This window comes from Primulina eburnea, chromosome 11 (assembly GCF_022965805.1).
Source record: "Primulina eburnea isolate SZY01 chromosome 11, ASM2296580v1, whole genome shotgun sequence".
Taxonomy (NCBI): Eukaryota; Viridiplantae; Streptophyta; class Magnoliopsida; order Lamiales; family Gesneriaceae; genus Primulina; species Primulina eburnea.
This window is the reverse complement of record NC_133111.1, coordinates 8,806,756-8,878,844: the sequence shown is the minus strand read 5'-3', so window position 1 is coordinate 8,878,844 and position 72,089 is coordinate 8,806,756. Positions and strand designations below refer to the sequence as shown.

The 72,089-nt window shown below is 38.1% G+C and overlaps 1 protein-coding gene across 3 annotated transcripts; it reads right to left on the bottom strand.

Annotated features, from left to right (window-relative positions):
• Window positions 1–51,130: 51,130 nt before the first annotated feature.
• On the bottom strand, window positions 51,131–68,080 carry LOC140804573 (protein SHORT ROOT IN SALT MEDIUM 1-like). 3 transcript variants are annotated; one of them, XM_073160623.1, is made up of 19 exons: window positions 67,841–68,080; window positions 67,609–67,704; window positions 65,671–65,961; window positions 65,264–65,361; window positions 64,267–64,962; window positions 64,112–64,169; window positions 63,332–63,424; window positions 63,198–63,253; window positions 62,865–62,982; window positions 61,610–61,821; window positions 61,474–61,537; window positions 54,982–55,155; window positions 53,967–53,997; window positions 52,779–53,887; window positions 52,598–52,672; window positions 52,382–52,456; window positions 51,972–52,289; window positions 51,548–51,712; window positions 51,131–51,466 (listed from the first exon to the last, which is right to left on the bottom strand). In XM_073160623.1, exons 1-19 carry the CDS (start codon window positions 67,919–67,921, stop codon window positions 51,314–51,316), a joined length of 3,963 nt encoding a protein of 1,320 aa, XP_073016724.1. In that variant the 5' UTR covers window positions 67,922–68,080; the 3' UTR covers window positions 51,131–51,313. The 3 variants fall into 3 exon arrangements, with proteins under 3 accessions (XP_073016724.1, XP_073016725.1, XP_073016726.1); XM_073160624.1 differs by having other exon boundaries at window positions 51,548–51,700; XM_073160625.1 differs by having other exon boundaries at window positions 52,779–53,803.
• Window positions 68,081–72,089: the final 4,009 nt, after the last annotated feature.

Below are 72,089 nucleotides of genomic sequence, written 5' to 3'. Positions count from 1 at the left end.
CAGCTATAACATTTATTATTGTTCATTTTAAGCAAAATGAATCATGTGACCCATTCTCATATAAATTGGAACCATAAAAATCATTGATTTAAAATATAATTAGTAAAACTTATTAATAATATTTTAATCATGGAATGTTGATCCAAAGAATCATTAAATTAATTAAAATTTAAAGTTTAATTAAACTGTTCACTGAATGAGAGTTACGAATATGTATTTAATATTTAAACAATTGTAGATTATTTATGTGGGGACCCGGACGCTAATCAAGTTCATAATCGTCATTGGGACAATTTAATATAATATAATAAACAGGGTCTAATTTTTTTAAAATTGCGGAACGTAATGGAAATCATACTAGTATACATATCATTATAAAATAAGGTACAAGCCCTGTACAGCATACATACAATATAGACTAAGGTTCGACAACTAGCTATCAAGTGTTCAAACCCTATCTACAGCAACGTCAAACTCCGTGGTCTCCACTCTAATCATGATCTCTCTTCATCTCCTCGACCCTGATCCTGTACCACCTGTTTTCATGCACACATACAAACACGACAACAGCCGGATGATTTCGGTGAGAATATAATCCCAGTATAAATCAATGAACATGCAATCATATAATCAATATAAAGCATGAAGCAAATATCAGATATATATCAAAGTCTGAAACATAATTAATATAAAACTATCAATCATACTCGTGACTCCATGACTCAGACTAGACTCAATCATAGTCTAGGGATCCCGATTTCCAGACGTGGGCATTCCTATATCGACCAACAGTAATAGAAGAAACTCCGATTCTATCCACGTCGATATAACAAAACATCCAGTGTCTTGAACTATCCGTCACAGACTGTAGCACTATCGCCAATGCACTATTTTTTGACATCGTGCAATGTGCTCGTGGCGATCCCACCACTATTAGGCACTTCTGTCACAAGATCACTCGTCTAATACTCGTCTAATACATGCTTCCTATAAATCAATAGAACAACATATAAAATCAAATAAATGCATAAAACAACAATAAGTATGTGATTTAGGAAACTCAAGTATATCCTACTTGAGTCGATCTCCCAATACCACATTGACTTATACCTTTCGTTCGTAGTCTCGGTCTGAAGCTACGATCTCGAGTCGGAATCTTCTACACCAATTCTGAACATGCACAATTCGAACAACACCATATCAATCAAACAATTCAAAGTAAGACTTGGTTTGCTCAAAACTCAATTTATATCAATTCCGGCGGCATAACGGCGCAAATTCGATATACCCGGCAACTCAAACATCAATAATCTCAAACCAACGACTAAAAACCTCACAATATCAACCACAACATAATAAAATCTGCACCTACTAGGTTCGAACAGCATGCTGAATTTTTCAAACCAATTCATACGATGTCCGTTCTTCGATCCGATTACGGTTCTATAATCTCTATATACTCAAGAACACATATCAACAATTAAATCACAAATCCTCCAACATCTAAATTTCGAAACATGCTGGAAATGGATGAAAATTACCTCCCTTGAAGCTCTTGAGGTAAGGATCAAAAATCTATACTTGGATTAATAAGTTGATGGTTGGATGTTGCAAAATAAAGCTTTGAAGATAAGAAAACCATTAAGGAAGCTAGCCATGGATACTCTCGGTTTTCCCCATGCCAATTCTGAATTTGAAGTGAATAATGTCACGTTCAAGGGATGGCCAAGACAAGTGTCCCACTTAAATTTCCATATTTGCACTTTAGTCCCTCAACTTTTCACTATTTCCAAATCGACCCCCGCTCAATCTTTTAATTCAATATCAATCCTAATTAATTACAAAAACCGTGGAATCTAATTCATCATTCCAAAATTCGTAAATTAAATAATCTCGGATTAAGGTGATATAATCTCGGGCCTTACATTTCTCCTTTTCTGAGACATGATTTCGTCCTCGAAATCTCAAGCAATCATATCACCGGTAATCAAATCAGAAATAACAGAAACTAAAATAGTAAACTCACATCAGTGGAATAACTATGGGAATTCCTGTCTCATATCTAATTCAGTCTCCCAAGTAGCTTCTTCAATGCCATGACGAGTCCACTGGACTTTCACAAGTGGGATGGTTTTCGTTCTGAGTTTCTTTTCTTTACGATCAATAATCTGAACCGGTTTCTCAATATAACTCAGAGACTCATCAAGCTCAGCCTCGTCTGGCTGGATAATATGGGAATCATCGGGGAGATATTTCCGTAACATAAATACATGAAAGACATCATGTATTCCAGATAGAGAATGCGGTAATGCAAGTCGATAGGCACGATCTCCTATCTTCTCGAGAATCTCATACGGCCCAATAAAACGTGGAGACAGCTTCCCTTTCTTGCCAAATCTGACAACTCCTCTGAAAGGTGAAATCTTTAGGAATACTCGGTCTCCAACCTCAAATACCAATAGTCTTCGTCGAACATTGGCATAATTGTCCTGTCTGTCCTGATCTGTCTTCATTCACTTCTGAATCAGCTTTACCTTTTCTGTCATCTCTCTGATCTTATCAGGTCCAATCTCAGAAACCTCAGAGATGTCATCCCAATACAGAGGGGATCTACACTTCTTTCCGTACAATGCTTCAAATGGAGCCATCTCAATACTCGTCTGATAGCTGTTGTTGTACGAAAATTCACAAAGTGGCAATGCATCTTGCCATCCAGTGCAAAAATCAAGCACTACAGCTCTCAGCATATCCTCCAATGTCTGGATCGTCCGCTCTGACTGTCCGTCAGTCTGTGAATGATATGCGGTACTCAGATGCAACTTCGTACCTAGAGCCTGATGTAAACTCTGCCAGAAGTGCGAAATGAACCGAGGATCACGGTCTGATACAATCGACTTCGGCACTCCGTGCAATCTGACCACCTCCCTAACATAAATCTCAGCCATCTGGTCATACTTGTATGTCATCTGGTACGGAATAAAACAAGCTGATTTGGTCAATCTGTCAATCATGACCCAAATCGCATCACCACCTCGGGAGGATCTCAGTAACTGCGTCACAAAATCCATGGAACTGTGATCCCATTTCCATTCAGAAATAGATAAACTGTGCAGTAGACCTCTTGGTTTCTTTCTTTCAGCCTTTACCTGTTGGCAATTCAAACATTTTGACACAAATTTTGTGACATCAGATTTCATTTGCTTCCACCAAAACTGTGTCTTCAAGTCATTATACATATTTCTGTCACCAGGATGGATACTGAATCGACTGCTGTGCGCTTCAGTCAATATCTGCTGTTTCAATTCTGAAACATTCGGCACAACAAGACGATTATTCACATACAGTACATCCTCACGTACCTGAAACTCTGATTGATGAACTGATCTAACCATCTCAATTGATTTCTGAACTTTCTGATCAACTTTCTGAGCCGCTTTAATCTTCAAAATCAGCTCTGGTTCAGCTTGAATAGCATACAATCTCAATGGTCTAAAATCTGTCTCAAATACCAATCCAGACAAACAGCAGTCTTCAATCAAATTAGAAAAACCTATTGTCGATAAGGATAAAGCACATACCTTTCAACTCAATGTATCAGCTGCTGCATTGGACTTCCCCGGATAGTATTTTATTTCACAATCAAAGTCTTTCAGTAAATCCAGCCATCTTCGCTGTCTCATATTCAGTTCTGATTGTGAAAACAGATATTTCAAACTTTTGTGATCAGAATAAATTTCAAATTTCTCACCGTAGAGGTAGTGTCGCCATATCTTCAAAGCAAATACAATGGCTGCCAATTCAAGATCATGAATTGGGTAGCGAGTCTCGTGTGGCTTCAGCTGTCTCGAGGCATAAGCAATCACATGCCCTCGCTGCATCAACACACAACCCAAACCTATGTGAGAAGCGTCACAATAAACAACAAATCCACCAGTACCTGAGGGGATAGTCAGTATCGGTGCACTCGTCAATCTTTTCTTCCATTCCAGAAAACTGGACTCACAGTCTTCTGACCACACAAACGAAGCATTCTTCTGAGTTAACTGAGTAATCGGTTTGGCAATGCTCGAGAAATCTTTAATAAACCGACGGTAATATCCTGCCAAACCCATAAAACTGCGAATCTCTGGCACTGATGTCGGTCTCGGACAAGAAATCACAGCCTCAACCTTGCTGGGATCAATTGATATACCATCTCCGGATATGATATGACCCAGAAATACTACCTGTCTCAACCAGAACTCACATTTTGACAGTTTAGCATACAATTTCTCAGTTCTCAGAATTTTCAACACAGTTCTCAAATGCTCTGCATGCTCAATCATATTCTTAGAATAAATCAAATTATCATCAATAAAAATGATCACGAAATCATCGAGATACTTCTGAAATACACGGTTCATCAGACCCATAAACATAGCTGGAGCGTTGGTCAAACCAAACGGCATGACAATAAACTCATAGTGTCCATACCTTGTTCTGAACGCTGTCTTCGAGATATCAGAATCCCTGACTCTCATCTGATGATATCCAGATCTCAGATCGATCTTGGAATAAATAGAAGAACCCTGCAACTGGTCAAACAAATCATCTATATGGGGCAATGGATATTTATTCTTTACCGTTGCTTTGTTCAGTTGCCGGTAATGAATGCAGAGTCTCATTGAACCGTCTTTCTTCCTCACAAACAACACGGGAGCACCCCAAGGAGATACACTCGGTCGAATGTATCCCTTGGCCAATAAATCCTCCAACTGATCCTTCAACTCTTTCAGTTCAATCGGTGACATTCTGTACGGAGCTCTAGAAATCGGAACTGTACATGGCATCAATTCAATGCTGAAGTCTATCTCTCGAATCGGAGGCAGTCCAGGAATCTCGTCTGGGAAGACATCAGCAAACTCACACACCACTGGCAAGTCCGCCAATGATGGACTCGACATCAGTAAATCAACTGAATATATAAGGAATCCTTCCGCTCCTTTATGCAATAATCGAGTCATAGATAATACGGATATCATAGGAATTCTGGCTCGAGAACCCTTACCGTAAAATTTCCACTCCTCAGCCATCTCTGGTCTGAATCTCACAATCTTGTGGAAACAATCAACTGTAGCTCTGTACTTGGTCAACATATCAATTCCGATAATACAGTCAAAATCAGACAACCCAAACACAATACAGTCTAACTCAATCTCATGCCCATCATATCGTAGTATACAAGATCTAACAGAAGTCACTGATACAAGACCTTTTCCCAAAGGAGAAGAAACAGATACTACAGTAGATAGGGACTCAACAGGTAATGCATGCATCAATGCAAATCTCTAAGAAATAAATGTATGTGATGCACCAGTATCAATCAATATATAAGCAGGGTAACCATAAATAGAACAGTTACCTGCAACGACATCATCAGGTGCATCCTGTGCCTGCTCCTCAGTCAAAGCAAAAACTCTGGCCTGCTATCTCGGAGGCTGGCTCACTGTCTGGCTTCCTCCTGGCCTCTTCTGTGACTGGGTAGACAGTGCTGGCTGGAAATAATGGACAGCAGATGGTCGTCTCCCGGTCTAAGCCACTGATCCAGATAACCCTGCTGCCTGGGATCCCTGTGCACCTCTCTGGGGTTATACTCGGGCAAAATGTCCCTGCTGTCGACATATCCGAGAGATAGTCAGAATTCATGGTATTAACGTTTCTATAGTGTCTGACCGAGATCCTACATTCACTTCCGCATTTTGGAAGATTCTGCATTCAACAGTGGGTACGAAGTTGTTGTTTAGCACATCTTTCCACCCTCAGATAGATGGGCAGTGAGAGAGAGTTATCCAGATTTTGGAGGATCTTCTCCGTGCTTGTGTCATCGACATCTCAGCGAGTTGGGAGTGGAATTTTCCATTGGTAGAGTTCAACTATAACAACAGTTTTCAGTCGTCTATAGGTATGGCTCCGTATGAAGCACTGTATGGTCGTAAGTGCAGGTCGCCTGTTCATTGGGATGAAGTAGGGGAGAGATCAAAATTGGGTCCAGAGATCATTCAACAGGCTGCCGATGTAGTAGTAAAGATCCGTGATAGGATGAGGACTGCTCAGAGCCGACAGAAGAGCTATGTGGATCAGAGGAGGAGAGATCTAGAGTTTGCCGTTGGCGACCATGTTTTTGTTAAAGTAGCGCCTATGAAAGGTGTCATGCAGTTCGGGAAGAAAGGAAAGCTCAGTCTGAGATTCATCGGACCCTTTGAGATCCTCGACAGGGTTGGGACGCTAGCTTATAATGTTGGTCTTCCGCCGAATCTGGCCGGAGTACACAATGTGTTCTATGTCTCTGTGCTGAGGAAGTATATGGCGAATTCTTCGCATGTCCTGAATTTTGAACCGTTGCAGCTCACTCCGAACCCGTCTTATGAAGAGAGACAAGTGCAAATCTTAGACAGACAGGAGAAGAAGCTTCGGAACAAGCTGGTTAAGCGAGTGAAAGTCAAATGGCTTAATCATTCAGAGGAGGAAGCTACGTTGGAGTCTGATCCAGAGATGAGGAGTTGGTATCCTGAGTTATTCGGTAAGTTTTAATTTCGAGGACGAAATTTCTTTTAAGGGGCGGAGAATTGTAGAACCCGTTAAACCAGACTACGTATAAGCCATGCATAATTTCTAGTATTTAAATTAAAAATGATTTCTTTATTATTTAAGGCATTTTAAAATTGTTGAGTAATGACTATTTATTTTAAATCGCATAAGTTTAGTTTTATCTTTTCAGTTAGATAAGTGAGGCCAGACTTGAATTGGAGTATGAAGACAAAATTTAATATTAAGAAACTAGAATTTATTTAAGATAAAGAATAATTTATTTTAATAGAAAAAGAATGTTTAAGGATTTATTAATTTATTTGAGATAAGTAGTAAATAAGTTCTTTTAGGTTCAATAATTAATTTATTAATTCACTATAATATTTAATGGGTAGATAAAACTCTATAGATTTAAAATAAAATATTTAAGCAATACTTTCCCTCCATTATCTTGTAATTTTCGGCCATTTTTACCCTTATTGGATTTAATTAAGTTGACAACTCTCCATTTTTGATATTTTTCCTTATCTTTTCATGGAATAGTTAATTTCCACATTTTAGTCCTCAATAATTATTAATTAAGCAATTTTCCTACCCATTTTTGAAAGCAAGATTTCAGCCCCCTTAAGAAATTCAAAATTTGTTTTGACTACTCACCATCTTTGATTCATTTCCTTATTCTTTACTTGGTAGATAATTCCCCCACTTTTTAATCACCAATAATTAAATAATTAAGCAATATTTCTACTCTTATTTGATAGAAAGAATCGGCCCTCTCACCCCTCAATCTCCCTCAAATCCTTTGATATGTCATATCATTCCTTATCTCACAAACTAAAAAGATAGCAAGACTTATTCTCTCCTTTTTATCTTGCAAACTTCCATTCATCTCCTAGCCATTTCCCTCTCCTCAATCTTGAAAATTTCAGAGCATCATTCAGCAAATAAATCATGGGAGAGCATCAAGAAAATAAGAGAGAAAACTATTAAGAAAAGAGAACTTTGTCTCCGCCGCGCCGTGTCGTCGTTTGATTTGTTTTCTTTTCAAAACAAATTTTAGGCATGTCTATATTATTTCTTTGCTCTTCAATCAATTCATATAACTATTTTTAAACCATTATATGTGCTTGATCCATGATAAAACCGAAATCATGTCAAGAAATTTTCGAAAATCTGCAGAGGATATTTCGGATCTTTCCTTGCACTTCACGGCTGGTATGTTTTTGATGATTTTAGGGTGTGGCTCGATTCCAGGCGTTCAAGGATGCATCTAGGCTTGTACTAGAATGTGTTAGAGAGGTTTCGGTCCATTGGTTGCGGTCCATGCACCCCAACGAAACCATTGTTGACAGCAACACCCCATGTTGCAATTTATGAGTCTCAATTTCTGATTCTTGCTTGTCTAAGGCAAGGGTTCGGATCTTGTTGGCCTAGGGCCTGTAACCATGATTAGAACTCTTCCCTAGTATGTCTAAGACGTGACCAAGTCAGCCTTTCAAGGCTTGGTCCATGGATTCATCGGTTTTCAAAACAAAACAAGACAAGCCCCCTTCGACCCCTTTCTTTTCCTTCATGTGTAGTTTCGAATTTAGGGGATGGTGTGGATCTTGGTTGGCTTTTTAGCCCTTATCCATGGTTCACACAATACCTCATGATGTCTAGATCATGTCATGGTCGATCCTATGGCCACTGGAATGATACATGATGGAAAGAACAAGCAAGACATCCCACGCGTGCAATAGCCTCGTAAACGAAGCAAGAAAGCACAATAGCTGCTGCTGTATTTTTTATAGCAACTTTGTTGCCTTGGGTTCAGAGGCTTGTTTCGAGTTCTTGTTTGGCTTTTAGCCTATGGCCTTGAACTAGACAGTACCTCATTGAATTAGGAAGGTCATGTTTTTGGCCGTTCGTGATTTGGTTAAGTTTAGAGGTCGTACGAGAATTTACGGTGCAATGTGCCAAAGTGACTCTCGAAAGAGTGTTTCATGATTTTGGCCTCCATGCACAACTTTTGTGTATTACAGCCCTTGGTATTTATTTTCTATCATTTTAGATGTATTTTAATCATGACTAAATGATAGTTCGATGTTGGTACGGAGTCATGGTTAGAAATTAAGTTGTTGGTCTAGTTGGCCCCGTTTTGGGTTCAATTACGAAGTTTTGGTCAATTTAAGTTAATTGCATGTTCTCATATTAGGATTAGGATGCAGCGAGCCTGGGAACGATCCAACTCTATTTGTAAAATAAAACAGGATAATAATTATATTACGTGCATAAAATATAAAAGTTTATTTTTGAGATATATGCGTTATGTCTTGTGGCCACTTCACGGTCATGGGATTGCAGCTTATGGGATTATTACATCACTCGGTGACTCACGACCGGTTCGTGTTCATGTATGGGTACGGATATCCAGTCCAAGGGCTATGATGATCTCTACCACCCAGTATACTGTGGTTTAGTCTGATCAGGCGATTCAATTCATGTTATGGGCCACTTGGGTAGAACATTATCTCAACAGAAAATTATGATATGCTATCTTATGACAGGCTCTATCGAGCAAAATTTTTGCATATGATTATCAGTTATGCACGTATTTATAATTATTCTTGACACGATTTTCACGTTACGCTTTACGATATGATATCTTTACATGACATGAAACTTTATGATATATTTTACTTGTTATGTGATATATGCATGCTGAGTCTTTAGACTCACTAGACTTGATTGTTGTAGGTACTGATGAGGTCGGGACCGAGGGTGGGGACTAGTGAGCTAGCTTGGGTCGGCAGTAGTAGGAACCCGAGGACCTCATTTTCAGCACTTTTTTTTATTCCAAACTCAGTTTTCATTTTGTTGAATTATTTTAAGTTGTTATTTTGAAAACATTACTTACTTCCGCTGCTACTTTAAACATTGAATCTTTTTATCAGTATATTTTATGAATGAGGCATTTTAGTTATTTGAAGAGAAAATTTTAAATTATTCCGCAAATTTTCAAATACGAATTTCGGGCCTCTACACTCTAGGTGCAATGCCTCTGGCGATCCTTGAACCGTAACCAAAGTAATGAGCACCATGGACAAAATTTCCAGCGGCAATCGAGGCAACATGTGTTCCATGTCCAGTAGTGTCTTGTTAGAGTAGGTGCCCTGTAAGTCAACTGTTGGCTAGAGAATTTATTGACTCATTTATAATAAAAAATCTTTATTTTAATGTAATTTAACTTTTAATGGTTTCGTTTTACTTTATCTGTATACCCATGCAATTAGCATAGATAAAGTCCTTGATTATGCTTTAATGCAAATGAATCATAATTCGATGTTGAAACTCATTTATAAACACTGCATATTTTAAATTCGTTCCTATTCGATTCAGCCGCCTAAAATAAGGATAAAGGCCGCTTGAGCTCGAGACTAGCATATGTGATGTTGTGTACTGCGTTTCTTGGTAAGAGCATAGAGATGTCCAAACATGCAGATGGGTAGTCATATGATGATTATACCGAACTACCCTCCCTCGGACTTTCCAAGTGATTATAATTCATCGAGAGGATAAGTCCGTGGTTTTTATTGTACACCATTAGTCCTTACGACTCGGGACAACATTGAGGCTCTATATGCTAGGGTTGTGCTTTGACTCGTTTACCGGCTCCAGAAGAGTCATCAGGTGGCGAGGTTGGGTACATTTGCGACACATATAGGAGCCAGTGCATTCTGTCAGGGATTCACCGCTCACCTACATGTGCAGATTTACAGAGACAGTCTTGAGTTCAGAATTGATATTGCTTCAGACCGAGACTACAAACGAAAGGTATAAGTCAATGTGGTATTGAGAGATCGACTTGAGTCGGTTTGGACTTGAGTTTCCCTAAATCACATACTATTTGTTATTATTTGCATTGACTTGATTTGATATGCTTGTTCTATGGATTTATAGAGAGCATGTGTTAGACGAGTCTTGACGAGTGATCTTGTGACAGAAGTACCTGATAGTGGCGGGATCGCCACGGGCACATTGCACGATGTCACAAGATAGTATAGAAATCTTGGGACAGATGTGCCTGATAGTGGAGGGATCGCCACGGGCACATTGCACGATGTCACAAGATAGGATATTGGCGATAGGGCCACAGTCTATGACAGTTAGGACAGTCTATGACAGTTAGGTCAGGACACTGGATGTTTGGTTATATCGACGAGGATAGAACTGGAGTCTTTTCTATTACTGTTGGTCGATATAGGAATGCCAATATCTGGAAACCGGGATCCCTAGACTAGGATTGAGTCTAGTCTGAGACGTGGAGTCACGTGTATTTCTAACAGTTTTATATTGATTATGTTTTCAGATTTTGATATATATTACTGTTAATTGTTACATGCTTTATATTGTTTATATGATTGCATGTTTCGTTGATTTATACTAGGAATATATTCTCACCGGAATTATCCGGCTGTTGTCTTGTTTTTATGTGTACATGACAACAGGTGGGACATGATCAGGGTCCAGGAGATGAGGAGAGATCGTGATAGAGTGGAGACTTCGGACTTTGATCTATATAGGGTTTTGACACTGGATAATTAGATGTTGAACCTTAGTTTTTACTGGTTTGTAGACAGTATAAGACTTGTACTTTATTTTATACCGAGTTATATATTAGTTTGATTTCACTACATTCCGCATTAAAAAGAAAAAAAAATTTATGACCCTAATTACTTGATTAGTAAATTGATCCTGATGAAGATTAAGAAGTGATTAGCGTCCGGGTCCCCACAACTGGTGGTATCAGAGCGATATATCCTTCAGATTGAGATAGGAGTTAGTGAGCGGGGTAGAATGTGTTTCTTTCCTGCTTTTGATTGCTAGCATGATTTATTGTTTTAATACATGTTTACCTGAAATATCTGATTTTGATATGGTATTGTGTATTATCTGGAATGGATCAGCTGTAAGATGATCCGAGGATGATTGAAACTGATATGTTGTAATTGGGTTACTAATCCATTTAATTATCAGATATGCCTCCGAGAAAGGTTCCAGAACAGGGTAGCACTTCAAATCCTCCAATGGATGTGACAGCCACTCCAATGGAAACATTGTTAAAAAGGTTTCAGTCTTTCCATCCACCGACTTTGAAGGGTACGGAGAATTCCGTGGAGTGTGAGAGTTGGTTGGACGATATTGAGATGATGTTTGAGTCTCTAGAGTATACTGACGAGCGGAGGGTGAAATTGATAGGACACCAGTTACACCACGTTGCTAAAAACTGGTGGATCACAACAAAACGGGCATTGGAACACCGAGGTACAGTTATTACATATAATGTGTTTAGAACTGAATTTTTTCAGAGGTTCTTTCCAGTGTCGTACAGGAAGGACAAGGGAGCCGAATTTGCTAATTTGAGACAGGGCCATCTTAACATTGAAGAATATGTGGTCAAGTTCTCTTCACTGTTGCGATTTGCTCCCCACGTAGCCGAACATGATGAGGCCGTTGCGGACCAGTTCATAAATGGCCTAAATCCGGAAATATTTACGTTGGTAAACACTGGGAGACTGAACAATTTTACCGACGCCTTGAACAGAGCCAAGGGAGCCGAAGCCGGTCTGATGAGACAGAGAGGAGCTTTGTTTGTGCTTTCAGCACCGGGACCACAACAACCACCTCCTCGATTTGAAGGTGGCAGCAGCAGTAGCAGGAAGAAGGATTTCTTGAAAGCTAGAGGGAAGCAGTTCAAGAAATCCGGAAGCAGTTCTTCTACCTCTGGGAGTCCTCGACAGAGCCAGAGCTATACTGGACCTATTTGCAATACTTGTGGAGGGAAGCATCCCACTGAGCAGTGCCGAGGAGTGTTTGGCAGCTGCCGTATCTGCAAACAACAAGGACACTTTGCTCGAGTGTGTCCACAGAGAAGTGCCCAGGGATCCTAGGCACCTGAGTCATCTGGATCAGTGGCTCAGATAGGTAGACGACCATCTGCTGTTCATTCTTTTCAGCCAGCACCGTCTACTCAGTAACAGCAGAGGCCAGGAGGAAGCCAGTCAGTGAGCCAGCCTCCTAGACAGCAGGCCCGAGTTTTTGCTTTGACCGAGGAGCAGGCACATGATGCACCTGATGATGTTGTGGCAGGTAACTGTTTTACTTCTCGTTATCCTGCATACATATTGATTGATACTGGTGCATCGCATACTTTTATTTCTGAGAGGTTCGCATTGATTCATGCATTACCTATTGAGTCATTGTCTGCGGTAGTGTCTGTTTCTTCCCCGTTAGGGACAGGTTTGATATCGGTGAAGTCTGTGAAATCTTGTATACTACAGTACGACGGGCATACGACTGAGTTAGATTGTATTGTGCTTGGTTTATCTGATTTTGATTGTATTATCGGTATCTATATTTTGACCAAGTACCGAGCTACAATTGATTGTTTCCACAAGATAGTAAGATTCAGACCTGAGATGGCTGAGGAGTGGAAATTTTACGGTAAGGGTTCTCGAGCTAGAATTCTTTTGATATCTGCGATAAATATGACTCGATTATTGCAGAAAGGAGCGGATGGATTCCTGGTATATTCAATTGATTTACTGAAGTCGAGCCCATCATTGGCGGACTTGCCAGTGGTGTGCGATTTTGCTGATGTATTTCTAGATGAGATTTCTGGATTGCCTCCGATTCGAGATATAGACTTCAGAATTGAGTTGATGCCAGGAACAGTTCCGATTTCGAGGGCTCCGTACATGATGGCACCGATCGAGTTGAAAGAATTAAAAGAACAGTTGGAGGATCTACTGGCCATGGGTTATATCAGACCGAGTGTTTCTCCTTGGGGCGCTCCAGTACTGTTCGTGAGAAAGAAAGACGGTTCCATGAGACTTTGTATCGACTACCGGCAACTGAATAAGACAACGGTAAAGAATAAATATCCATTGCCTCGTATTGATGATTTATTTGATCAGTTGCAGGGTTCTTTAGTGTATTCCAAGATCGATCTGATATCTAGATACCATCAACTGAGAGTTAGGGATTCTGATATCTCAAAGACAGCATTCAGAACCAGGTATGGACACTATGAATTTATTATCATGCCATTTGGTTTGACGAATGCACCAGCGGTATTTATGTGATTAATGAACCGTGTCTTTCAGAAATATCTCGATGATTTTGTGATTATTTTCATCGATTATATTTTGATCTATTCAAAGAATGTGATGGAGCATGCTGAGCATTTAAGAACTGTGTTGAGAATTTTGAGGGCGGAGAAACTATATGCTAAACTGTCGAAATGCGAGTTCTGTGAAGAACCTAAAGGGGGGGTGAATAGGTTCTTTTAGGCCCTTTAGCGTTTTTAAAACGAGTTTGCAGAAATTGCAAGCGGAAGACTTGAGGGACAATCACAAATGAATGCGTAAAGTAAGTGCGTAAAATAAATGCGTAGTAAAGTAAATGCGTAAAGTAAAGAGGGATAGAGATGTTTATGGAAGTTCGACGAAGAATCGTCTACGTCTCCCCTTCTCGATGAGGATCGAGGTATCACTATATCGACTTGGCTTTAGGAGCTCCAAGCTAGCTTTTACAACCACGCCTCGATGCGTCTACTTGGCCTTGAGGGCTCCAAGGATAGCCACGAACTTTACAACCCACTCGAGAGTATTACTTTCACTCTTTTTCTACAACTCTTTTGATATTACAACTCTTTTAATCAACGCACACAAGAGATAGTAGAAAGCTTTGTAAGAGACAAGAGAGAGTGGAGTGGGATGATTGAAAATGCATCCTCAAAGGCCTATTTATACTAGTCTTGGACGCCAAGGTTCGGATCTTCTGTTTATGCTTCGGAACGTCCGATGTGATTGAAATCAATTTGCGTAATTCTGGGATGACTTCGGATCGTCCGTTCTTGACTTCGTAGGGTCCGAACATATGCTTCGGAGGGACCGATCCAGCTTCGTTTCTTCCGAACGGTTCTTTCAGACAGTGTATGACCAGCTTCGGAAGGTCCGAACTCAAGTTCGTACCGTCCGAACATTCCCGCGTTTCCAGAGATTTGAAATCTTCAACACTTCGTAGCGTCCGATCATGTCCTTCGTAGCGTCCGAAATCTTACTCAATCAACAGTCAGATCAATTTGTCTCCGCATTCAAGTGATTTGATTGCTTGTGTTCGGAACGTCCGATCACGTCTTCGGACCGTCCGAACTGGCTCCTCGCAGCTTCCGAACAGCTTCCACTTTGCTTCTGATCGGCACCTTTTCGGAACGTCCGAACCAACTTCGGATCTTCCGAACTTAACTTTGTTCTTAGTTTCCTGCATGCCTCAATATAAAACATTAGTACATTTTTAAGCCAAGTTTTGGTATCATCAAAACAAAAACTTTGGGATATGTTACAGCATTAAAAACATTAATCTCATCCTCGAGATTTGTATGCGTTTAAGGCGTAACAATCTCCCCCTTTTTGATGATCACAAAACTTGGTTAAAAATTGAGAAACAATAATCAACATAATCTAAATTATTATTAAATAACTCCCCCTTAATCAAATAACAAGTCTAAGAGGTTGAATTAAGGCGAATTTATTTAATAACCATTTAATAGCAATTTTAACCAAATAAATTCTCCCTCTTTTTGTGATAAGCAAAAAGACATAAGCATAAAGAGAGACAAATAAACAGGTAAAATATCCACTAATAAATGCAAGTCTTTTATACAATGATGCATAAAGATAAAATAAACAAAAATAACAAAAACATAATCTAAGAATCCGCATCCCGCGACTCTCTATGTCTCCTCATCTCAGCCTCGATGGAATCAAGACGCGAGGAAGTCTCAGTATGATGACGCTCTAAGGTAGACTCCAAAAGGGAGAAACGAGTGTCGAAACGAGTCTCCAATCGCTCGAGATACTCGAAAATCCGATCGTAGGGTCCAGAGGGAGCAGGCGGAGTGAAGCCATGAGGAAGGTCATCCATGGTCATCAAAGGAGTGCTAATAGGGTCGGGAACACGCTGATGGGATGTAGAGGGAATATCAACCGAAGGGGTAGGAGTGGTACTCGTAGTAGGGGGACCAGCGGGAAATCCTCTCGTCTGAACGTGAGGAGGAAGGAGACCGAAGGGAACATGAAAGTGTTCGGTCGGACGATAGGACGCAAAGATGCGATCCTTGTCGATGACCCAAGAGGATAAGACGGGATTCCAAGAGAGTCCCATCTTAACAACAGTATCATGGTCGATAGTCTCGCGGGGAGAAATAGATAAGGATTCTTCATCTGTAAAGTCAATGCCCAGATGGGCTAGAATCCGGTTAATGAACCGGCCAAATGGAAAAGAGACGCGAGTAGAAGAAGCCGCGTACTCCATGGCGTACATAAGAAAACGGGGAAGGTTAAAAGGACGCTGGGAGACTAAATAATAGAGAATGTACAGATCGAGATATTTGCAAGTGGAGAGGTCTCCACTGCGAGGAACAATAGAAGAAGTGATGAGCTTCAGAACAAGCTGAAGCTGAGGAGGAAGGTCCTTCGCATGAGGACGGTCATCGGCAGGAGTAGGCGGACGACCGAAGATGGTGGTCAAGGCAGTGACTCGATCAAAAGTAGGGTCATTCTCAGTCCAAGACTGAGAAAAGAACTCACTCGGTCCGTCTCGAGGAATATCGAACCAAGTGGAGAGGTCGGCGGTAGAAAAAGAAATGAACCGACCCTGAACAATGGTAACAACACGAGTGTCATCACCACCAAGAACTAGGGAAAAGTTCGCATAGAACTGATGTATGAGAGAGGGGTAGATGAGATCGGGTACGGAAGGTAGAAAGAAGTTTCCCCAACGTTGAGACTCAATAAGAGTAATCAACGTAAAGGAATTTGCACGGAGGTATTCGGTGTGAAGGGTACGACCAGGCAGAATGTTACGGGTTTCGAATTCAGGTGGGGTAGGACGAGGATTGGGTGGTTGGGTAAGATCATGATGAAAGGCACCGTGACGAGGGCGAACATTTCGGCCAGCTGCGTTACGGCGCGGAGGCATAGTGAGTAGTGAGTGTTTTGTGTGGGGAAAGAAAGAGGGGAGTGAATGAGCAAGTAAATCAGAGGATCCGAACGCCTATTTATAGGCCATGTTCGGACGGTCCGAACATGAGTTCGGAAGGTCCGGAATTTGAACGGAACGGTTATCTGGCAGTCAGTTCGGACGATCCGATTCGTAATCGGACAATCCGATCATAGAACGGAGGCTACGAAGCGTAAACGGAGGGTCCGAAGTCTGACAATCAGGCATGGGAAGGCGCGAACATTAAATGACATCGGAAGAAGGTTCGGACGATCCGATGTGGGTTCGGATGGTCCGAAGAGGGAATCGGAGGTTCTGGAACCTATGGTCAGGTTCGGACGATCCGAACACGTTCGGTGGATCCGAGGTGAAACGGAGCATCCGAATAGGAGCGGTGATTCCGAAGTAGCCAAGATGAGGAACACCTAAAATTTAAAATATTTAGCACATAAATGAATGTTGAGCCATAATTATGGATAAATACAATTAATTTGTATTATCCGACATTATAATGCTCACATTAATAATACTCCCCCTCAATTTAACAAATATGTACGAGAGTATTCGACTAGTGTTTACAACTCAATCATGCCAAGTTCACCACGCAAACGAGTAAAAGTAGATTCATCTAGTGGTTTTGTAAAAATATCAGCAATTTGATTCTTGGTGTCAACATAGTGAAGTTCAACATCATTTTGCTCAATGTGATCACGAATGAAATGATGTCGAATGTCAATATGTTTAGTACGAGAATGTTGAACTGGATTCTTTGTTAGACATATGGTGCTTGTATTATCACAAAAGATTGGAATTTTTGAAAAAGTAACACCATAGTCGAGTAATTGATACTTCATCCAAAGAATTTGTGCACAACAACTACCGGCAGCCATATACTCGGCCTCGGTCGTTGAAAGTGCAACACAGTTTTGCTTTTTAGAAAACCATGACACCAAGCAATTTCCCAAAAAGAAACAAGTTCCACTAGTGCTCTTTCTATCCACCTTATATCCTCCAAAGTCGGCATCACAGTAAGCTTTTAAATCGAAAAATGAGTTCTTAGAATACCATAATCCGAGATTTGGAGTATTTGAAAGATATTTGAAAATGCGTTTTAAGGCGAATAAGTGTGATTCCTTTGGACATGATTGAAATCGTGCACACAAGCAAACACTAAACATAATGTCAGGTCTACTAGCAGTCGCATAGAGTAGGGAGCCAATCATGCTACGAAATAACTTTTGGTCAACAGGTTTACCTCCCTCATCTTTGTCGAGTCTGACTGTCGTGCTCATAGGTGTGGATGAGGCTTTGGAAGACTCCATCCCAAACTTTTTTAGCATCTCCTTGATGTACTTCCCTTGGTTGACAAAGAAACCATCCTTGCATTGCTTGATTTGGAGACCAAGGAAGTAGTTGAGCTCGCCCATCATGCTCATCTCAAAGTGATCCTGCATAAGCTTAGAAAAATCTCTACACAAGTGTTCATTAGTGGCACCAAAAATAATATCATCTACATATATTTGTACTATCAGCAAATCATTGTCTTTAGTCAAGGTAAACAAGGTAATATCAACTTTACCTCTACAAAAACCATTAGACAGCAAAAAGGTAGATAATTTCTCATACCAAGCTCTAGGAGCTTGTTTCAAACCATACAAAGCCTTATCAAGTTTATACACATAATCAGATAAGTGCACATCTTTAAAACCAATAGGTTGCTCAACATACACTTCTTCTTTCAAATCACCATTAAGAAAAGCACTTTTAACATCCATTTGAAACAATTTAAAGTCTCTAGAGCAAGCAAAAGCAAGTAGCATGCGAATGGATTCTAGTCTAGCGACAGGGGCATAAGTCTCATCATAATCAATTCCCTCTTCTTGACTATATCCTTTAGCTACTAGCCTAGCTTTATTTCTAGTGATTGTACCATGCTCATCTAACTTGTTCCTAAATACCCATTTAGTTCCTATGACAGGTCTATCAGTGGGTCTAGGTACAAGATTCCAAACTTTATTCCTTCTAAATTCATTTAGTTCATCTTGCATAGCAATAATCCAAGAATCATCAAGTAAAGCTTCTTCTATGTTCTTAGGCTCTATGTGAGAAAGAAAAGCAAGATAATTGCACATATTAGAAGAGCGAGTAGATACTCCCTTCGATGGGCTACCAATGATGAGGTCCATGGGATGATCCTTGTGCGTAGTCCACTCCTTCGGAAGAGGTGCGTCCTCTTGATCTTTAGGAACATCATCTAGGCTTGTGGACTCCAACTTTTCGCCAAGGATATCTATATCATCATCATCAGAAACAACAGTTCTAGGCAAGCAAGGGTTAGTTTCATCAAATATGACATGAATAGATTCTTCAACTAGTAAAGTACGTTTATTAAAGACTCTATATGCTTTGCTAGAAGTAGAGTAACCAAGAAAGATACCTTTGTCCGATTTAGCATCGAACTTACCCAGGTTGTCCTTACCATTGTTGTGGATGAAGCATTTTGATCCAAAAGCGCGGAAGTAAGAAATGTTAGGCTTTCTCCCTCTCCATAGTTCGTATGGAGTTTTCTTGAGAATTGGCCTTATTGATACGCGATTGATGATGTAACAAGCAGAACTCATTGCTTCAGCCCAAAAATATTTTGGTAGAGAATGCTCACATAGCATGGTCCTTGCAATCTCTACTAGAGTCCTATTCTTCCTCTCAACGACACCGTTTTGTTGAGGAGTTCTAGGACAAGAAAAGTTGTGACCAATGCCTTTGCTTTGACAAAAAATTGAAAAATTTTCATTTTGAAATTCCGTTCCGTGGTCACTACGGATTTGTTTGATCAAAAGATTTTTCTCATTTTCAACCTTTTTGACAAAAATTTTGAAATGATCAAAGGCATCATTTTTGTGGGCTAAAAACAATGTCCAAGTAAAACGTGAAAAATCATCTACAATGACAAAAGCATAAGATTTTCCTCCTAGACTAGTTGTCCTCGAGGGACCACATAAATCTAGGTGAAGTAATTCAAGGGGCATAGAAGTGGATACAAAATTTTTATTTTTGAAAGATTCCTTTGTGTGTTTACCAAGTTGACAAGCATCACAAAAAGAATCTAATTTTAAATTCAGTTTTGGCATTCCGGAAACTAGGTCAAGTTTTAAAAGTTTTTCTATGGTGCTCATCCCAACATGACCAAGTCGTCTATGCCAAAGAATGTTGTCATCAACATTTAATGTTACAAGGCTTTTTATTTTTGAAAAAGATGAAATCTTTAAATCGACCTTGTAAACATTTTCACTTCTATAACCTTTGAAACTAATGGTTTTGTCAGTTGTGAGTGATACAGTGCAATCGTGTGGTGTGAATTTGACTTCATAACCCCTATCGCACAATTGACTAATGCTTAGGAGGTTATGTTTAAGCCCTTTCACAAGAAGTACATCATCAATAATAGTAGAGTTAGATATACCTATTGAGCCGATGCCTTCTATGATCCCTTTGTTGTTGTCTCCGAAGGTCACCAATCCCTTTTCTTTTGGTCGAATGGATTGTAGCAACTTCTTTTCTCCCGTCATGTGTCGAGAGCATCCACTGTCAAGATACCAAGTGCTCGATGACTTGTCTCCCCTTTGTCCCTACAAGGTTGAGATACAGTTTGATAGTTGGTACCCGTTTCTTTGGGTCCTTTGGGGTTAGTTGTAGTTGGGGATTTGGGGATCCATTTCCAATAACTATTCTTGTTGTGTTGGTGTCTAAGTTTCTTGCATTTAGGTCTTATGTGGCCTATCTTACAACAGTAAGTGCATGTTGGTGGTGTTCTTGGTTTTGCCTTTGCGATAAGACTAGCGAAGTTGACTGATTTCTTTTCATATCCTAGACCTCCTTTGTCGAAGTTACACCTTTGCATGCTCAAGAGGTTTTCTAGTTTACCGCTACTCACATTGAACTTGTTGAAGGCTTTCTCTAAGTCTCTTAGGTTTGTCTTGAGCTTAGTGTTGTCATGCATCCTAGCTTCTAGTTCAGTTTTAAGTTGCTTATTCTCATTTCTAAGTGACTTAGCCTTATTGTACATACTAGTGTAAGCGGAGAGTAATTCATCGTAAGAGGGTACCTCGTCGTCATCCGAGTCGGTCAGATGATCTTCCTTCGCCATGAAGCATAGGGTAGACTCCTCTTCGTTGTCGCTGTCGCTCCACGTGGCTAGAAGGGCCTTTTTCTTGTCTTTGCCGGCCTTCTTCTTGGAGGGACACTCGTTTGCATAGTGACCTTTTTGTTGACAGTTGTAGCAGGTCACTTCCTTCTCAATCTTTTTGTCCTTCTTGTTGAAGTTGGAACTCCGCATGAATCTTTTGAACTTTCTAGTGAGGAGTGCCATTTCTTCATCGTCGCTATCTTCAAGTTGACTGGTCAAGGCGATCCCTTTCGCCTTTACTTTATCGTCATCTTTCTTTGTCTCCTTCCGGGTAGATACTTCAAGTTCATGGGTCTTTAGGGTCCCATGAAGTTGATCAAGGTCGTAGGATGCCGCATCTCCCTTGTTGGATTCAATGATAGCCGTGTGCTTTGCATCCCATTCCGCCGGTAATGCTCGAAGGGCTCTCCTCCACACTTGTTTAGTTGGGTAGTTCTCACCAAGTTGGGCAAGCTCATTGATGATTTGGGTGAGCCGCCGGAACATGGTGTCGATATCCTCCTTGGGTTCCATCTCAAAGGTCTCGTACTTGAGTTGGAGAAGGTCTATCTTCGTTTCTTTGACTTGATTGGTTCCCTCGTGGCAAATCTCCAATTTGTCCCAAATCTCTTTGGCGGAGGTACAAGCCGAGATTCGGTTGTATTCATTCATATCTAGAGAACAATGAAGAATATTCATAGCTTTAGCATTTTGAGAGATAAGTTTCATATCGTCCTTGGTGAAGTCATCCATTCCCTTAGGAATTTCCTTATTATCCACCGTTTTCATGGGGATATAGGGACCTTTCACCGTTATTTTCCAAAGGTCGTAATCGACGGATTGGATGTATAGAGATATTCTATTTTTCCAATATCCGTAATTAGTACCATTGAAAAGAGGGGGACGATTTGTGGATTGTCCTTGGGCATACTCGCTTGCTAGATTGGCCATTTAAAAGATTTTGAAAAAACCCTGCTCTGATACCACTTGAAGAACCTAAAGGGGGGGTGAATAGGTTCTTTTAGGCCCTTTAGCGTTTTTAAAACGAGTTTGCAGAAATTGCAAGCGGAAGACTTGAGGGACAATCACAAATGAATGCGTAAAGTAAGTGCGTAAAATAAATGCGTAGTAAAGTAAATGCGTAAAGTAAAGAGGGATAGAGATGTTTATGGAAGTTCGACGAAGAATCGTCTACGTCTCCCCTTCTCGATGAGGATCGAGGTATCACTATATCGACTTGGCTTTAGGAGCTCCAAGCTAGCTTTTACAACCACGCCTCGATGCGTCTACTTGGCCTTGAGGGCTCCAAGGATAGCCACGAACTTTACAACCCACTCGAGAGTATTACTTTCACTCTTTTTCTACAACTCTTTTGATATTACAACTCTTTTAATCAACGCACACAAGAGATAGTAGAAAGCTTTGTAAGAGACAAGAGAGAGTGGAGTGGGATGATTGAAAATGCATCCTCAAAGGCCTATTTATACTAGTCTTGGACGCCAAGGTTCGGATCTTCTGTTTATGCTTCGGAACGTCCGATGTGATTGAAATCAATTTGCGTAATTCTGGGATGACTTCGGATCGTCCGTTCTTGACTTCGTAGGGTCCGAACATATGCTTCGGAGGGACCGATCCAGCTTCGTTTCTTCCGAACGGTTCTTTCAGACAGTGTATGACCAGCTTCGGAAGGTCCGAACTCAAGTTCGTACCGTCCGAACATTCCCGCGTTTCCAGAGATTTGAAATCTTCAACACTTCGTAGCGTCCGATCATGTCCTTCGTAGCGTCCGAAATCTTACTCAATCAACAGTCAGATCAATTTGTCTCCGCATTCAAGTGATTTGATTGCTTGTGTTCGGAACGTCCGATCACGTCTTCGGACCGTCCGAACTGGCTCCTCGCAGCTTCCGAACAGCTTCCACTTTGCTTCTGATCGGCACCTTTTCGGAACGTCCGAACCAACTTCGGATCTTCCGAACTTAACTTTGTTCTTAGTTTCCTGCATGCCTCAATATAAAACATTAGTACATTTTTAAGCCAAGTTTTGGTATCATCAAAACAAAAACTTTGGGATATGTTACAGCATTAAAAACATTAATCTCATCCTCGGGATTTGTATGCGTTTAAGGCGTAACATTCTGGTTGAAACATGTGGTATTTCTGGGGCATATTATATCCGGAGACGGGATATCCGTTGATCCCAGTAAGGTTGAGGCAGTGATTTCTTGGCCGAGACCGACATCTGTACCAGATATACGCTGCTTTATGGGTTTGGCAAGATATTATCGCCGATTCATTAAAGATTTTTCGAGTATTGCCAAACCGATTACACAGTTGACTCAGAAGAATGCTCCATTTGTTTGGTCTGAGAAATGTGAGACCATTTTTCTCGAATTGAAGAAGAGATTGACCAGTGCTCCAATGTTGACTATCCCGTCAGGTACTAGTGATTTTGTTGTTTATTGTGATGCATCTCACCGCGGATTGGGTTGTGTTTTGATGCAGCAGGGGCATGTGATTGCTTATGCCTCGAGACAGCTGAAACCCCATGAATCTCATTATCCAATTCATGATCTTGAATTGGCAGCCATCGTCTTTGCATTGAAGATATGGCAACATTATCTATACGGTGAGAAGTTTGAGATCTATTCTGATCAAAAAAGCTTGAAATATCTGTTTTCACAGTCTGAATTGAATATGAGGCAGCGAAGATGGCTTGATTTGCTTAAAGATTTCGATTGTGAAATCAAATACTACCCAGGAAAGTCCAATGCAGCAGCTGATGCACTGAGTCGAAAGGTATGTTCTCAATCCTTATCAAATATGGGTGTTTCGAATTTGAATGAAGACTGTTGTTTGTCTGGATTAGTATTTGAGACATATTAGAGACCTATGAGATTATATACTATTCAAGCTGAACCAGAGCTGATTTTGAGAATTAAAGCAGCTCAAAAAGTTGATCAGAATATACAGAAGTCGATTGCTATGGTCAGAGCTTGACATCGATCAGAATATCAGGTACATAATAATGTATTGTATGTGAATAATCGTCTAGTTGTGCTAAATGTTTCAGAGTTGAAACAACAGATATTGACATAAGCACACAGTAGTCGATTCAGTATTCATCCTGGTGGCAGGAAGATGTATAATGACTTGAAAGAACAGCTTTGGTGGAAGCAAATGAAGACTGACATTGCAGAATTTGTTTCCAGATGTCTGAATTGCCAACAGGTGAAGCTGAAAGAAAGAAACCAGGAGGATTATTACAGAGTTTGTCGATTCCTGAATGGAAATGGGATCACATTTCCATAGATTTTGTGACACAGTTACCAAGATCCTCCCGAGGTTATAATGCGATTTGGGTAGTGATTGATCGATTGACCAAACCAACATGCTTTATTCCATACAATATGACGTACCGATATGACCAAATGGCTGAGATTTACGTCAAAGAAGTTGTTAGATTGCACGGAGAAATCGATTGTTTCAAACCGTGATCCTCGGTTTACTTCGCACTTCTAGCAGAGCCTGCAGCAAGCTCTCGGTACGAAGTTACATCTGAGTACCACATATCATCTCCAGACTGACGGACAGTCAAGACGGACGATTCAGACATTGGAAGATATGCTAACAGCTGTAGTGCTTGATTTTAGCACTAACTGGCAAGATGCGTTGCCTCTTTGTGAGTTTTCGTACAACTATAGCTATCAGACGAGTATTGAGATGGCTCCATTCGAGGCTTTGTACGGAAAGAAATGCAGATCCCTGTTATATTTTGCGATGATATCTCTGAAGTTCCTGAGACTGGACCTGATATGATCAGAGATATGACTAAAAAAATGAAACTGATTCAGAAGAAAATGAAGGCAGCACAGGACCGACAAGCCAAATATGCCAACTTTCGACGTAGACCGTTGATATTTGAGGCAGGAGATAGAGTATTTTTGAAGATTTCTCCATTCAGAGGTGTGGTTAGATTTGGGAAGAAAGGGAAATTGTCTCCACTATATTGGTCCATAGGAGATTCTCGAAAAGATAGGAGATCGTGCCTATCGACTCGCCTTGCCGCCTTCATTATCGGGGATACATGATTTTTTTCATGTATCTATGTTGCGGAAATATCTCCCTGATGATTCTCATGTTATGCAGCCAGACGAGGCCGAACTTAATGAATCTCTGAGTTACGTTGGAAAACCGATCCGGATCATCGGTCGTAAGGAAAAACAACTCAGAACAAAGATGATTCCTCCGGTAAAAGTGCAATGGACTCGTCATGGCATTGAAGAAGCTACTTGGGAGACTGAATCAGATATGAGACAGGAATTCCCAGCATTATTTCATTGATGTAAATTTCTGTTCAGTTTCTATTACATGCCTTCTTATTGATATGATTGATTACCTGTGATTTCGGGGACGAAATCATATATTAGGGGGGGAGAAATGTAATGCCCGAGAATTAATGACGGTTAATTAACAATTATTGAGTTATAATTATTGAGCCTCGCGCATATGCACGACGTGTATCCGCGCATATGCGCGAGGGTACCCGAGAGTTGGCAAAACTGAACAGTGGTCTCGCGCATATGCTCCGAGTATGGGCATGCATATCCGCGAGCTGCCAAGCCCATGACCAGTAGGTCTCGCACAGATGCTCCAGTAAATGTCGCGCATATGCACGAGACATGCAAATTGAAAAATTGCCACGTTTCCTTGGCATGCGAATTGGTATATATATATATATATATATATATATATATATATATATATATATATATATATATATATATAATTCAGCCTTCGAGGGAAACAATAGGAAAAGGGAAAAACGAGGCCAACCTTACGATTTTGATTTTAGAATTCGATTTACGAAAAATCCGTCCGTTAGATTTTGAATCTGACTTCGGTACTGTGTTCCTATCGACGTATACTACAACTGGACGTAAGTTTTGCTACGTTTTAATATGTTTTGAAATTATGCTATTATCAGAATTTAATAGGATTCATATATGATGTTCTTGGCATGTTAGACATCATAGAATAGAAGTCAGATTAAGAAACGGACTGATTATGGAATTGTTATGATTTTCTGATTATATTAATTTGAAATCGGACAGATTTGGATTATAAATGAATTACAGATTGTATCGGATATGAGTTACGATTTGTAATTGATGTCTGTTGATATGGTATTGACAGGGATACTGAGTTTGTGTCGTTATGTCGTGATTTGAATTAAAACCGGATTAATCAGATTCAGTGTTGAATTGGGAATGAAATATTGATATTATGATTTTCAATATGTCGTTTCAGATTTACAGAGACAGTCTTGAGTTCAGAATTGATATTGCTTCTGACCGAGACTAGAAACAAAAGGTATAAGTCAATGTGGTATTGGGAGATCGACTTGAGTCGGTTTGGACTTGAGTCGGTTTGGACTTGAGTTTCCCTAAATCACATACTATTTGTTATTATTTGCATTGACTTGATTTGATATGCTTGTTTTATGGATTTATAGACTGCATGTGTTAGACGAGTCTTGATGAGTGATCTTATGACAGAAGTGCCTGATAGTGGCGGGATCGCCACGGGCACATTGCACGATGTCACAAGATAGTATAGAAATCTTGGGACAGATGTGCCTGATAGTGGCGGGATCGCCACGGGCACATTGCACGATGTCACAAGATAGGATATTGGCGATAGGGCCACAGTCCATGACAGTTAGGTCAGGACACTGGATGTTTGGTTATATCGACGAGGATAGAACTGGAGTCTTTTCTATTACTGTTGGTCGATATATGAATGCCAACATCTGAAAACCGGGATCCCTAGTCTAGGATTGAGTCTAGTCTGAGCCGTGGAGTCACGTGTATGTCTAACAGTTTTATATTGATTATGTTTTCAGATTTTGATATATATTACTGTTAATTGTTGCATGCTTTATATTGTTTATAGGATTGCATGTTTTGTTGATTTATACTAGGATTATATTCTCACCGGAATTATCCGGCTGTTGTCTTGTTTGTATGTGTACATGACAACAGGTGGGACAGGATCAGGGTCCAGGAGATGAGGAGAGATCGTGATAGAGTGGAGACTTCGGACTTTGATGTATATAGGGTTTTGACACTGGATAATTAGATGTTGAACCTTAGTTTTTACTGGTTTGTAGATAGTACAAGACTTGTACTTTATTTTATACCGAGTTGTATATTAGTTTGATTTCACTACAATCCGCATTAAAAAGAAAAAAAAAATTATGACCCTAATTACTTGATTAGTAAATTGATCCTGATGACGATTAAGAAGTGATTAGCGTCCGAGTCCCCCACATCAGAAATATGATTTCTGACATTCTCATGATCAATTGTTGATACATAGAATGGGGCAAATAAGGATAAGCCCGAATAAAGGATTATATCATGAATCACAAGGAGTTGTGAACCCACGGCTAGCTGTATATCTGAACCATTGAGGGTCACACAAGAACTTGATCATTTGTTCTCGTTGAGATAATAAATTCAAGAAGTATAATTTATATTATGATATAGTAAATTCAAGGAGTTGAATTTATTTTGGGAGAGTAAATTCAAGGAGTTGAATTTATAAATTTGAGAATTTAATTTATTAAACTCAAAAGTTGAGTTATTAAATATTAAATTTTGGAGGTGAAAAATTCAAGAAGTTGAATTTATAATTTAAAAATTAAATTCAAATGTTGAATTATTATAATGGATTTAATTTATCGAGCTCAAAAGTTGAGTTTATTAAATATTAAATTAATATAGTGGAAAGTGTATTTAATGGGCTTGTAAGAGTACAAGCCCAACATACTAAATAATTAAAGTTTTTAATTGACTTTGATTAATTAATTAAACTAGTTTGACTGGCTCAATTAATTAATCAAGTCTATTAATGTTAATTATGATTATTAGGTCATCGCTTAATTATAAAAGATAGTAATCAAGCCATAACCCTAGCCTCCATCCCCAGTGTGATTTTCGAAAATCACAACTCTCTCAAGTTTTGATCTACAACGTAAAATCTCTTCTAATTTTTCTAGTGCAAATTAGAAGATGAACAAATCTTCTAGTCGTGGACCTGATTCGAAGAATAAAAAAAATGAGATTTGAAGAAAGTTCGTAGGGAATTCATCAAGAGCTATCTCTGTTAGTCCCGGAATAGTTGGTGCTGTGTGAATCTTTCACCAAAGATATCCACAACTCTTTCATCTGTAACGACCTACATAGTGCACATGGATTCACAAGTAAAACCTGCACCATTTTCATCCCACCACACTTGGTACTCTTCTCTGCTTGTGAATGACAAAAATGATTCAGAGCTGACTGGAGTTTTTATTATTATTAAATAAGCCTTTAGATAATATTTAATCTTGGAATGTGAATCCAAGCATCATTGAATTAATTCAAATTTAATATTTATGTTCTAAACTGAACCTTAATATTTGTTACCATGTCTGAAAAGTTTGAGATATAGACAAAATCCTTAAATTTAACTAAGACTTTTTGTTTTATTTTGTTGGTTTAATTAAAATATCGCCCTAGTTTTTAAGTATATATATATTTTGCGTGTTGGATTAGGTGTACTTAATTTGATAATATGTCAAATAATGAGATTCTTTTCTCGATTCTTTTAAAACAATCAATTTTTGAATAAAACGAATCAATAATGGACAAATTATCTATGAATTTGGTGTGTGTTTTTAAAATAGGTCTCTCAATCATGTAACTATTTTGGATTTTTTGTGTAACAATTTCATCAATTTATTTATTTATTTTCAGCTATTACATTTATTATTGTTCATTTTAAGCAAAATGAATCATGTGACCCATTCTCATATAAATTTGAACCATAAAAATCATTGATTTAAAATTTAATTAGTTAAACTTATTGATAATATTATAATCATGGAATGTTGATCCAAAGATTCATTAAAATAATTAAAATTTAAAGTTTAATTAAACTGTTCACTGAATGAGAGTTTTGAATATGTATTTAATATTTAAACAATTGTAGATTATTTATGTGGGGATCCGGACGCTAATCATCTTCTTAATCGTCATTGAGACTAATTTAATCAATTAGGATAAACAGGGCGTAATTTTTTTAAAAAATACATTATCAAAAGCGGAACGTAATGGCATACATCTTAATATACACATCAGTATTAAAAGTACAAATCTTGCACTATATACAATCAGTCTCAACTAAGGTTTAACAACTTTATAGCAAGTGTTTAAACCCTATTTCTAGTCCAAGTCCGGAATCACCACTCTAATCTCGATCTTTCTTCACCTCTGTGATCCTAAACCTGTCTCACCTGTTGCCATGCACACATACAAACACGACAACAGCCGGATAACTCTGGTGAGATATAAATATCCCAGTATAAACAACGTATCAATGCAATCATATAAAACATATATAAGAGCATAATAAACATCAAAACATGTATCTAATCTGACCACATGAATCAATATAAATCTGTACCTAAATCAAGGTCTTATTTCTAATCTAGGGATCCCGATCTAATTTAAACTTCGGCATGCTGTATCGAATGTCTACAATAGAAGTCGATATACATCTGAGCTCATCGATATACCGTAAGTCTAGAGTCTTAGCGGTTCTGTCAAAGACTCGACGGTTCTGCCCTAGCTAGGCTGATCTGCCCTAGACTCAAACTCTGACTCTGCTATCATTCAATAGACTAAACATATTAATCTGATAATCTGCAAATATCAATGCAATAAAATAAAGTATGTGATTTTGGGAAACTCAAGTCAAACCTAACTTGAGTTGTACAATCCGGAATAAACATTTATTTATACCTTTCGTTCTGTCGCTCTGATACAATCGAAGTCTCGACTCAAAGTCTGTCAATGTTCAATCTGGCAATGACAATATCAATATGCGCGAGGAATTCTTCACAACTCTCATGTACCCTCGCGCATATGCGCCGATACACGCCGCGCATATGCGCGAGGGGTTCTGCCTATTCCGCGCATATGCGCCGCATCAAGTCGCGCATATGAGCGAGGCTCATTTCCTCGCACATACATCTTTTCATGTTGAATTCAAACCGTGTCCCGATTAGCCCTTTCATAATCGTCTCGATTAGAAATCAATAATCGTAATTTAACACGATATAAAATCTCGGGCATTACACTTATCCCCCCTAAGATACGAATTCGTCCACGAAATCACAGGCAATCAATTGTGTCAATAAGGAGTATATATACAAAACTGTATAAGAAATTTACATTATTGAAATAACTCTGGGAACTCTTGTCTCATATCTGATTCAGTTTCCCAGGTTGCTTCTTCAGTGCCATGACGAGTCCATTGCACTTTTACAAGTGGAATAGTCTTCGTTCTGAGCTGTTTTTCTTTACGATCAATAATCTGAATTGGTTTTTCAACATAGCTCAAAGTCTCATCTAGTTCGGCCTCGTCTGGTTGAATAGCATGTGAAGCATCAGGAAGGTATTTCCTTAATAACGATACATGAAAGACATCATGTATTCCACATAATGAAGGCGGTAAAGCGAGTCGATAGGCACGATCTCCTATCTTCAAGAGAATCTCATAAGGCCCAATGTAACGTGGAGACAATTTCCCTTTCTTGCCAAATCTGACAACTCCTCTGAAAGGTGAAATCTTCAAGAATACTCGGTCTCCTGCCTAAAATACCAATGGTCTACGTCGCACATTGGCATATTTGGCCTGTCTGTCTTGCGCTGCCTTCATTTCTTTCGAATTAGCTTCACTTTTTTTGTCATATCTCTGATCATGTCTGGTCCAATCTCAAGCACTTCAGAGATATCATCCCAATAGAGAGGGGATCGACACTTCTTTCCGTACAACGCTTCGAATGGTGCCATCTCAATACTCGTCTGATAGCTGTTGTTGTACGAAAATTCACAAAGCGGCAATGCATCTTGCCAATTAGTGCTAAAATCAAGCACTACTGCTCTCAGCATATCTTCCATTGTCTGGATAGTCCGCTCTGACTGTCCGTCGGTCTGTGGATGATATGCGGTACTCAGATTTAACTTTGTACCGAGAGCCTGTTGCAAACTCTGCCAGAAGTGCGAAGTAAATTGAGGATCACGGTCTGATAAAATTGACTTCGGTACTCCGTGCAATCTGACCACTTCTTTGACATAGATTTCTGCCATCTGGTTAAATCTGTACGTCATCTTGTACGGAATAAAACATGCGGATTTGGTCAATCTCTCAATTACGACCCATATCGCATCACAACCTCGGGAGGAACGCGGCAATTGTGTCACAAAATCCATGGAAATGTGATCCCATTTCCATTCAGGAATGGACAAACTCTGTAATAAACCTCCTGGTTTCTTTCTTTCTGCTTTCACCTGCTGACAATTCAGACATTTGGAAACAAATTCGGCAATGTCAGTCTTCATTTGTTTCCACCAGAACTGTCTTTTCAAATCGTTATACATCTTTCTGCTACCAGGATGAATACCGAATCGACTGTTGTGCGCTTCTGACAATATCTGTCGTCTCAAATCTGAAATATTCGGCACAACCAGACTATTATTCATATACAAGACGTTATCACGTACATGATATTCTGATCGATGCCCTGTTCTGACTATCGATACTGATTTCTGTACATTCTAATCAACTTTCTGAGCTGCCTTAATCTTCATAATTAGTTCAGGTTCTACTTGCACCGTATAGAGTCTCAACGGTCTATAATCTGTTTCAAATGCTAATCCAGACAAACAGCAGTCTTCTATAAAATTTGAAACATCGATAATCGACAAGGATAAAGAACATACCTTTCGACTTAGTGCATCCGCTGCTGCATTAGATTTTCCTGGATAGTATTTGATTTTACAATCAAAGTCTTTAAGCAAATCAAGCCATCTTCGTTGCCTCATATTCAATTCAGATTGTGAAAACAGATATTTTAAACTCTTATGATCAGAATATATCTCAAACTTCTCACCGTAAAGATAGTGTCGCCATATCTTTAATGCAAAGACAATGGCTGCCAATTCAAGGTCATGAATTGGATAACGGGTCTCATGTGGTTTAAGCTGTCTTGAGGCATAAGAAATAACATGCCCTCGCTGCATCAGCACAAATCCCAACCCTCTGTGAGAAGCGTCGCAATAAACCACAAAATCACCAGTACCGGATGGGATAGTCAACACCGGGGCACTGAACAACCTCTTCTTCAACTCCAGAAAACTGGTCTCACATTCTTCAGACCAAACAAATGGAGCATTCTTTTGAGTCAGCTGAGTAATTGGTTTAGCAATACTCGAGAAATCTTTAATGAAACGACGGTAATATCCCGCTAAACCCATGAAACTGCGAATTTCGTGCACTGACGTCGGTCTTGGCCAAGAAATCACGGCTTCCACTTTACTGGGATCCACTGATATCCCGTCCCCGGATATAATATGACCCAGAAATACTACCTGTCTTAACAAAAACTCACATTTCGACATTTTAGCATATAATTTCTCAGCCCTTAAAATTCACAACACAGTTCTTAAATGCTCAGCATGCTCACTCATATTCTTTGAATAAATCAAAATATCATCCATGAAAATAATCACAAAATCATCGAGATATTTCTGGAATATACGGTTCATCAATCCCATAAACACAGCTGGAGCATTCGTCAAACCAAATGGCATGACAATAAATTCATAATGTCCATACCAGGTTCTGAATTCTGTCTTTGAGATATCAGAATCTCTGACTCTCAGCTGATGATATCCCGATCTTAAATCAATTTTGGAATATACGGAATAACCCTGCAACTGATCGAATAAATCATCAATACGAGGCAAAGGATATTTCTTCTTTATCGTTGCCTTGTTTAGTTGCCGATAGTCGATGCAGAGTCTCATCGAACCGTCTTTCTTTCTTACGAACAGTACTGGAGCACCCCAAGGAGAAACACTCGGTCTGATGTACCCCTTGGCCAGTAAGTCTTCCAGCTGATCCTTTAATTCTTTCAACTCAATTGGTGCCATTCTGTACCGAGCTCTAGAAATCGGCACTGTACCTGACATCAATTCAATGCTGAAGTCTATCTCTCTAACTGGAGGTAATCCCGGGATCTCATCTGGGAAGACGTCAGCAAACTCACGTACTACTGGCAAATCAGCCAATGATGGACTCGACTTCAGTAAATCTACTGAATATACAAGGAATCTTTCTGCTCCTTTCTGTAACAATCGAGTCATAGATACTACAGATACTAAAGGAATTCTCGATCTAGAACCCTTACCGTAGAATTTCCATTCTTCAGCCATATCTGGTTTGAATCTCACTATCTTGTGGAAACAATCAACTGTAGCTCTGTACTTGGTCAGCATATCAATCCCGATAATACAGTCAAAATCAGATAACCCAAGTACGATGCAATCTAACTCAATCTCATGCCCGTCATACTGTAGCAGACAATGTTTAACAGAATTTACTGATATCAAACATGTTCCCAAAGGAGAAGAGACAGACACTACAGTAGCTAAAGACTCTACAGGCAATGCATGACTCAATGCAAATCGTTCAGAAATAAATGTATGTGAAGCACCGGTATCAATCAGTACATAAGCAGAGTAACCATATAAAGAACAGTTACCTGCCACAACGTCATCTGGTGCTTCCTGGGCCTGCTCCTCTGTCAAAGCGAACCCTCTGGCCTGCTGTCTAGGAAGCTGGCTAACAGTCTGGCTACTTCCTGGCCTCTGCTGTGACTGAGCTGGCGCTGGCTGAAATGTATGAACAGCAGCTGATCGTTTCTCAGTCTGTGCTGCTGATCCCGATGACTCGGCTCCCTGGGATCTTTGGGAACCTCTCTGTGGACACACTTTAGCAAAGTGTCCCGGCTGTTTATAAATGTTGCAACTACCAGTCACTCCCTGGCATTGCTCAGTTGCATGTCTTCCTCCGCAAGTCCTACAATAAACTCCAGTGTAACTCTGGCTCTGTCTGGAACCACCGGAGCTAGAAGAACTGTTGCCTGATTTCTTAAGTTGCTTTCCCCTGGCTTTCAAAAATTCATTCTTCACTCCACTGCTGCTGCCTCCCTCAAATCTGGGAGGTGGTTGCTGTGGTCTCGGTGTTGGAGGCACAAATGAAGCCCCTTTCTGTCTCATCAGACAGGCTTCTGCTCCCTTAGCTCTGTTCAGGGCGTCAGTAAAATTATTCGGTCGTCCTGTGTTCACCAATGTGAAAATATCGGAGTTCAAGCCATTGATGAACTGGTCAGCATTAGCTTCCTCGCTGTCAGCCACATGTGGAGCAAATTTCAACAAGGTGGAGAACTTTGACACGTACTCTTCTATATTCATCTGTCCTTGCCTTAGATTAGCAAACTCCGCCTCCTTGTCTTTTTGGTATGACACTGGAAAGAATCGTTGATAAAATTCAGTTCTGAAAACATTCCAGGTAATAGTCGTACCTCTATGCTCCAAAGCCACCCGCGGTGCAGTACCGCACCCGCGGTCTTGACATGTACCGCACCCGCGGTGCAACGTGTATTGCGAAAATTGTGACACCTCAGGACATGCATGCATTGATATATATAGTGCTGTAATTCCTTCGAATTGATTCAGAATTCAGAGAAGAGGGTCGAAGCTTTGACACAGAAATCCTTACGTCTTTTGCGAGAAATCCGTCCGTCTGATTTTGAATCCGACTTCGGTATTGAGTTCCTAGCAACGTAGGCTACAACTGGACGTAAGTTTCGCTACGTTTTGACATGCTTTGAAATTATGATATTGTCAGAATTGAATGGAACTCATATATGTTGTTCTTGACATATTAGACATCATAGAATCGAAGTCAGATTAAGAAACGGACTGATTATGAAAGTGTTATGATTTTCAGAGTAGTTTTGGAGCCGATTTGATATCAGAATTGAGTTGTTATTGATTATGAGATATTAGAATTGATATCTGACTGATATGATATGACTGGATATATTGAGATTATGCCGTTATGTTGCGAAACAGAATTTGATTGAATTCTGATTATATCCAGTATTGATTGAGTGGTGTATTGATACTGTACCCTCGATATTGTTATTGCCAGACTGAGTATTGACAGGCTTGGAGTTCGAGACTTCGACAGAGTCAGAATAACAGAAAGAAAGGTATAAATTAATGTTGAGTTGGTATTGCACAACTCGAGTGAGGTTTGACTCGAGTCTCCCTAAATCACATACTTTCATTTGTTGCATTGATATTTGCAATTGATGAGACTTATGATTGTAGTCTATTGATTTATAGCTACTGTATGATAAGATTGATATTTGTAGCCTATTGATTTATAGCTACTGCATGTAATGACTGATGATTCGCTAGTCATTGATTGATGTGTTTAGATACTGACTGCATGTATCGATTACTGAGTCGTTGAGTCATAGGCTGATTCGCCTAGTCATCGGCTGATTCGTCGGGTTATTGGCTGATTCGTCTGGTTATTGACTGATTCGTCTAAACTTAAGCTGATTCGCTTAATTACAGGCTGAGTTGTCTGATTGTTGGCTGATTCGCCTAATTACCGGCTGATTCGTCGGGTTGTTGACTGAGTTGTCAATTCTGCGGCTGATTCGCCCAGACACTGATATATGAATTATATCGATGCTGTTTAGTGATTGATTCATTCCTATCGACTGAGATTTGATATAATTACCTATATCCAAACATCGGGATCCCTAGGATAGAGTTGAGTCGAGTCTGAGACGACGCGTCAGTTGAGTCGAGTCTGAGACGACGTGTCGGTTGAGTTGAGTCTGATATGACATGTTGATTTACATTGTTGATACCATTCATGATTATTGAATGTTTGATATGGATTTATGTTTCTGATTTGAGACATGTTATGAATAATCCTTATATGCTTTCGTATATGTTTTTATATGACTGCATGTTTACATTGTTTATACTGGGATATTTATATCTCACCGGAGTTATCCGGCTGTTGTCTTGTTTTGTATGTGTGCATGACAACAGGTGGGGCTGGATCAGGGTCAAGAAGAGGATGAGAGAAAATTAGATAGCGTGGAGATCCGGGCTTCGAAGCAACATAGGATTCAGCACTGATATGTAGTTGAACCTAGTTGAACTCTTGTAGATAACACAAGATTTGTATGTTTATGTTTAATATGTAATTTGAGTAAATTACATTACGTTTCCGCTTTGTATTTTAAAAAAAATTTAGACCCTGTCTTATAATTGATTTATTAGTCCCAATGATGATTAAGATCATGATTAGCGTCCGGGTCCCCACAAATCTGCAACACAATGAGAGTGTCAAATAACAATAAAATAAATAATACTAAAGAATTTAAATGAAAAATAAAAAATTGTGAATCAACAGTCCTCGGCAACGGCGCCAAAAACTTGATCGAGCAAAACTTGCACAGTGAATAGTCCCAAAATTTATTTTATAAATGAAAGCTCGATTTAAATATCGCAAGTGCACGATAGTCAAGTTATAATAAACGTAAGTGAATACGAGTATCGTTCCACAAGGACTGCGTTACACTATTTTTATTTTCAAGTAAAATTTCTTTAGCAACGATGAAATGAGTTGATGATTAAACTAATGTAAATTAAACAACTAAAATAATTAAAATGCAAAGAAAACGTATTCAAGAAATCAATGATTAATTTGGATTAAATCAATTGAGAAATGAATTTGTTGGGAATTTGCAGTTCACCTACCACTCGTGTTTAAATAATCACACTCGACTTTTACTCGTGCATTCGACGGAATTCTCTAGACTAATTAATATACTCTGTCGAGCTATATTAATACTAATCATAAACATGCAGTACTCAAGTGTCCTCAATTATTTAACAGTTCAAGATTGCATTACATTCTATGGAATCCACTAGCTTTCATTCGGGTGAACTATCACTATCGACACGTACCCAATTCCGTATATCTACTAAAATTGTAAATCCGTGGTTTATACTATTTGATCCTATTGTTAATTGTTCTATCGAAATCATCAACAACATGAAATAATCAAAGGAAGTTAGCTAGGCTTCGATTGAAACAAGAAAGAACAATAGCATAAACAAATGACTAATAAAAACGTCGAGAAATAATGTTAAACACCGAGTACGGGGTAGGATCCCCTCAAATCTCAATAAATCTAGAGTTTAGCTACTGAAATTCATGATAAAAACCAACCATCAATGTAAGAAATAAAATACTGAATAATGAAAATACTAAAGATGACGATGGATGACGGCCACGACGCGTGGAAATCTCGAGGTCTTCGAAATCTCCTTTCTCTAGCCTCTCCTCCAAGAAAAGTGATGAAAAATATGATCCAAAGTCTGACCAAAACGGCAGATCTCATGTCTTAGGTTTTGGTGTAGGATAGAGTCCATAAAAAGTTGGAAACAAATCTTCCCGAATCTCGCTTCTCGCTAGGGCGGTGTATATTTTGACCGCCCTAGCGAGAGGTCCTCGCATAAACTTCCTCGAGCATGTCCCTGGTTTCGCTGGGGCGGTCACTTTTGTCCGCCCTAGCGAGACACTTGCGCATAAAATCCTCGGCCGGACCAAAATGCTCGCTGGGGCGGTCACTTTTGACCGCCCTAGCGAATCCTCTTCGATATTTTGACAAATTTTCTCCCACTTTTTGGTTCAATTCCTACAAAATAACCACAAAATACACGAGATCAATCACATGCTAAATAATGCTAAAAAAAAAACAAAATTAAACTAAAACAAACTAATATGATGCATGAATGCGACTCAAAACCAACACTAAAAACACGTAAAAACGAGTCCTATCAGCTTTCAACACAATCAGTCTTGTTACTTACTAAAATGGGCAAATCGAATTAAATGACTTAGTACAACATTTAATGGTGCAATAAATACTTGTACTCGATAAAGTAACCGTAACATTTAAGACTACTTTCGTTAGCATAGGAAGACGTCAAGTTATCCTAGTTCCAGACTAGGTTCTGCTTCTGGTTATCTAAGTTCTGAAAACTTAGTCCTGCTTTTATATTGTCTACTGATTTTAGTTAACAGCCTACTGGTTTTGATTCGTATTGCCACAATAAATTTAGATCTAACACTTTCCCCCTTTGTGGTGATGCCAAAACCTGGATGTTAGCAAAGATAGATAACGTCAACATAAAACAACAAAATATATTAAGATACTCAAACAACAAAGATTTTAGTTATCAGTGCCAATGTCTCTGAAAATAATTTCAACATCCTGATCATCAGCATTAAGATTTCTTCTGGCAGAGGATTTTGCCAAGTCTCCAGTTCTTCTAACTTCTTGTTGACTTCCTTCTGGTTGTGTTTCTTCCCTCTTTTTGTAATCAGCGGCCATGACTTGAGTAATTAATTAGTCCATACGCCCAGAGAGATTCATTAATCCATTGTTGAGCATCTACAGATATGGTGTATGATGAGATACCCGTTCACTTAGAGTATTAAGAGATTGAGATTGAGACTCAATCTTGGCATCCATCAACTCCATTGTAGTAGAAACTGAACGAATAACATCATCATGGTCGGTGAGTCGTTGGAGAATGTCAGTTTGTCCAAGCATGATAGCACCTTGACTTCTGGAAATAGCTTGTCTAAAAACAGTTGTCTCAGCATGCATTTTGTTAACAGATTCCATCGTGCAAAATATCTCTTTAGAGATACGGTATCGGAAAAACTGTGCGCCACTCACTTCTGCGGCATGTTCACGAGATATTTGATTAACCATCTCCGATAGATTGTTGAGATTTCTTTGCAGAGCTTCTATCTCAAATTCCATGTTAAAGATTTCTGATTCCGGAGATGGAGTTCTGGTGAGCATACGTTACCTGATTTCGGCAACATGGGAAATATGAACAGCAGTGTCAGAAACAGATACAACCAATGCAACAGAGACTGGAAACTGTTGAGGAGCAGTAGGAAGGATTGTGTCCAGCAGAGCAGTAGAAGGACCAGGTTCAGTAGAGATTTCTTCTGGAGCAGTAGGAGGGATTTGTGTTGCAATAGTTTCTTCATCAGCAGATGGAGCAGGAGAGGTGACTTCAAGAGCATTAATTTGTTCGGAAGCAACATTCTCGGCGTGGTGAACATTTTCAGTTGTTTCCAGTGGTTTCTCCGAGAGGTGAGTTCAGATGACCTATGCAGGAGAGCTGTAATTTCCGCTTGATGTTCAGCAGAAAATTTCTCAAGATTTGGTAATGGATGATCATCTGAAGCTTCCATGGGTTGGATTCGTATGAGGGTTCTGAGGAGAACACATCCTGATTTGATTGTGGTGGAGCAGCAGTAGGAACAATGGACTGAATGACCTCATCCACCGAGGCCAGCTCTTGAACAGAGATCAATGACGAAGATCGAGTAGGCAGTTCTGGTAGTGCAGGAGTACTTGAGACCTTTGCGTTTACGGGAGCTGTGGTCCTTTCCTCAACTGGCTGTATCTGCAAAAGTTCAGGAACCATGCCTAATCTGTATGAAAGAGGCTTAGCAAAAGCCTGCTCTTGATTGTGAATCTGTTCAATCAACAAATTCAATTATCAGTGATAAGCTTGATAATATCCTTATCATGAGAAGCAGTAGGACTCATTGGATCAAAATTAGACTTAAGTTTTGAAAACACAGAGTCCATTTCCTTCTGCCTTAATTGATCAAGGATGTAGTTTCTTCGATTCATTGCCTCAATGACATTTTTGGTTTTTGCAGTAGCAAAAACTCTCTTCTCATGTTTCATCATGTGTCCCAATGTGTTTTCAGTACGTAAATAAGTGAGAGGATGAAAAACTCTCATTTTCAGCCATTCATCAAAATAAAGCAAATTTTCTTTGGCAGAGCTTTCAATCTCCTGAAGTTGGAGCTCAATGCCAGTTTGTACTGTGTTTTTGGTGCGTTGGCATTGGGGTTCTTCAAATACCTTCCCTTTTCCTTTTCCAGTAGGAGAAGGCAGCACGGATTGAGTAGTGGAGGATCCGGCTAGTGAATCTCGAAAAACAACTCCAGTAACAGGTCTGAGAGTAGACACTGAAGTTGCTGTTGATGAAATAACAGCATCTACTGGTGCGATGATAGAGGTGGCAGCAGTTGGTTGTGAAACAGCAATAGTGACTACTGGATTCGAAACAGACTTGGGTTTGGGTGAGTTGACAGCTGGAAATACTTGTCTCAACGGGACATTATCCAAATCAGCAATGATTGCTGTTTTCTTGATGCGGATGGTAGTTCTGGGCTTCTTTTTGCTCGGAGTTGCTACTGGAATAGAAGCAGCAGTAGGTGCAGCTGATTCTTCAGATATAGTCTTCTCTGAATCAGTAAAGAAAATTACTCTTTTTCTTTTGATTTTCTTTTGAACAGCTTGGCTTTCGACTTGGGCATCCCCAATCTCCTTTTTCAATGAAACAAATTCAGCCACAGTTGGCTTGGGTCGAAGAGCAAGCACGTTATCAGTGTCTGCCATCGTAACAAAAGAGGCAACTTGTTCAGTGGTGAACGGAAAACCAGCATCCTTCAACATCTGGCTAATTTGAACAGCAAACCCAGTACTTTTTCGTGAAATCATTTCTCTCATGATTTTGAATAGAAACCAACTCCAATCTACCTTAATTTTAGAATTGATTGCTACCATCACATGAACTTTTTCTTTGGTTAAACGATCAAAAGTACCGGCTTTCACAAGAAGTGCCTTTGCCACAATATCAGCGAGTATTTGGTACTCCATTTTCAGAAAGCTTCTTGAAGCAAGAGGGAGAAAGTTCCTCTCCAGAAGCTAAGAAGGTAGAGAGGGCAATGGACATTTCTTCCTTCGAGAGTCCTGACAGATCAGAGGTGCCTGAGATTGGAAGAAAGAAAGTTGAACCAAGTAGTGTAGCATCAATAGACATAGATGCGTCCCCCTGGGAATAAACAATATTTCCATCTTGAACAGTTGCTTTGGCAAAGAATTCCAAAAGAGCGGTCTTGTAAATAACAGCGGGTGCTTCCAGAAACTTTCGGAGTCCAGATTTTTTAACAGCTTTGAACATCTGAACAAGTCCTTCATCCTTGATGGTAAGTACTGATGCAAAGTTGACTTGATAAGCCTTGAGAATGTAAGCTACATCCATTTCTTTTCCTGTAAAAGAAGTAGCTTCGAAGTAGATTGTGTATTCACAATTTCGAAAGAAAGCAGTAGCTAGAGAGTAAGATTCTGGAAACGTAAAAATTAAAAAAGAGTAAAAAGAGCGATTAATATTCAAAAGAGAATGTACAGTCATCAATGTAAACACAAGGACACGTGTCAATATGTTTACGGTTGAGTATGAGAAAAGTCATGCAGAGCATGTCAGAGAGACATTAATTATTTCAAAATTTTAAAAGTAATAAAAAGAGCGGGCTGCCCATATGGTTATTGAAAAAGATCAAAAGAGTGTTTGTCGTTTAATGATAATATCTACCGGAAGTCATAAGATGCTGAAATATTTTCAGCAGATTAATACAAAAACTAGTAGACACTTGTTTTATGAAAAAAAAACAAATATCATTTCTGCTTCAGACATGGTATAAAAGTGACAGACTGAAAAACGATAATGTTCCCCCTATATTCATGCAATTAATAAATGCGACGATACGGTTTATGAGGAAAAGATAGACCAATCTTGGTATTCGTGTAGTCAAATCGCCGTCTCTTCAGCTTCCCAAGACTCTATAAAAATACCTGCAAATTCACAAACTAAATCATTCAATCTTTCATCAAACCAACACAAATGATAAGTGCAAGTGATCCCTCGGAGCCTTCTCCAGAGTCAGAATCAGCAGTGAAATTCCAAAGACAACTTCCAGCCTCTCGTAAGAAGATGTTTGAAGACTTCCTTTTTCAAGATATGAAGACTAGGAAGAAAATCATCGGTTTATTAATATGAACAATCAGTTAGATTGTTCTTTCTAGTTGAAACTAAGCTGAGGGATAATCCCCTTCACCAACCACGATCACGCAAAGCGAGGGGGTCCCAACAGTCCTTAGATAAATTCCTGTTGAAGTACTTTGCAACATAGAAGTACTTCAAGCTGCTGATATCAACAAATGTAATAGATAAACTCAATGTAATGCTTCTGGTTTTATGAATGAAAAATCTCATTTCGACATTTTTTGTTTATCTACTGCTTTCATTGAATGAATGATAATAAAAAAATCGAGTAAGAAAAACTCAGTCTGTGTAATTCAGTAGAATGATTCGATTGACTTGAAACTCTTCAACTTATTCACCATTAAATGCAATCTGTCTATAAATAATAAGACAACAAGTGTTAAGAAAACAATAATTCGATATGTCAAACTCAAGCAATTCTGATGCATGTAGCAGCACTCATGTTTTGGTAACACCAGAGACAGTTCAACATCTGGAAGATTTGAAGAAAACCATAGAGGAGTATGTCTGGATAAAGGTAATGTCTGTATGGTTCAAAGTGCAGGAGCTGCAGAATGTGTATCAGAATGGTTTGACTTCTACTACTGCTCAAAGAGCAAGAGAAAGAAAGTACAAACGAGAGTTTCAAGTTGATCAAGTCTCTGAGCTGGCTACTGGAAGGGTTCTGCTTCAGATGATGCTCTGGAAGGAGTGGCATTTGCTCGATAAGATTTTCAACACAGAGCCCTTTAAACAAATTAGTAGTCATGAATTGAATAACTGGATTACTGAGTAGAGATATTCTGTAGATACTAAATTGTGTAGTGTAACCTGGTTTCGATTACATTCAAGATGAAATAACAATATTTATCTTAAATTGTCTTTTAATTCTTCTGCAAAGAGAACATAGTTAACACAAAATCGATAATAATTAACCAGATAATAACATTAATAAAATCAAGTTAAATCAATTAATCCAAATATATTTCGAAAGTAAAAAAACTTATTCTCAGGCAGAGGTTTAGTAAAGATATCTACTGCTTGTAAATCAGTAGAGACATATTCCAGACGAATGTCCTTCTTCTGTACATGATCTCTTATAAAATGATGTCTGATGTAGATGTGCTTCGTTCTAGAATGAAGTACTTGATTTTGCGTGATTGCAATGGCACTGGTATTGTCACAGAAGATAGGTGATTCTGAGGCTTGAATTCCATAGTCTTTGAGTTGTTGTTGTATCCAAAGTATTTGAGAGCAGCAACTTCCAGCAGCAAGGTATTCTGCTTCTGCAGTAGACGTAGCTATGGAAGTCTGCTTTTTACTAAACCAGGAGATCAGCCTATCACCAAGGAATTGACAAAAACCACTTGTGCTTTTCCTGTCTAGTTTGTAACCTGTATAATCAGCATCTGAATATCAAATAAGATTGAAAGATGAATCAATGGGATACCATAAGCCGACATTTTGAGTTCATTTTAAGTACTTCAGAATCCGTTTAGCAGCAATATAATGGGATTGCTTGGGGTTAGATTGAAATATTACACAAATGCAGACAGCAAATTGAATATCAGGTCTACTAGAAGTAAGATATAATAGTGAGCCAATGAGACCACAATACTGAGTTACCTCTACTGAAATTCCACTTTAATCTTTATCAAGCTTGGTAGATGAGCTCATTGGAGTGGAAGCAGCAGAGCATGCTTCCATACAAAACTTTTTCAGTAGCTCCTTAGTATACTTGGCTTGATTTATGAAAATACCAGTATCAAGTTGTTTGATCTGCAACCCTAGGAAGAATGTTAATTCTCCAATCATGGTCATTTCGAATTGATCCTGCATCAACTTAGAAAACTTTGCACATAGTTTGGGGTTAGTTGACTAAAAAATAATGTCATCAACATAGATCTGCACTAATAGAATATGTTTATTCTTGACTAGAGTGAACAAAGTCTTGTCTACTGTGCCAATTGTAAAATCATGATTGATAAGAAATTGTGACAAAGTGTCATACCATGCTCTAGGTGTCTGTTTTAAACCATATAGGGCTTTGTGTAATTTGAATACATGATGAGGTGAAAAATAATCAATAAAACCTGGAGGCTGTTCGACGTATACCTCTTCTTGTAGTAGACCATTTAGGAAGGCACTCTTTACATCCATTTGATAAACTTTGAAATTTTTAAAAGCAGCAAAGGCCAAAAATATTCTGATAGCTTCGAGCCTTGCTACTGGCGCGTAGGTTTCATCATAGTCGATTCCTTCCTCTTGTCTAAAACCTTGAGCCACCAGCCTTGCTTTATTTCTAATTACTGTGCCTTCTTCATTTAATTTGTTTCTGAATACCCACCGGATTCCAATGACAGTTTGGTGAGATGGTTTGGGTATTAGAAACCAAACTTCGTTTCTTTTGAATTGATTCAGTTCTTCTTGCATAGCTTCAATCCAACTAGGATCCAGAAGAGCTTCTTCAATTTTCTTTGGTTCATCCTGAGAAATAAAAACAGCATGCATATATTCATTAATCATTTGCCTTCTGGTTCTCAAGGGCTCTGCTGGATTTCTAATAACCAAAAATGGAGGATGAGATTTTCTCCAAATAAAAAGGTTTAAAGGGATTTCTTCCTGGTTTGATATATTTGGATTGATCTCAACTGAACCAGTAGTAGGTTCTTGAGTGTCTTCTGCTGGTACTAGTAAATCTAATGTCTGTACTTCTGGTTCCACTATTGGAATGTATGGTTCTGGATTTTGAACATCTTTGATACTTGGTTCTGCATCATCTTCACTATCCAGTTCCAAGTGAATCCTGTCTAACCTGTTACTCAAATTTGACATATTAGAAATTTCAGGAGCACTGTTGTCCTCATCGAAGACAACATGAACCGATTCTTCAACATTGAGAGTTCTATTGTTGAAGATTCTGAAAGCTTTGCTCACAGCAGAGTAACCAAGAAATAGTCCAGAATCTGATTTTGAATCAAATGCAGTTAAATAATTTTTTCCATTATTGTGCACAAAGCATTTGCAACCAAACACATGGAAATAAGATACATTAGGCTTACTCCCTTTCCATAACTCATAAGGAGTCTGATTATGCCTTTTGTTGATCATTGTTCTGTTTTGCGTGTAACATGCAGTGTTGATTGCTTTTGCCCAGAAGCGCTGAGAGATATCTGCATCTGCTAGCATTGTTCTAGCAGCTTCTTTAAGAGTTCTGTTTCTCCTCTCAGTTACTCCGTTCTGTTGAGGCGTTCTGGCACCTGAATGTTCATGATGAATTCCCTATTCATCTAAATTCAACTCAAGAATTTTGTTAGTGAACTCAGTACCCCGATCACTTATGATTTTAATACCAGAAGAAGATTTTTAATTTTGAATCTTTTTCAGAAGCTTGATCAGGAGGTTACTGGTTTGATCTTTTCCAGCAAGAAATATTACCCAAGTAAATCTAGAGAAATCATCAATAACAACAAAGGTGTATTTCATTCTCCCTAAGCTCATGATAACGATTGGACCAAATAAGTTCATATGCAGTAATTCCAAACATCTTGAAGTTGATTTACTACCTTTGTTCTTGGAGATGGATCTGATCTGTTTTCCAAGCTGACATGCAGAACATAAGTGATTCTTAATAAAATTAATATCAGGTAAACCATCAACTATGTTCTGCTTCTTGAGATTATTGATTGATTGAAATTCAGATTATTCAATCTCTTGTACCAGATCCAATGCTTATCAGTAAGAGAAGCAACTAAACATGTAGGAACAGTAGCATGATCTAAGTTCCATGAGACTTTGTAAGTGTTGCCTTCTCTCTTTCCAGTTAATACTGTAGACTCAGCAGAATCTTTAACTGTGCATATGTGCTTCTAAAAATCTACAGAATAGCCATTATCACGCAGTTGACTAATGATAATCAAATTATAACAGAGATTCTCAACCAGTAGTACGTCATTAACAGTTATGTTACCATGGATAATCTTACCCTTACCCACGGTTTTACCTTTTGAGTTGTCCCCAAATGTTAACTTTGGTCCAGTACAACTCATTAATTCCGATAGCTGATTTTTCTGTCCAGTCATGTGTCTGGAACATCCACTGTCCAGATACCATGTGGAGCTGCTTACTTTAGCTTTCTTCACCTGTTCCTGCAAACAAAAATTTTAGTATCTGGTACCCAATCTACTTGGGTCCAAGCCTTATTAGTTCTTTAGGAACCCACATTTGTACAATTTTTGGTGATTTTGTACTTCGGGTATCCATAGAGGTGTGTGCAGCAGAGGATCTGTTATTTCTAACAGTATGCATATTGGGATGTTGTTTTTCCCTTCTATTTGTGTTGTCTAGCATGTATCTCTTCTGAACAGGTCTAGAATTATAGTACGGATAGTTTTTAACCTTCATAGGGGGTTGTCCTCCTGAGTTCAATCCTCTACTGGATCCAGCACTTTGGTGAACTTTTCCCTTAGGTTCAACATATCCCAGACCATAATTCTTCCTTCTGTTCATCTGATTTACATTCCTTTCAACTTGAACAGTTGGTACTTCAGGTTCATATACCACACTGGATTTGACAAAGTGAATGAATTTCCCTTTGCCTTTATCCAGTTCTAGCTTGATACTGGTTTCAGAAGTGCTTTCATTATTGCTGAATCCGAAACCGCTTCTATCTCCGGATTGCTTCTGCAATTCTTGCATATTTTCCAATGAAACAGAAGAGTTATTCCAAGCATTTACCAGAATAGACAGCTTCTGATTTTCAGATCTCATTGTCTAGTAATCTGCCTTCACTCTTTCATTCTCGGCTTTCAACTTACTCATCTCCACTTTCAAATCATTGCAGCTATTCTCTTGCAAGCAAGTAAATTTACTGACTTGATTTTTTAAGTTTAGATTTTCAATCTTAACTTCCTCGAATGATTGAGAAAGTCTCGAGTACTCCCCTACCATGTCATGCAATGCTTTAATTAAATCAGTTCGTGTAAACTCATCAGAGTCAAAGTCGAATACCTCTTCAGATGTCGAGTTTGGTTCAACATCCGCCATAAGACATTTGGTCTCTTCTGCATCACTTTTACTGGAAAGACTTTCTGAATCAGATGATTCAAAACTGGAGTCCGCCCATTTAGATTTGCTTTCTTCAGCAATCATCGCTTTGCGGTCTTTTCTGAACTTCTTATCATTCCTTTTGTACTCTTTCTTCTTCTGGTCATCTTTCTTGGGCTTTGGACAGTCAGCAATAAAGTTACCAATCTTTCCACAGTTGAAGCACGCCATATCACCAGGTGGTGAATCCTTTTTGAAGCTCCAATTAGGATTTCGGTAAGCTCGGTGATTCTTCTTCATGAACCTGGAGAACTTTTTTACAAAGAGAGACATAGCGTCATTGCTGATCTTTTCAGCAGTATTTTCAGAAGTACTCTCAATAAAGGTAGCAGGTACTGCTTGTGGGATGACTACAGCAACAGCAGTAGAAGTAGTAGCAGCAGTAGAAGCAAGGGCCTTGGTTGGTAGGTTTGTTGATGGCTCTTCTCCGCTTCTCACTTCTAGCTCGAACTCATAGGTTTTTAAGTTGGCGAACAAGTCATGTAGCTCTAACTTATTTAGATCTTTAGAGACTCTCATAGCCATTGTTTTGACGTCTCATTCCCTAGGTAAAGCTCTCATCATCTTGAGTGCTATTTCTCTGTTGTTGTGCTCTTTACCAAGGGCAGCGAGTTCATTAACCAGGCTGCTGAAACGTTCATCAAACTCATTTAGAGTTTCTCCAGCCTTCATTTTCAGATTTTCAAACTTCTGCATTGCTACAAACAATATGTTTTCTTTTGTCTGCTCATTTCCTTCATATATTTGAATGAGTTTTTCCCAGATTTCTTTCGCGGTAGAACACATCTTGATTTTACAAAATGTGTTTTTATCAAGAGTTTTATAAAGAATATCCTTCGCAACATTGTCGAGATTAGCTTTCTTCTTATCTTCTCCAGTCCATTCGTTTCTTGATTTTTCAACCATTTGTGGTGCACCTTCAGTAACAACAATAGTTGTATTTGGCTTTCAGATCTTTAATGGGCCGGCTGTGATGACATACCACATGTCATCATCTTGGGCTGCAAGATGAGCTTGCATCCGGATCTTCCAATCATCAAAATATTCTTTCGAGAACATGAGAACCTAGCTAAAATGTGCAATAACTGTTGCAAACTTTCAGAACAAGAGAAATCTGCTTTGATACCACTTGTTGGGGATTGATGTAGAGTTTAGAAGGGGGGGTGAATAAATTCTTCTCCTTTGATGATAGTTTTTGCAAAGGGTGCTAGAATCCTGTTAGAGATTGTAGCTGTTCTTGTTCAATAGTACGTCCAGCAGATCACAATGATAAGTGCGGAAACGATCCGATGGAGTAGGGTGAAAAACAGTAATAGCAGTAGGCAATAAAACATTAGTTGTTTCTGGAAGTTCGAAGATAAAATCTTCTACGTCTCCCCTTCTTCTGTTTCCAGAAGGTATCACTAAAAAACTTTGGATTTTACAGTACAACACTTGTACACACCCACTTCAGCAGGGCTTATCTTTTTCCTACTGAAACTCTTAGTAACTAAACACAAAGTGACTCAGTATAACAAAGTTCTGGAAAAGACTCTTTTCCAGTTTACAAACTCTTCTCGAAATATATTAAGGTGTTTTGCTTGAAGAGATGAAGAAATAGCAGTACAAGATGATCTCCAAAGATTAGATGTAAAAAATGAAGTGTGTACTACTTTTCTGCAAATTTGAGCTTTAGAAGATGGCGATTGATTCGCAGTTGCTCAAAGTAGCGTTGGATAGATAAAAGATCAGTAGTCATCTTCAAGTGGTTTTGATCCATATATATAAATAACTTGAATCCAACGTCTATAATAAAAAACGGCTCTTTTGGTGTCTGAAGAAAACAACTTTATTCCTTAAATGGATCATGCAAAAAGCTTTCAACACAATCAGTCTTGTTACTTACTAAAATGGGTAAATCGAATTAAATGACTTAGTACAACATTTAATGGTACAATAAATACTTGTACTCGATAAAGTAACGGTAACATTTAAGACTACTTCTGTTAGCATAGAAGACGTCAAGTTATCCTAATTCCAGACTAGGTTCTGCTTCTGGTTATCTAAGTTCTGAAAACTTAGTCCTGTTTTTATATTGTCTACTGATTTTAGTTAACAGCCTGCTGGTTTTGATTCGTATTACCACAATAAATTTAGATCTAACATAGATTATTGAATCCAAGTGGTGGGTTAAGTTATTTATTGAATAAAAATTTTAATGATGAAACTTTAGATGAAGTAGAAGGAACAAACAAGTTGCGAGCATGATTTCTTCCGAACATATTGGAGTACATGTTAAGTTATTTATTGATACATTGTTAGAATATAAAAGGAAATGTGAGATGAGAAATAAAAAAATTTCCTAGTCATCAACAAATATATATATATACAAACACACGTGTGTAATATTAAAAATTAGTTATAATATCTTATTTAACTAATAAGTAAACTTAGCAAATGCATGATAATAAATTTATTAATATTTAGAAACTTAGATGCTGAATCTTGTAACTTATTTGGTCCATTGTTCGTATATCATTTACCTTATTGCTTCGTACTTATTCTTCTTACATGAATCTGAATGTATTGCTTCTAAGGGTATACAACAAATAACTAAATTTAGCAAGGATATAATAGTAAATTTATTAATATTTAGAAGCTAATCACATATTCAAAAATTGAACTAAACAATCTTATTAGTATCACATAATGTTTGATTAATAATATATCAATATTGTTATCAATAATATAATCAATCATTTATTTATCTCATCACTTGTACCAAACACACCCTTAAAGTTTATTTTTTTACGATTAAAACAAATGAATAATTGGTTGAATGAACTTGTGAATTAAACCAATGAACTTGTGAATTAATTATATGCTAGCGATTTCTACACATGATTTGTATTTTATTTTATATGAAGAAAATTGTTTTGGTATAACTTTCTTTTGTATGTTTTTCTTGCAACAATCAATAAATATATATAATATGTTTTTAAAATTTGAATTCAGGTCCCATGTATGATTCATCGATATATTTCAATGTAAAACCATGTAAATCGAATCAAACTTACCAATCTATATCTATATTTAAATTTAAATACCTATAAAAGTGTGGATGAAGAGCATTGTTTTCCAATTGTGTAATGACAAAATTAACTTTCTATACACACTTCAAGATTAGAATGTAACTCCTATATTAATTTTATCAAATAACTCATCTTTATACTACATTTAAATGTTTTATTCTTTTAATTCTCTCTACATGTTTTTCCAATGATTTTATTGTAATTTTCTAATTATATTTTTATTGCAATTTCTAATTAAGTAATAAATTATAGTATCACGAAAATATATATGAACGTCTATTTCTTTTGTTATATTTCAGATTTTAATGGTTAAAATCATATAGTTTCAAATCTATATTTAATAATTATTATATGAGTTTATTTTATATTTACCATATAATCTTATTTGAATGTCTGTTTTTTTGCATATATTGATTTATTTATTATTTTAAAACTTATTTAACAAGAAATTAACGGTCATCAATGTTAGTTTACGAAAGATCGATATATAGAATTTATTATTCATGATATATAGAATTGTAAAAATAAAAAGTAAAAAAAAAATTAAGAGGTTAAATTAAATATTATGAGTTATATTTTACTATCAATATTACTATTTCATTTGTATTAATATTGTTTTTAAGAGTTAGTCATAGTGATTTTAAATTGATAATTATTTGTCTCTAGTACGCTTCGCTTTTGTAGATTATGATTTATACATTGATAAAATACATAATTTGGTTGATTTTTAGGTTATTATGATTTATACGTTGTGTTTGAATATATAATTTTTTTAAAAAAATTTGTTTCATTTTATTTTATATATTATGTTCATTACAATTTATTATATAACATCAAATCAACTGCTTGAATTTTAATCTGGGAAACAATTTTGAAAGTAAGTTATATAAGTTTTTATAAATCGTCTAATATAATAAGAAATTAATCTCAGATAAATAACAAAATGATTCAAATTATTTTTTTGGAAATCATATTTTTTTAATTTTTATAATATAATTGAAATTACGTGCAACGCACGTGCATCATGCTAGTGTAAACAAATTCATTGAATCAAAAAACATCCTTTCATTCGCACATACATTAAAGATGCATGTTACTTGGATTTACGTAAAATCCATATCTTAGACAAAGTTTACATATACCACAAACAACTTTTTCTACAGAGTTGGAAAAAGTACGCTATTTTCCATCGTGAACGAGAACAAATTGGCTGGACATACGTACTTGACTCTTCTTAAAAACGGTGCAAAGACCATGTTTTGTAGTTTCAATAAAATTTAGTTTAAAAAAGAAAAACTGGTCATCCGACAAAGATCATCAACTACTTAAGAGTTTAAACAAAATTCTCACAACGGGACCAACCAAAAAAAAGTGGAACTTGTGAAGTTCGGCTGATAGATAACCCACCAAGTGTTGTCAGGCACACTTCGAAAAATTGATTCAAATGTCTGTCATCTTCACCAGCTTATCATATAAAATCCTGTCATCTCTGCTTGAGTCACTTTCCAAGAGTGCGCTTTGCACAAGCTCTTTGACATCCCGGTGCGAGAGGAACTTCCCTAGGTTGTGAATTATCAGCCTCAGATCTTCAACCTGTAAAACGAATGAAGTATGTGTCAAATAATCATGTACGAGATGACTCCATTCCAGGATAAGAGTTGAAAGTAATTTTACCCTTATGTGTCCAGTCCGATTTCGATCAAAGAACCTGAAAGCTTGAAGCAGCTCCTTGTCGACTTTGTTTGTTTTCGAAGCCTCTTCAGCTACCTTTCCCTTGTTGCTCACGTCCATATTAATATCGGTCTTTGAAGCTTTTGTAGTGGTTTCCTGTTGTCGATTCTGCTTTTTAAGAGCAATGGATTCACTAACAATGCTATGATCTGTCTTCTCCGCATCTCATAGAGAATAACAATAAATGACACTTAAAAGAATTGAAAATGCCTTGAGCATGAAGATAGCATACATAGAGCAGAAGAGGCCCTCAACTGACCTTTTCATCCCCCTTCTATAACATTTAAAAATTACCTTTTTCTTGTCTTCTTAAATTTTGTCCTTTCACATTACACAGAAGCGAAAAGAAAGTAGTACAAGGACTTGCCTCTTTAGATGAGTTGAGATGTGGCGTGGCATCAGTCATTTCTTCATCTTCCTCTGGTTCTTCCTCTGGATCTTCTTCCTCAGGCTCTTGCTCTTCATTTTCATCCTCAACCTTATCTTCAGCAACCTCATTAGTAATATTCGCCTCTTCTGTGACATTATCTTTGTGAGTGTTGTCATTATTTTCAGCCTTTGTTGCTTCGACATCTTCTGTCTTAACGCGCTTGCTAGATGAGTTATCCTCATTTTTCTCCTTCGAAGTTTGCTCTCTAGGTCTCTTTCCTTGGTTTCTCTTTGCTACAAATCTAGTGCGCAACTTCTAAAATTTAAAGAAAAGAAGATAAGAATGAGAAAAACATAAATAAACTCAGTTTAGTTTCCAAACTAACAAGAGTGATGGCTCAAGACAACCTGAAGGAAAGCCAACAGACGACAACCCATTTCATACTGTAGCATCTCATACAAGGATTCTGCAAATAATGATAACTGCACAAATGAAATTAAAGTCCAATTCAGTACCTCATATGTCAAACACCGAGACTGAATAACACATGTGACATGGCATGGAATGTAACATCGGTCAAAGTATCAGATTATTTATACACACAAACAACAGTTGAGACAAACCTCAAAGGTTGATTCTTCAGTATCGTTGCCACTATAATCCAAGAGTGAATCCAGCGAAAGTGATAATGACTGGAGCTGTTACACCAAAGAAAATACCACTGAACATGCTGGTGCACAAGCACAGAAAACCTGGAGTAAATTATATAGATACCAATGACAATGTGTTGCACATGATACTTACCTTTGAATCCTTGCTCCCTTTTGTTTGAAGAAACAAGCCAGGATGTCGAGGGGGATCATCGCTCTTTTTCTTTTCTTTCACCACATCTTTGTTTTTGGACTCATCTTTTTCAAGGCAATCTTTCCCTATTTTCTTGTCCTTGGGCTTAGCCTTTTCATTCGATTTTGTTTGATTGTCACTTTGAGAAACGTTCTGCTCCGCAATATCAGTATCAATTTTAGACCCAGATAATTGTTTCTTATCTGCCTTCTTCTCTTCCTTTTTCTCCTGCTTCTTCGGACTGACTGACTGTTGTTTCATTTTGGGACTGCTTTTATCCTTGGAGATGCTCTCTTTTATCTCACTGTTAACAGCTTCTTTATTGTCATCTGGCTGAATTATCTTTATTTCTTCCATGTCCTTTGTAGCCACAATACTGCCAGTATCTGCTGAGGCAGTCTTTCTCTTTGGGACCCTCTTGATTACTTTCCTTTTTACAGTAACTTTGGTGCTACCCTCTTGGACAACGGTACAAGTGTTATCTTCTGATTTAACTGTTGTTTTATCCTGGGTGCTCCCTGATTCATTTGTTGTGTTACCCTCAATGGTCTTGCTTGAGTCTTGCTTACCAGTAGATTTCGCTGGCTTTTTCAGGATCTTCTTCCTTGCAAAAGTTTTAATAGCTGGAGCTTCAGCTGACAAACCCTCCTGTTGCCCAACTTCTTCAGAAAGAACCTTATTTCCTTCAGTTTCCCCTTTCTTCAATTCATCATTCTTGTTAGTAGCATTTTCTGTGGAGTTTTTCTTATTCTCAACTTTTTTTTTCACAATTCTCTTTATGATTTTCTTCTTTCCAGGCTTAAAGCCAACAGCTGTCTGAGCACTGAAATTTTCTCCTTGAACATTCTTTGAAACATTTTTCTCCTCCTCAACTTTTACAATCAATTCTTTACTTTCAACAGACTGATTTTTCTCATCGCCTTCTTCTGAAACCAGGTTCCGTTCAACGTCCGTCGTCTCAGCATCTATCTCATTTTTATTATCCTCTGCAGACAGCCATGAAGAAGACTCTTTCTTTATTAGTTGTCCAGCTTTTGACATTCCATCTTTCAAATGTAGCTTTTTCTTATCTTTATTATAACAAAAAGAAATGTGAGTAAATCTAATGTAAAACATAAAATTGTACAGTTCCAGAGTTAAGACTGTCACCTTTTGTGCCTCCTTCCTTGTCACCAGTAATCTAATTTGTAACCCAAAAAAAAATCAATACCTTAAAATTATAAACAGAAGGGAAGGGACACACTAGGCTGAGGTGGTTGTAGTAGTGCGAGAATATAATAAGACTGGGCAGCTCAATAAAGTACACAGGCATAATTTCAATATCTGAACTACAAGGATAATCTCATGAAAAAAAGCATATTATACTACCTGTTTCTAGCTTAACAAGTAAAACATAAACCATAATTCATTGCACTTGCATGTTGTGACCACTGAATGGGCTCAGAAAAGCTCTATATGTTCTCTTCAGAGGGTGGCACTTGTAATCAACCAATGTATATGATCATCACCAACCCAGTCCAACCCTCTTCCGAGTGAATGGCAAATCCGCCATGACATTCTTATCCAGCTACACAGTTATTTTAGGCCACAGTTTCTCAAGGAAAAAGGTTTCAGGCAGATAACATATAGCCTGGCAGCAGTTTAGAAGATCGTTATACTCTGTTAATAGTATTACTCTAATTGATGCAATCTAATATCATAGTTCTAAAGGAGGATACGCTCTATACTAGTCTTATGCCTAACAGAAATAATGTATCCTCTAAGATTGACAAAAACAATGCAATTCATCCACAGTCCTTGAATATCAGGGCACAAAAGCAGTCTATGAACTCCAGATCAAAGAGGAAGCAAGGGATCTCACTCACTAAACAAAGCGAAGCAATGCATGCCTTTCGTCACATAAAATTTCAATCAAGCATGAGGTTCATAGATTAATTTTGAGATAAGAAATAGTCTGCACAAAAAGTTTCAATGAAAAGGCAAGAATATAAATGAAGCTAACTGTAAGTAAATATGTGTAGATAGAGATATTCAGAGTCAAGAATCAGCTTTACATTTGTGTCGATAAATATACCTATTTGATTTCTTCATGATGCAATTCTAGGATTCTATATCCAGTAAAGTTTAGGACGAATAATTTGATGCATACAAAATTAACTCGTACCTCTTTCTTCACAGTGAGCTTCAACTCCCTCTCAGAAACTGTTTTTTTGTGATTAAGCCACTGTTCTCGCCATGAATCCATGGAAGGAAGACACTGAGTCAAATCAGGTACATACAACACAGTTACCTCGTTGTGACTGAAGAGCCCATCTTTTCCAACTCTGTGATAATGAATCTGCACATCAAAATATTTTATGACAAGTGGGCAAACATGTCAGAGTTACTATTTCAAACATGTCAGAGTTACCATGTCAAAAATGTCTGGAAGCATACTCCCTCGTTTACAAATTCTGAAACTAATTATGTGAATTATTTCCACTCATTACCATGTTATAAAGGTTTTGTTGGTTGCTCTCTTTGTTCAACAAGTGTAACTAAAACTTGCACGCTAGGTGTAAGGGGCAAATGCAAGCAAAATACAAATTCATCATGAAATTGAATTATTTAAGAACTGCCTAGAAAATAAAATTTCACTCCAAAGACAGAAAGAACTCACCATTTTAGATAAAACAGCATTTTTAATGAATAAGAATATTCTATCGAGAGTATTATTATAATTGTGAGAACCGTAATTTTTTTAATTATGTAATTAATAAGTTGTAAGAAAATTTTAGGATTTAATTTTATATTTTATATAAAACAAGATATGCACCTTGGGGAAATTAATTTCTGAAAAATCTTTTATAAAGTCAAGGATACCTACAAAATCTAGAGGATTGAGGCATTATATTACAAGCAATTTTCGAAAATCCTACAAGATATTATGACTAATTATTGTGATGGGTAGATACATGATTAATTGGAAGCAAATCATCAAATGTTGCTCAAAATCCTTCCCATCTAGCAACCATATTTTAAACCAAATTAAGAGCAATGGATTAAGGAATAAAAACCTCACAACCTAGGTAACTCAATTTTCGAAATTGGGCAAGGATTTAGAGTCAAATTTGTGAGATATGACATGAATTTTGGTATGATTTGAGTACCATGTTTAGATCCACCACCCTCACCTATAAATACCCCATCACCCAATCATTCTTCACACCCCAAAATCTCGAAAATTCCCTTGCTGAATTTCGAAAGTTTCAGCAGCCATACTAGTCGAAACTCTGCCCGAAAATCGTCCCGAAGTTAGCTTAGAATTCGAACCGAAGCGCTGCCCGGACGAGGAACGAAAAGCGGCCCAATCCTCGAAGTTGTGCACCACGTTTTTAGCATCATTATATACGGTAAGTGGGCTGTTTTAAAGAATTAATTTCGATTATGCATTCTTCGTGTGTTTTTGAAAATACGGTCGAGTACATGTTCTTTTCCTACTCCTTCTTGTGTTGTTGTCATTTGGTTTTAAGCACTGTGAGGAGTCGACTGTATATGGGTGGGAATCCCAACCATGACGTACCCTTACGCGGTGGGGGATATAACCGCTATACGGCCTCGCCCCCTTAGAGGAGTAAAAATTAGGGACTGACGTCAGTAAACCATAGAAAGTTGGATAAATCACAGTGGCTAGTAAAGTTTATGCATGTGTTATGAAGTACGTATGAACTCATGATTTATGATTCGAATTTTATGCATGTTGTATTCATTGTGCTCGATATTTCCCCCACTTGCTGAGTATTCCCAAATACTCACCCCTCTTACTCTCCCCTCCCAGATAAGTCCGAAGAACAGGTTGAGGATGAAGAGTCGGAACAATTTTGGGGTTGGTGATCTGCCAGATTAGTAATAGGTTTTATTTCGAAATTTATGATTAAATAAATTGTAAGACGCTTCCGCATTATTTACTATATCGTTGGATTTCGTTATTGTAAAGACAATGTTATTTCGTTGAAATTATGATATATAAACTGGTTCGGTTTATACTGTGCTACGAAAGGCTTGTTGTTTCGATTGTGTGATTGTTAAACAACGCCGGTGTCAACTAACCCCGGTCTCGAGGCGTGACATTTAAGTGGTATCAGAGCCGCCAGGTTCATAATCCGAGTGGGAAAAAAAATCGAGTTTCAAAAAAAAATCGAATTTCGAGAAAAAAAAAATCGGCCAAACAGACCCTACGCGAGCCGCCGCGTGTTTCGCCGATTCCGGCCGCTTCCTGTAGCCTTTCTTCGATCGGCGACCATTTACAGAATCGTCTTAAAAATACGAACAAAAGCCCTCAACCAATTTCAGATTTCGTGTTCGTATGCAACGGGAATTTCGGATCTACGAATTTTCGTACGAACCCTAACGCCAAATATTATTTTGTCCAATTACCCTACCAATCCTACTCCGATTTTCAATTCCTTTTACCCAAACATTATGCTACCTATGGGTAACCTTTCCCAAGTTTTAATTTTGAGATCGGATCAACCGATCGAAAACGCCTAATATCGAGTGAGTCAACCGATTTCTCGCGAGTTCCGGCCAAATTAAGTAGTTTCCGACCGATTCTGGCCGTGCCACCACCGGTTCCGTGATGCTGACACCGTCGCCGACGTACTTCATAGCTCCGACCATACTCCGGCGAGTCAACCCGGCGAGTCAACTCGGCTGAGTCAACGAGTCAACCCGCCAGCTTATGTCCTTCGATTTTTTTCGTAGAAAACTCCGAATTCGGTTCCGTCGACTGTTCTGGAATCCTCTCGATATACCCTTCGAATCCGTATGTCTATCTCAAAACTTTTCATTTTTGGAAATTTTCGAATTTTATTTATTTTCATTTATTGAACTCTATATGACCCTGACATTTTATTATGTCCTATTTTATTCAGCACATTTATTTCATTTAGATTGGTTCAGTACATTTATTTCAATTAGATTGGCCATGTTCATTTATTTTCCTGCTTGAGAAATCAATAAAATATTTTATTCGTTCCATTGATTTCAATTTACTTCTACGCAATCTATTGCATAAATCCTACTCGTACAAATTCTTAGAAACATTCAAATTGTAAGAAATGGCCGGTAGACCTCCAAGGCAAAACCGCAACCCCCGTTATGCTAACAACAACAACAACAACACTAATGGAGAAGGCAACGGACCTCCACCTCAGTTCAATCTCAATCAAGCAGACTTGATGGCCATGGCCACGATCGTGGCCACGACACTGCAAGGGTTAATGAACCCCAACGCCAATCAACCACCACCACCTCCACCGCAGCACGGAGTCAAATTCCATTATGAATCACTGCGCAAGAACAGGTGCCCAAATTTCAGTGGTGCTGCCGACCCCGAAGTTAGCCAGAGCTGGCTCAAAAGCGTAGAAACTCAGTTGAGACTGTTGGAAGTCCCGGATGCACTAAAAGTGGACGTGATAGTGCCCTTCCTGGAAGACAAGGCAGCTAAATGGTGGGAAGCAGTCTCGCCAGCCATGACCGCTGCTGGACCAATCACATGGCGAATCTTCCGAGAAACATTTCTGAAACAATACTACCCGGCAGAAGTCAGACTGCAGAAGCTAAGTGAGTTTGAAAATTTCAGTCAGGCTCCAGATATGTCAGTAGTGGAATATACCTCTCAGTTCAATGCTCTTGGATCATATGCTCCAGCGATTATGGTGGACGAAGTTCTGAAATTGCATCGTTTCAAGAAAGGGTTGAATAGCAGGATCCAATCTGCTCTAGCAGTCTACCAACCTGCCAACTTTTCAGACCTAATGGGTGCGGCTATCCGAGCCAAAGCTGATATTCGTCGAAGAGATGGGGAAAATAGGAACAAGCGACCCCCTGTCAGCCAACCTTCTCAGGACAGACCAATGTTCAAGAAACCCAATCAGTCGGGTGGACCTCCCTCAGGGCAATTCTCCACCAATAACCATCAAGGGCTCAAGCCATGCCCAACTTGCGGCTTCAAGCACTCCGGGGAATGCCGAAGGGCCAGCGGTGTATGCTTTGGATGTGGAAAATCGGGGCACAGAATTGCAGAATGTCCTACCGTCGCCAACCGACCAGCAGGGCCGAACAGAGGAACTAGGATAAATGCGGGAGCAGGCCCTAGTAAATCCAAGGAGGACAAACCGAATGCCAGGGTGTTTGCCATGGCGCAGGAGGAGGCGGATGATGCAAGCGATGTTGTGTCAGGTACCATATTTATTCAGCAAGTGCCTGCTTATGTGTTATTTGACTGTGGTGCCATACATTCTTTTATGTCTAAGAGATTTTGTAAGAAGTTAGGACGTAAGCCCGTTAAGCTAACTGAACCCTTCCGAATAGCCACACCTACTAGTAGAGCTATTGAAACTGACGAGATTTACAGAGATTGTAACATCAGTATTAGTGATCAGACTTTTAGCGCCGACTTGATACAGCTGGTCATGGTCAATTTCGACGTGATCTTAGGAATGGATTGGTTAGCAAGAAACAGTGTCATGGTAGATGGTAAAGAAAAGATGAGGATTTGGAGACCAAGCCAACTCCAGTTTCGAGGACGAAACTTCTCATAAGGAGGGAGGGATGTGAGAACCGTAATTTTTTTAATTATGTAATTAATAAGTTGTAAGAAAATTTTAGGATTTAATTTTATATTTTATATAAAACAAGATATGCACCTTGGGGAAATTAATTTCTGAAAAATCTTTTATAAAGTCAAGTATACCTACAAAATCTAGAGGATTGAGGCATTATATTACAAGCAATTTTCGAAAATCCTACAAGATATTATGACTAATTATTGTGATGGGTAGATACATGATTAATCGAAAGCAAATCATCAAATGTTGCTCAAAATCCTTCCCATCTAGCAACCATATTTTAAACCAAATTAAGAGCAATGGATTAAGGAATAAAAACCTCACAACCTAGGTAACTCAATTTTCGAAATTGGGCAAGGATTTAGAGTCAAATTTGTGAGATATGACATGAATTTTGGTATGATTTGAGTACCATGTTTAGATCCACCACCCTCACCTATAAATACCCCATCACCCAATCATTCTTCACACCCCAAAATCTCGAAAATTCCCTTGCTGAATTTCGAAAGTTTCAGCAGCCATACTAGTCGAAACTCTGCCCGAAAATCGTCCCGAAGTTAGCTTAGAATTCGAACCGAAGCGCTGCCCGGACGAGGAACGAAAAGCGGCCCAATCCTCGAAGTTGTGCACCACGTTTTTAGCATCATTATATACGGTAAGTAGGCTGTTTTAAAGAATTAATTTTGATTATGCATTCTTCGTGTGTTTTTGAAAATACGGTCGAGTACATGTTCTTTTCCTACTCCTTCTTGTGTTGTTGTCATTTGGTTTTAAGCACTGTGAGGAGTCGACTGTATATGGATGGGAATCCCAACCATGACGTACCCTTACGCGGTGGGGGATATAACCGCTATACGGCCTCGCCCCTTAGAGGAGTAAAAATTAGGGACTGACGTCAGTAAACCATAGAAAGTTGGATAAATCACAGTGGCTAGTAAAGTTTATGCATGTGTTATGAAGTACGTATGAACTCATGATTTATGATTCGAATTTTATGCATGTTGTATTCATTGTGCTCGATATTTCCCCCACTTGCTGAGTATTCCCAAATACTCACCCCCCTTACTCTCCCCTCCCAGATAAGTCCGAAGAACAGGTTGAGGATGAAGAGTCGGAACAATTTTGGGGTTGGTGATCTGCCAGATTAGTAATAGGTTTTATTTCGAAATTTATGATTAAATAAATTGTAAGACGCTTCCGCATTATTTACTATATCGTTGGATTTCGTTATTGTAAAGACAATGTTATTTCGTTGAAATTATGATATATAAACTGGTTCGGTTTATACTGTGCTACGAAATGCTTGTTGTTTCGATTGTGTGATTGTTAAACAACGCCGGTGTCAACTAACCCCGGTCTCGGGGCGTGACAATAATGGAATGCAACTATTTATGGTCAAACTCATTAGATTCAGTCATGTTCTTGCCAGAATAAAAGCTAAAAAAGGGGAAGAAAAAATACACCACCACAGAATCACAAAAGTGGAACTTCAAGGCAAAATAAACAAAGCCAGAGCTTCTGCTAGATTTTTCTAACAAGAGAGTTATACAGTAAGGCAATCTAGAATGTAAGTCAATTCACACTGTATACCTGACCATGCAAATAAGTTTGAGGATAACAAAAATCTAGATGAGTTTTCTAACTCCTGGAGAGACAATGTTTGTTAAATATTATAGTCATTTCTCATTATCTTCTGCAGAAACAGAGTAGAACTGCCATCCATGGCATTTTAAAGGTGCAAGGCATGGTGGGTACTCTAGCAATATTGTTTGGACTTTCGGGACACTTGACAACTAATGATTCTAATATTATGAGCCACATTTCCAATAATTGCTGAGATATGCTCGTTCTAAAGGTACACAACAAAAATATCAGGTTATTTATTGAAAACATATTTCTAAATATGAATTATTTGTTCTTTTCAAAGTTTGATATCGGTACGAGCAACCAAAATATCGTGCATCTTAGGCTGGATCTAATGGCACTATAAGAGTCTTCTATTTGAAATTAAACGTAGCTTACTGACAGAAAAGATAAAAGACTACCTCGAGAAAACGATTCCAGAGCTGACAGTTTTTCAGATCAAGATCAGTCACATCTTTTGCATACCTAACACAAGAACCATTTCAGAACAATCTAGAAAAACAAAAACAAATCAAGAAAATTCCTTACGAGACGAACCTCAGAGCTGTTTGAATTAATGAGGAGTCATCAAATGCTGGATCAACACCATCAATTGCGTCCCATGGGCCCCCAATTGCCATTAAAGTATTATTACGTTTAAGGACAGAAAATCTAAGCATATTGCAAAAATGTGGTACACGGTCATCATAGTTTCTTTCAGATGACAGCTCTGCCAGAGCATTTTGGCTCAGTCCACTCATCAGAAGAATCTGATACCAGAGAAAAACAAGAGAAGAATTAGGTTTTACCAAGAAAATATAGGTTTGCATATCATCATCACATTCCCTTAATGCCCGATCTCGCAGTGATAATTGTTGTAATCAAATCCAATAATAACATTAAAAATATACAAAAAGGTTAGTGCATAGCACATAAACTTAAGATCAACCCCTTATTTTTGGGAGGATTATTGTGCAAACCAAGTAACAACTCAACATGATTTCCTCCAATTTACTAAACACTAGAATTAACAGGAATGCAAGAGATTAATAGATGAACCATCAAAAGTTGTTGCAGGTCCTCTTTTAACTTAATTGGACTCTGTGATTCATACCGAGAACTTTTAAGCGTTAAAAGCAAGCTCAAGAAACTAAAAGTACCCTGGAAACATGTTACCAAAAATTTCAGTACTGACCGTTTTTAACATGTAATTGAAGTTGTATGATGTAAACCTAAACTAAATCTTGAAGGGAAGTGTAATGACAAACCATCTGTTGTTGGAGAAATAAGTGAATGGCTTGTGAGCCACATTTGTTAGGTCTTAAATAGCATAAGTTTGAGCAGGTTGAGTGAGTTGACTGGCAATAAACTATGATGATAGGTGTCCTTAAAAATGGCATCTGAGAAAATCTAGTGGCGGTATCATCACTTGGGTGTTATTGGAGAAGTGGACTGGATTTCAGCCCTAGGGTGTTACTGGAGAATTGGAGTGGATTACAGTAAGTTGTAATGGATGCAACAAGGGGCATTACGTTTTCCATTTGCAGAATTGCAGCCTCACCTCAAGTGGAATATGGGAGAAATTTTTGGTGGTAAATATGGCCTAACATCTCAGTAAGATGACTTGAGCCGATCTATGTTGAGAAGACAGAATCTGGGTCTTTCCAGGCTTTGAGGCACAGAACGTCCCACATAAAAGTAGATTTTTCCACAAATTTTTAAGTAGGCATGGGCCATGGCATATAAAATACCACAATATTTATGCATACAGACATACATTTACACACACATAAATTAATGCTTATGAACTAACCTTCGCATTCCAAACCGTAGTTCCTCTTGCTTTTGTCACTGATACATCAGTTCCCAGTTGTTTAGGTGATTCTGTCCTCTCCATGGAAGTCATCTCTTCAACAAAGTCATGCTCAAAACTATTTCATCAAGTATAGTAATTATTATCATTTTCAAATTTCTAAAAGCCTAATTTTTAGTCGAAATATAACTTAAAATTATTACATCATCGTGTAATTTTTAAGAGACCACATCAGAATAATGATGCTAAAGCGCCACGTGATTGGAAGTGAAATTTATTTTCAAGATGATATGTTGAATAATGACGCCTAAGAAGAAGCCGTAGGATAAATACCTCACAGGAGTGTATAAGTGGAGCCTCACATTCTTCTTCGGCCAATTAACGGTAACCTACATACAGCCAAAAAGTGAAGTCATAAGCAGAGGTCAAAGCAAGAAAATTATAATAATTAGATGAACTGGCAATACCTTTGAGCATTCTGGAGATACATAAAGCCGAGGATATCGCTTATCTAATGACAAATAATCCCTCTCAACTTCTACAAAGCTAAATGAAAAGATCTACAACAACAAAAAATGCCATGAATTAGGGTGCATCTATCAGTAAATGGATTCCAGAATACATTTCAACAGTGTTGTCCAGTTTCAAACACAATGGCGTCTTCTCTACATCATCAAAAGCAAATCGTTTCCAGGTGAAGCTATAAACGGTAAAAATAGTATATCCTCATCAACGCAACTACGTTAGCGGCAGCTACAAGATTTGAACAACGTAGAATTGAGAGTGCATAAGAGAAAATACCAAAGAATTTCGCATTGCGAGCAGCTTCTAATTTGATGAGAAATAACGAAGAATGTCAACAAAACAAGAAGTAATCCCATAGCCATGAGCACCAAAAACTAAAAAAATATTGCACCGTACAAAAAGCAATTGCTGATGCCACACGTGGAAGACTCAAAGAACTTTATGAAAAGAAGGAAGGCGAGACGAGTCAAAGTGGTTTCCAACTGGAGATGTTGAGATGCAGTGAAAAGATACATATCAACGTGCAAATGGAACACTGAAGTGGGTTTTCCAAGAATAAAAGAGACAGAAGTGATAGTATTCAGTCATGACAGTCTGAAATAAACAATGAACTGGTGACAGGAAAATTTTGAATTGAGGTTCTCGAAGAGAAGTCAAATGCTATTTAATATCAATTTCTCTGACTATTCTGCAGCAGGCAGCCTGTGGGATAGTTGTTTTACCTTGCAGACGTACTCTCTCCTCTTTTCTCTTACAGGAGATTGATGCTGGGATTGAGGCCTTCAGCGTCGTAGAACACCAAGTTAGGTAGATTTACAAGATTGATAAGCTGTGTAACACATATAACTAGAACAGAATGCAATTAAACATGATCCACCTATGCAAAATTTCATGACGTGGGGATTCGCGCCGCACAGATCTGACATCTTTTGCCAGTGAGAAACCTCTACGGTCCTTTGAGAGTCTGGGGGGAGAACGTTCACGCCACAATTCCAGACTCCGTTTGAGATCTCGATCCTTCTCCTTCTCCCTTCGTTGCCGTTCTTTTTCACGTTCCTTCTCTCGTTCTCTCTCTCTTTCTCGGACTCTTTCTCTTTCTCGGACCCTTTCTCTTTCTCTCTCATGCTCTCGTAGTCGCTCCTTCTCCCTCTCTCTATCTTTCTCTCGCTCGAGCAAGTAATCCCTCTTCTCGTGATCTCTCTGCTCCAGCTCCCGACCATGTCTACTCCTGTTATCTTTCCGGTCATCAACTCTTGGATGACCAACGTGTGCCAACATGCTGCTTGGATAATCTGATTCAAGCAATGTGCTAATGTGGCCCTTCCCTGATCCATAGTCCCTACCAGGAGGCAAACTAACTCCATAGCCAGGATTTGAACTCTGAGCATAAATAAGGTCATCGACACTTCGCTGTGGAGCTGCTCCTAAGATTGACGAAGTATGCTGTGCACTATAAGATGACCCACTAACCAACGCTAAACTACGCAAGTCAGGATCAATTCTTCCACCATATGCAATAGGATCTTGGGCAGGACGATGTACTAGGGCCCTCGCTGCAAGGTAATCAGCTTGTCTGCCAGAAATTTTTTGCTCAGCACAACTGATGGTATGAAACCGTACACACATTTGTTGTGCGCCAATCCACTATCATAAAAATGGTGTCTTCATTGACAGAAATAACTATTTGCAGAGCTAAATTAAGTTTCAATCTCATCAGATGATCAGAGGTTTTATGAGTAGAGTGCATAAAATTAGCATCATCTAGTTCCTAAGACGAGAACTGATGAAACTAACACCTTCATCTACTCCAAAAAGAATGATACTAGCATGCAAAAAAAAAGGAAAAAAAAGATACTAGCTTAACAGTACATTACCTAGCTCCACCTTCAATAGAGGAAGATATTGTATGAGCCTTTAGCATTTGTTCTTGCCTAAGCACTGTTGTTTGTTCCAGACGATCATACATCTTAGACTGTGAAGAATAAAAATCAACGGAGTAGAAAATAAAATAGGTCAGATATTTGGTTCTAAAGGGCAAAACGAAAGTTACAAAACACAGCTAGATTAGAACTTAAAATATTATAATCAACAATTTAAGCATATATTATGAACACAAACGGATCAATCAGAAATAAAAAATTCACATAAATCATCCCTAAGGATAAGGAAACAAAAAAATGATTATTATACCAAGCTCAACTTACTAATTTATATAACCGAGACCAAAGTAACAAAAGCAATATTTTTTAAAGAAGTAAATCGCAACATTCAATTTCAATACCTGATGTTCTTGGCCAAAAGCAACTGAACCAGTGTATCTACCGACGGTTTCACTAGGTATTTCCCTCCCAACATATGAACGGTGGCGTCCATCATATTGATGTCTATCAATGGAGGGATAATCAGAAATTCTATCAGAATACAGCTGGTCAACTTTCTGCCCATAGTCACGACTCGAAGATGAGACATAATCATTTGATGTGAACCTAGGTGAGTCTGGAATGGACGATCCATAATTACTCCGGCCTTCTAAAGTGGTTGTTGCAGATCCCTTTGCAACCAATGGAGATATCTGCAGACAGTAACTGGTAAATACACCATTTTAACCAACCAGATATGAAACAACAATACAGTCGATTGAACCATTCATACCCTCTCAAAAGCTTAAATCAAATGGACAACAAGATACATAAGGAACTGAGATAGATGCTAGAGCTAAAGATAACATGATTGATGTTGGAGTGAGGTTCTTCAGTCTAAGAAAGAGAAGACAAACGTGATCTAAGGGAAAAATCTTGAGAAAAAGCAACCTCTTACAGAACTTGATACGGAGCTATAAAGGACCTGTAAAAAATTATCAAAGAACATATTCCAGCATTTCAGATGTATGAGAGCCCGAATTCTAGGTGATATATCATATTTCTCAACAGTATTGGTTGTTTGGGATCTCAAACTCAACTCAACCGAAATATTTATAATTTCGTCTATACATACAAAAGCTACATTCCACAGTTTTTTCAACAATTTAAATCACATCATTTATCACTTTTCAAATAAACTATTTAAAGTATTATTGCTAAACAATCGCATATTTTTTCTCTCCAGTTTCTTCAAACAACTATTGTTTCATCCCTCCGTCTCTTTCTTCTCAGGTGGGGATAAACCACCCTTCTTCGTTCACCATACGCAATACCACTCTATTATAAATAACATCAACGGGGAAAAACTTATATCCAAACAACAATAAAAATGCACTGCTAATTTTTTTACGTTAAGATGAGTTAAAAGGCCATTTAAATGGCACCTATGATCTGCTTTCCTAAAAAATGTACCGTTTCTTCTATGCATTAACCCACATATTCAAACTTCCTAAGATTGACGTAGACTATATCCCCATCTCTACAACCAATTCCATGTTCTGGATCACAGTAATTGCTATCCTTTCTAGAAACGTGCATATTCTAATCTTTAAAAGGGAAAACAAATCTATGTACTTCAGTCTCCTCATTCCATGCATCATGTTTTCATACACGGAATTAAAATCAAATTGAAGAAGTTTATCACTGTTGCACAGACTTGGCTTGATGTTATTGCTTGAGTGATGTGATGCGACCACAAAGAACATATAGTGAACTAGCACACAAAATCTATCAACCATGGTACCATACCATATTATCAAGTTAAAACAATTGACCATCAATTCTCAATGAAACAAGCACTAGTCCAATTAAACTAACAGAAAGAGACAAAAGACTTGCCAACAATGTCACATGAACAAATATGGTTAACCCATTTGATTTGAAGAATGCAAAACAACACAACATATTGACCATGTGATTTCAAAACTGTTCTCACCTGCAACAAATTAACAGTATTTATCAAGAAAATAACAATAACAACTGTTAATATTCACGAGGTTTTAAGAACTGTTTCAAGGTAAAAGCATTGAAATTGCAATTTTATCGTTCCAGAAAGGCCACATCCAAAACATTTCAGGCATTGAAACACAAAAGCAGCAGCAATACAAGGACCAAAGAAATTACTTTTGTGCAGACCACAATTTATGAGAGTGACACATGTCATGGGCATGAAATAATAGCAAATAATTAAATGTCCCAAAATCTGTAGTGTCACACGTTCTTCATATGAAATTGGGTCGAATACCAACTGATAAAACGCGGATTAAAAAGTGGTCAAAAGCATGTGGCCATAATACAACCTGCTGTGCGGCGGACCCATAAACCGAACTATACTGTCCCCCATAATGAGACGGCTTTTCCGCAGCCGAAGGATGGCCTGAATATGCAGAGCCTAGCTACAATAACAAAAATCAAACGAATTTTACAAACATGGACGTTTCACACGCTTCGCCCTTCGTACCTTTCAAGGACTGAAATACAAAATCCCAGAATTCATAGATACACATAATCCGCGTAATCATAGAAACATACGTTTTGAGAGGCATACGAAGATTGGGAAGAGTAGGGATGCTTCTGGCCATAGGTATTATTGCTTCCTCGAGAAGAATACATCTTTCCCTTCACACAACATAAAATCGATCGAAAAGCAGGCTATGAAACGATCAATTCCCGATATTTTTTGATTTGGCGACAGCGGCAAGCGTACAACTACAGAAACATAAACCCTATTCTGTTGTTTGGTGAGGCTGAGTTCCTTATTTATCCATCAGCCAATCCATTGATAATTAATTATGAAACTTTTAGAATTAACTGAATAAAAAAAACAAAAAACAAAAAACAAATGGATCAAACTAAAATATTCATATTAGGAGTGAGTCTCATGTGAGACCGTCTCACGGATCATAATCTGTGAGACGGGTCAACAATACCAATATTCACAATAAAAAATAGTACTTTTAGCATAAAAAGTAATACTCTTTTATGGGTGACTCAAATAAGAGATCCGTCTCACAAATAATACCCGTGAGACCGTCTCACATAAGTTTTTGGCAAATTTAAGAATTCACTTTCGGACCGGATGGGACCGTAACGATCCCTATCGTGTATGTGTCTTTAACACACCCCGTGACCAGAATCAGACTCATAACATGTCAACGGGCCAATTGATAGCTAACCGGTTCGACGGATACAAACAGCATGTTATAAGACAGGTCGATCATAGTTTTATTCAACTGAACCGTCCATTAACCCGTGGTCACAATTATAGTTTGACTTGAGATCACGGGTTAATTGATAACCGTAACTGAAACCGTAAAATAAGGTTACGGTAAGGGTCGAGGTATTTTCAATCATTTGATCGACGGTTATGAGCCTTGTGCATTCTTTTAGGAAATAATTGCATATATATTTTAAGTTAACTATATATGTTGTCTGTATACATTTCAAATAATTAGGTATTATAGAATTTTATTATTAATAAAAAAAAGTTATATTTATTTTTAGTCTCCTTCAACCTTATTGATGGATTACAGAAAACATCATTTTGGACTTTGAACTTAGAAAGAATCATTTACCACTCTAAAAAAACAAACATAAAAAAATAATAATAATTATTATCCCTGACATACAACAAACACTCAAAGATCAAAATATTATATTTGATTTGTATAATATTTTTTAAATATTTAATTATAATAATAAGATAATTTTATGTTTTGTCTAAAATTTATGATTTCATAAATACTTTTTCTAAACGTCATAATGATATACTTATTGTCCAGATTGGACATGTGTTTAGGATAAGATGATTTGACGCCTCGCAAAATTAATATTTTCATATTACAAGTGCTATTTCGGGTAGGTTAGCAACAAAAATCATAAATTTTAATATCCAGTAAGTTTTTACATATTTTTTTTTCCAAAAACTATAAGTTGAATTTTTATTTTAAAAAAGAATATGAAAGTTTAAAATCGATCGATCACGATATGTCTCATTATAATCCTTATTATTTCCCTTCTATTCTTGATTCGATACATTTTATGTTTCTTTACAAACATGTTCATAAATTTAAGGGCACTGTTAGGATTTAAATCATAAGTGGGAAGAAAATTTCGAAAATATGATAATATATGACACGGATACGGTGTTATAATAACCGTTCTATGACATCATTCAATAGTGTATTAATTAATAATTAGCGACTTATGTGGGGCCCCGGGTCCGACATCTAATATTAATAATTATAAATATAACAAATCAAAGGATTTAGTAAAATACATAATTTGTAGTTCACAAATCCACGTAAACATATTTAATTGTCTCAAATGTTTGAATATAAGTTTCAACATGCCAAAATAAACTAATGAACCAAAGAAATCCAAACATCATCAAATAGATCCTAAGACCCGAGAATCCCACTCTAACTCGTGTCTCCTCACCTGGAGCTGGACTCTGGCATCCCAAGCCTCGCCTCACCTACCGTCAAGCACATGAAAACAAGAGGTAGCCGACATGCCGGTGAGTATAAACCCAGTATGATACAATCAATAACATATGAGAATTAAAATTTCACATAGTTCATATAAATTCATAAAGATGCAATATAATGCAATGCATGATCAGAAGCTGTGGGCTATCAATAAATCTCAAGATCAAGTGAATCATCTGGTCATAGGGTACCCAACGGAATAGAATCACCCAACAACATCCACCGACTCATCCGCTCGGGATAGAGTGCTGTGTTCTACAATCCCGGGACTATGGTGCGCCTATAGAGAGTGTTCAGGCCATAGCAGCGACCTCCGCATACACTATTCCAACTCAACTAGAGCCTCATACGTCCAAAAAATAAATAAATCAAGGCGACCTCCGCCAAATCAAATATGAATCAAAAAGTGGCTCAATATGCAATGCAATGATGCATTTCAATCTCATCAAGTCAATATCATAATAAGCTCATCTCAAAAGATCAATCATCAACAAATCACAAATAGTTCATCAAGCCATCAAATTTTCAATTTAAAATAAAAATGATACTTTTACCTCGTATGTTATCGATCGTAACATACCTTTCAAATATTACCAAAAGAAGATCAAATGTGTAGTTGAGAAGTCTTCAACCTCTGAATTCTACTATAACTCAAGAACTCGGATCATTTATCAAAACAGAGTAGTTTATGTTCAAAATTCATATTCAATTCAATACGGCTTCAAATCAATATCCGCAAATTAGATATTCAAGAAAACTCAAATTCCAACAATTGTGTAAAGAAATAATCCATATCATTTCTTAACCGTAATATGACATAAAAATATTCATTGAATCATTTTGTCAAACACGTGGCGTGCGTGCTAAAGAGTTAGCTCCTTTACTTTGACATTGGCTTCAATTCCATTTTAAATTCAAGCCAACACAATTACAACATCTCCAACATCTCAATATCTCAAATATCAACTCAAATATCAATTCTAACTTCAATCCATATCCAAACTTGAATAGAAATGAGAAATACTTACCACATCTTGAAGATCTTGAAGAGAGGATCACAAATCTATACTTATTTCATATTTTTCTTGAACAAATCTCCAATAGATTTAAGAATAATTTAGAAAATGGAAGGAAGGAGAGAACCCTAGCTTCTAACCGATCGAGAGAAGAGAAGGAGAAGGAAAATGAGTAAAAAGAGGATCCCATTCGATTTTATGTCTTCCCAAATACCAAAACACGTTTTTCAACTTGCTGGGCGCTCGAGCGGTCACATATTACCGCCCTAGCACCGAACTTACTGCCCAAAACTCAAAAATGCATAATGGGGCGCGCTCGGGCGGTCAAAGATTACCGCTCGGGCGCCACTCTGCGCAGAGCCACCTAAAAGATTGCTTCCGAAACGCCTCTTCCCTTCGGAATTAGGAAACGTGGTAAACTACAAAGTTGTAGCCCTATGTCTTGGCTTGAATCTCCCCAAATTTCTGATCATTTGGAGGTATGAGTAAAACTTTATGCCCATTCTCCCAACATGTGTCATTGTAGAAACGACGATACGCACGACACACTTCGGGGCGCTTTTGGCTCATCTTCTCTAATGATTTGAACAAAACTCAAAACTGGAAAGTTATAGCCTTATGTCATATCTTTCTAATGAAAGTGGCCTCACATCAATTAGATCAATATACAAAACATTATGCTAAAAACCACAACTACTGCCACATTTTTTATATCGTTTCTGCACGTCCATTATCTATTTAACTCAAATTCAACCTTTGATTCTACCCATCCTTTATCTATTCCATTCTATACCATCCATTACCATTCATATCATAATGTAAAGCCAAGAACCATCATAACTATTGCCATATTATTTCAAAATAGGGCATTACATCTTATCAGTAAATGATTGAAAATAAGATGAATTTCAATGCTATACATATATGTTTTTGTTCTATATCTGCCATGATTCAAGAATTTCAAACATTTTTCTTTTCTGTTGCAACACATTCTGTTATACATTACTGTCAAACATTATATTTATCTATATTATGTTGTTTCTGTATTCGATCGGCCCCTCTTGCTGAGCATTTCAAAAAATACTCGCATCTTACACCTTTTCCCCGGATAAGCATGTGGGGCAAATCGAAGAGGAGGAAGAGCAATTTTGGGGCTGTTGATGAAGCCATGTTCAAACAAGGGCATCTTTATTTGAAACATCTATTAATTAAAATGCTGCTAGAATATTTTTTTTAAAGCTAAATCTCGAAAATGTATGTAAATGCATGCATACA

Excerpts from the sequence above, each read along its gene's own strand:
- LOC140804573 (XM_073160623.1), bottom strand. The coding sequence starts at position 67,921 with ATGTATTCTTCTCGAGGAAGCAATAATACCTATGGCCAGAAGCATCCC. Across the intron at positions 67,705-67,840 it reads CTTCGTATGCCTCTCAAAAC|CTAGGCTCTGCATATTCAGG; the intron begins GTATGTTTCTAT and ends TTGTTATTGTAG. Across the intron at positions 52,457-52,597 it reads CTGAAGAATCAACCTTTGAG|TTATCATTATTTGCAGAATC; the intron begins GTTTGTCTCAAC and ends TCATTTGTGCAG.